At 50.6% G+C, this 60594-nt stretch overlaps 2 protein-coding genes across 3 annotated transcripts in view; one reads left to right on the plus strand and one right to left on the minus strand.

Moving 5' to 3' along the window:
* Window positions 1–4660, plus strand: part of Phf21b (PHD finger protein 21B) — a 67724-nt gene extending 63064 nt beyond the window's left edge. For both annotated transcript variants that reach the window (XM_026782770.1, XM_005354414.2), the window contains exon 13: window positions 2718–4660. In XM_026782770.1, the coding sequence (XP_026638571.1) occupies window positions 2718–2936 (219 nt within the window). In that variant the 3' untranslated portion in view covers window positions 2937–4660. The remainder of the gene's footprint in view (window positions 1–2717) is intronic.
* Window positions 4661–15981: 11321 nt separating this feature from the next.
* Window positions 15982–57094, minus strand: Arhgap8 (Rho GTPase activating protein 8). The gene is made up of 12 exons (XM_026782507.1): window positions 56937–57094; window positions 43664–43810; window positions 35667–35754; window positions 34445–34576; window positions 31075–31161; window positions 27047–27145; window positions 26366–26476; window positions 22010–22083; window positions 21011–21088; window positions 20128–20256; window positions 18144–18247; window positions 15982–16389 (listed from the first exon to the last, which is right to left on the minus strand). The coding sequence occupies exons 2-12, from the start codon at window positions 43740–43742 to the stop codon at window positions 16093–16095; spliced, it is 1278 nt and encodes a 425-aa protein (XP_026638308.1). The 5' UTR covers window positions 43743–43810; window positions 56937–57094; the 3' UTR covers window positions 15982–16092.
* Window positions 57095–60594: the final 3500 nt, after the last annotated feature.

A 60594-nucleotide genomic window follows, 5' to 3' on the forward strand; every position in this document is an offset into this window, starting at 1 on the left:
ATGGTTGTGGTGCCAATGGTGATGATTATGGTGATGATGGAAATGGCAAATGATGCTGGCAGTTGTAGTGACGGTAGTCCTAATAGCAGTTCTGGGCCCTGGAAGAGGTTGGCTTTTCTGTTTTATTTGATTTATTTATTTTTATGGTGCAGGGGATTGAGCATAGTGTCTCACGCATGTTACACAAACATTTTATATCCCAGGCATGGAGGATGGGAGGGAAAGAGGGGGGCTAGAGGTGTGAATGCATGTACAGGTACGCATACTTTGTGCACACGTGTTGAGGCCAGAGAAGGCTGTCAGATGTTTCCTCTGTTACTCTCCACTTATTCCCTACATAGGGGCTTTATCACCAAACCTGACTCCGGCCATTTTGGCTTGGCTGTTGAGCTTTTGAGTTCCCAGGATCCTCCTGTCTCTGACTCCCAACCTTGGGGTTACAGCCACATATGGTCATGAGTGACTTGTATGTGACAGCTGGGGATTCCAGCTCAGCAACTCACATCACAGAACAAACACTCTTACCCACTGAGCCATCTCCCCCGCTCTCCCTGCATTGCCTGGTGTTTTCCTTAGCAATTTGAGACAAGGTCTTAGTAAGTTGCCCAGGCAGGCCTTGAACTCACTGTCTTTCACCTTCATCTGCCCAAGGATCTGGGATCTCAGGATGGAGAAGCTCTCTAAATGCAGTGTCTCGATAGTCAGGACTCTAGAGATCAGAGCTGATAGCATGAATCTGTGAAGACACGTAAAGGGGCTTGGCTAGAATGGCTTACAGACTGTGGTCTAGCTAGCCCAACAATGGCTGTCTACCCACAGGTCCAAGAGTCCAGGAACTGTTCAGTCCATGAGGCTGGATTGTCTCAGCTTGTCTTCAGTATATGCCAGAATCCCAAAGTAGTCTCTAAAGCCAGTGAAGGAATGGACTTGTCAGTAAGAGCAAACAGGCAAAGAGAGCAAGCTTCCTGCTTCCATGCCCTCTATATAGAGGCTACTAGCAAAAAGTGTGGCCCAGGTTAGAGGTGGATCTTCCTACCTCAAAGATCAGGATTTGAGAGAAATCCTATCTCAAAATCAAATTAAAATAAAACAAAACAAAAAGAGCAGGATTTGAAGTGGGGTCTTCCCACTTCAAATGATTAAATTAAGAAAAAAATCCTTCACAGGTATACTCTCAGCCATTTGGGTTATAGGTAATTCCAGATGTAGTCAAGTTGATGATCAAGAATCGCCATTACAAGTCCACCCCTCATCAGCTTGACACACAATTTATCTCCTTATGTCCTGCCTAATTTCCAAATGAAAATAATAACTAGAATTTAATTACACACAACATGATATTACTATCCCGTGCATAATGACAGATGCATTATATATTCAACCGGGTCATAATTATGCCTAACGTGACATAACTGTCCATCATACAACCACAAATCCATAGAACAGGTGTTACTGTCCCTTGAAGGATGCTCTTTTGGCATCTCAACTTACGTATGATAACTACTGATATTCTCTTAATTGATGTTACTTGATAAAGAAATTTTCATATTCTTATCACAAGCATGATATTACATGGTAAAGAAATCAAGGAAAGAAAACACAAATATCTGTACAAACAAGTACATTCTTAACGAACTATGACAGAAACACTCATGTCAACTACAATTCTCATTTCTGCAGCTGGTGACGCGGCCTTAGCTAGGGTAACCACCTTCTTCCACTACCCATTTTGTATGTCCTCCACCCTCAGCAAGCACTCTAGCAGGTTCTCAGCTCTTTTCCTGGAGGAGTGACCAATGCCTTCATTCCTCAAGGGTCTGTGCCCTTTGTCATCCTGCCTGGATTAGATTGGTGTAGCCTTCCATTGATTTAATCACAGGACATGAAAGCACCAAGAGATGCCCTAAAGGATCTCCTGCACTCCAGACATAATCCTTCTTACCTCCATTGTGGAGAAGCAATCCAATTTCCCATGCTAGTTTGGATCAATCACCCCTCCCTGTTGGCTTAAGGGCATCAGAAGCCCAAGTGGCTGGAGGTTGCTGGGGAGATCTGAGCTTCCAGTTCAGTGGAATGTTTGTTGTAGCTCCTGACAGAAGTGTTCCCTACTCTGGAACCAAAACTTCTAGGCCAGCAGAGGGTGTGGCCCAGAATAAAGGTGGATCTTCTCACCGCGAAGATCCGGATTAGAAGTGTGTCTTCCTACTTTAAACGATTTAATGAAGAAGAAAAATTCCTCACAAATGTTCCCATTTGTTTGAGTTTTAGATAAATCCATATGTGATCAAATTGACAACCAAGGATCACTATCCTAAACCCTATAAAATCCCTGATTATCCATGTGGTGTGAGGGGTGCCCCACGGAGGTCAATATGCCACTGGCACCATTTGACCTAGAACCATGGTCATGTGGCTATAGGCCTCATTTCCACCGCAGTGTTGTCTCTGTGTGGCACACAAAGAAGCTGGCAAGTCTGTGGGCTTCACTGGCTGCCGCTGGCCCGGGTGGACCATCAGCTTCAGGGGCAGACATTCCTGGAGCCAACACGACACTCCAATCCTTTACTTAACCCCATTTTGTGTGAGGCCCTTGGCCTGTTTCAGGTTCTGCTGGGGGTTGGGAGGCTGTGGGAAAAGGTGGGCCCATCAGTGTGGCTGGCCCAGGATGCTGCAGAATTCAATTCTGAGGCCATCTCCAACACTTCTGATCTTGACAGAAATGCCTGGAACTGAAGACAAGTCTCCTGGCCCGCCAAAGGGGCACACAGTCATCGCTGGACCGCATCCGGGCCCTGCTAAGACTGATCCAGGGTGAGCAGGTGCTTCAGGTCGCTATGGCAACCACCAGCCCCACCCCGCTTCTGGTGGGGCCCTGGACCAAGCCTTCCACTACCACTATGCGCACTGCCCTCCAGCACCCCCAGAGCCACAACTGACCCCAGGGACCTGAATTACACAACTCACGGAAAGTTACTGGGACCTTGCTCTCAAGACCTGGGGGGATCTGTCGGCCTTAATTCATAGACTCTATGAATTTTAGACAAAAATAAACTAGACAGAGTGACGGAGAGAAAAAGGAGTAAGCTGGGCACCCCAGAGCCAGAGCCAGAGCCAGCATGAGGTAGATCCCTGTACCAGTTGCTGGGTCCACCTGAGGGTGTCTCAGACCAAGGCACAGGCAGCCCTCACCCCGAGCTGTCATGGCCAGCTCTCTCATTGCATTGTTCCCCTCAGGGGAGGAAGACTTTAGCCTGTGGGGAGGCAAGGGACAACAGATAGCTGGTTAGTGGGGTGGCAGGGTGAGCCTCTGGTAAGAGAAAGGATAGCTAACCTAGGTAGTTCTTCAGTGGCCCTGAGGCTCCCTGTGACCCGCTGGCCCCTAATCCATCAGTATTACTATGTTGAAACTCAGTCATTTAACTAGACAAATGACAGGCCAGCTTCTCCTGGGGTCACTGCTGCTTGGGCTGCCAAGCCTGGCCTCTGCCTCATTCTTCCCTGGCTCACGCCCTTGCTGCAGCCCACTTCTTCCTATTGCCAATCTCTGGAATATTCCTTCTGGAGTTCTGGGTTAGACAGAGCAGTCGCCCACCACGGGAGGCCCGTGGCAGGTTTCCCCTCATAATGGAAGCCTTTAGCGCACTCTCCATGGTAGGAGCTGCCAAGCATCCTGCCCACTTCTTGCCAGTTAAAGACACTATGCCAAAAAGAGCTTCACACTTCTTGTATAGCGTTTTCTGTTGTACGATCCGTAATGTGAACTTGCACCCCGCCTGCCTTCCTCTGACCTGGTAGTCTCCGCTCCAGTACAGGAATGAAGTAACCTCCTCCCCTGAGAGGGGCCGGATGGAGCACCCAGAAGGGATCTAGAGATCCAGGGGGAGGCAGAGAGGGTGGTGCATTTGGGGGCCTGACCTTTGGAGACTCCAGAGCCCTCCTCCTCTATGCTGTCTCCTCATTTGCAGGGAGTGCAGGTCCCTAAGCACCCTGGGGGTTCCTGCACCTCTGTGAGCCATGCAGCCCACTTTGCAAGCCCCACCCTGTCCTGAGGGACACAACACAACCCATACGCAATCAGGAGCCCCAGGGCTCCCCCGAGCATATCACATGGTGCCGAATTGCGGCGGGCACTCATGCCCGCGCCAGGGCCACGGCTGCACACCTGTGCCCGCAGACACACGCGCAGAGTGGGAAGGCTGGCTGCGACCCCACCGCCAGCTACTGTCCCTCCTGTCATTTTTCACGACTCCGGGAGAAACTGTGCTGTAGGATACAAATCTATTTTAATACACGTTACACTGGGTTGAACAAGATTTTTATATTCTTTTATCGATGAACGGCGTGCGCCCCGTGCAAGGTGCACGCCTATATATTGGTTACGAGGTGCCGATGACGCATTACCGCGCGGCTGGTGACCGTAACTGTCTTCAGGTTCTTCTTTCGTTGGTTTGATTTGCTTCTTGGATGCATTGAGTTCGATTTTGTAAGAAACGTGGGAGGATGTGGAAGTTGGACCCGGGATGGGGAGCTGCTGACGTGTCTTGAGACTTAGTTTTTTTGGGGAGGGTACCAAGGAGGATAGTGGCTAGAGAAAGTGTTTGTCTTAAATATACCAGTGTAGTTTTTCCTTCTATATGATGCATTAAACCCAATTTCAAAGCCTGGTGGTCCTGTGTCCTTGCTTTCAGTGTGAGACTCTGGGGAACCCGAGAACAACTGAATGGATTTCAAAAACAGCTAAGAGTTACGTTTGTCCCCCTACCCCAAAGGAAATCTGAGAGGCGGCAGATTATGAAGATCACCGAAACTAGCTTGGCTGGTCGGGGCCTCACTCAGTCAGGGTTCTCACCTTGTCCTCTCCACCACTCATTTTGCCTCCTGGACATGTGAGCCCACTGCTACCCCAGTGTTCTCTTTGAGAGCAGGCTCCTGGAAAGGCAGACCACCAGCATGAGCTCCAGACCCTTCCAAGGGGCTTGAATCAGCCTGGAGATCAGGGCTCACCTGTGCACCTGCCGCTGATCTCTTGGATGCTGCGTGTGGAGCTGGGAATAAAAACATACATGCATGCCTGCACCCCCGCATACACACACACATATGCACGCTCATGTACTGTAAGGCATTCACTGTAGCCATGGCCTAGTGCGCTCGCTCAACGGGGAGCACACAGTTTGAGGGGGGTCCAGAACTCTGCCTGCCCTGTCTACACACTCCCCACCCTTCTGCCTCCTGAGCAATCTTCACACCCTTCTTCCCGGTCCCCAGATCCCTCCTATTCTCTAGCCCACCCTCTTCCCCATCCCAATGCTCCTCTAGGACAATCTCCACAGTCAGTAGTGACTTTGGAACAGATCCAGTGGGTGCCCTGCTCACGCAGCCCACGGGACTTACTAATGACAGTCCACGTTGAAGCAGCCCACATGGCTTTCGAGTGACTGTCCAGTGTCTACTCCAGGCTGCTCCCGCCTACCTGGCCCCCCTATGCTGGAGACTCCCCCATCTACATCAGCCTCTGCTTTCTGCAGAGCTTCTTGGACAGATGTCCCCTCAGTACCTGTGTCTACATAGGAAGCCACCCCGGACTGACGTCACTAGAGGACGTCTCAGCTTCAGCATAGGCTCCTTCCCCAGCAGTGCACCAAGAGTCACCCCTGATCCCGTGACTTCCACACCCATCTCTGGTAAGTCCGTCAGCTGTGTCATAGAGACGAGTAAAATGGAACCTAGCTCCCTTCTGCTCCAAGATCTCTGTCGCTTGGCCCTCAGCCCCCTGTCTTGTCACCTAGATTGAGACCTCTGCTGCCACCATCTACCTGCTGCTTCCTACTCTGTAGTAACAGGTGTGGGTGGGGCCACCGCTAACAAGTCTGTGCCCTGTGTGCTCAGCTAAAGTTCAAGTCCTTTAAAGTTAACCAGCCTTCCTTGCGGCATCTGCGGCCACAGGGCTCTCAGCCCCTGCTGGTCTCTTTCTGCTGCTCCCCACCATCTCCACCTCCTGCTCTGCCTCAGTTCACAAAGCGAGCTCCCACTGCAGGCCCCTTGCACACACAGGGCCTCTGTTCTGCATACTCTTGCTCACTGCCTCCCCAGGTTGCTTCGAGATTTGACCTTGGCCATCGTCCTCTCCCGGCAGCTTTCCCTGCTACCTAGCAGTGCCTTCAGCATGGCCTGCCCACCTCCACCTCTTCCTGTTGGTTCTTTAGACTTCACAGCCCATTTTACACTTTCTCTGTCAGGAAGATGAGACTTTATTGGTGTGTTAGGCAAAAGGCTTGAACAAAACATGGATCATAGACTTTGAGTCCATCTCATGGTGGATGGTGGGAGGCCTGGCTGGGCAAAGCAGTTCCCACCATAGTTGTCCAGGAAGAAGAGGTATAGGGAGAAAAGATGCGTGGAGAGAGAAACTAATACTATCTCTCTGGTCCCTCCCTGTTTTAAAATTGTTTTTAAATTTTAAAATTGTTTGGTTGATATTTGTTCATGCATTCATTGATTTACTTTTTTATTTTAAATTTAGTTATTTTATTGTGTGTATATGTATGTGATTGAGTGTATATATGTGCACCACATACATGTCGGAGCCCTTGGAGATCAAAAGAGGTATCAGATCCCCTGGAAAAGAAGTCAGAGGCAGTTGTGGGCCACCTTGTGTGTGCTGGGAACTGAACTTGCCCCTATGATTTCCGCCCCTCCTTTTTCTTCATGAGACAGGGTCTTCTGTAGCCCAGACTGGCCTCTAACTCACTATGTAGTTAAGGAGTCTGTTTTTCTGATCCTTCTGCCTCTGCCTCCCAAGTTCTGGCATTACAGGTTTCGCCACTACTCCTGGTTTGTTTGGTGCTGTGACAAAACCTGTGGTTTTGTGAATGCTGGTCAAGCACTCTACCAACTGAACTATAGCCCCAACCGTCATGTGTGAATTAAAAATATTTATTGCTGGGCACTTTAATTCCAGTATGCAGGAGGCACAAGTGGATGGAACTGTCAGTTTGAGGCCAGCCTGGTCTACCTAGTGTGTTCCAGGCCGACCAGAGCTGTATAATGACACTCTTGTCTCAAGAATTAAAAATAAATAACTATATATAACCCAAATCCTGCCTGCCTATTCTCTCCTCCACCCTGCCTTGGCTATCTGTAACTGACAGTAACCAGGGACCATCTCTGACCAACATTACCTCCTGCCTATTGTAACAATTGTCCAACAGTTTTCCACCTCAGCACAAAAACAAATGGTATCCGCAAGCTGCTTCTACCTCCCTCCTCTTTTTCCTTCCTTCCCTCCTTTCTTCCTTCCTTGTTTGCTTGCCTTCTGTCTGTCTGTCTGTCTGTCTTTCTATCTGTTTTGGTTTGGAGGACAAGACTCTCACTATGTAGCTCTGGCTGGCCTGGGACTCACTATGAGGTCCACCCACGTCTGCCTCCCAAGTGCTGGGATGCAAGGTGTGTGCCACCACCTCCTGCGGACCTCCCTCCTCATCTTTGTAGCTCTCACTTCTCTTGCCTCCTATAGCAATTGGATGTCTAGTCCAACACGGAAAGAAAGAGGTGAGACTCGGCACCTTTTGCTTTGTTTCTCATTTAAGAGATAATATTTCAATAACTTCACCATAAGTGTTGTGGTAGTCAGGGTTCTCTAGAGGAATGGAATGCTCAGAACAGATGCATATTTAAAGGGGGTTTATTACATTAGCCTACACGGTACACGCTGGGTAGTCACACAATGGCTGTCTCACACGAGACAGGTTGGGAACCACCAGCAGCCTCAGTTCAGGGCCAAAGGCCTGGAGGATTCCCAGGGAGACACTGGTGTTCAATCTGGGCTGGAGGGCTGATGAAGCTGACTTCAGATATCAGTAGAGGACATCAGCCCTCACCAGCAAGAGGCCAAGACAGGCAAGAAACAAATGCCTTTCCCTTGGACATCCTTGCATCTGAGCCCCAGCCACTGGAAGGTGCCACCCATCCAGGAAGGGTCTTTCCCCCTTAGTTAATGTAAGAAATCCCTCACAGGCATGCCCAGCAGATTCTAGATCACATCAAGTTGATAATATTATGATAGATGGAAAGTCTCTGCTAGTCTTAGTTTCCTTTGAGTTTTATTTGTGTGTGTGTGTGTGTGTGTGCGTGCGTGCGTGCACGTGCGTGTGTTCAGGATACATGTAGAGGCCAGAAGAAAGTGCCAGATTCAATGGCTGGAGTTAAACGTAAGTTATGAGCTGCCCAAGTGGGTTCTGGGGACCAAACTCCCGTCTTCTGCAAGGGCCTCAAGCCCTTTCGCCAGGCCAAAGGTTTTTTGTTTGTTTGTTTTAAAATTGTGGTTGTTTTTAAAATTTTTTCCAAATGCATATACCATGACTTTAAAACCATTTGAGTATCTCCTGATTCAGTAAATGTGATTATTTACATCAATTTTCAAGCACTAAACCAAGTTTAAACTCTTGGAATAAACCCTCCTCGCTCATGGCTCAGCATCCCTTCCATGCTGCTCCATTTGACTTGCTGATAGGCAGTGTTTTGTACCGATACTTCCGTGGGACGTTAAATTTCTGCTAGTCTTTTTGATGCCTCAGACACCTTTATACTAAATAAGTCAGAAACATGTCCGCTTGTTTCCCGGAAGTCTTTCTGTTTGGAAGCACTAGCGAAGCCTAGCGAAGCCGTCTGGAGCTAGAGCAGGAAGGTGGTACATTTCCACTTAACAGTTCAGTATGTTTCATACACGGGGCTGTTGGGAAATTCTCTCCTGTCAGTTTCAATCCGTTGAGTTATTCAAGGAATTATCACTTAGGCTGATGTTGGCATAAAATTGTTCTCGACATTTTGATGATCATTTTTCTCTCTGCACGCTCTAAAGTGATAAGCACATTTTCTTTCTTAATTTGTGCTTCCTCTCAGCTTGATTTGTTGTCTATCAAGGGGTTTATGAATGCATGTATTTATGCGAAGAACTGACTTTTGGGTTTGTTTATATTCTCTATCGTCTGTTATTGATTTATTGGTTTTGTTTGCTTTGGGTATAGAGGATAGAACCCAAGGCAAGGCAAGGGCTCTGGTGCCGAGCTGCACCCCAGCCCCAATTTCTTTTTTCTTTTTCCTTTTAGGGTTGAGACAGTTCTCATTATATAGCCCATGCTGACCCAGAACTCACAATCCTCCTGCCTCAGCCTGCTGCGGACTAAAATTACAAGTGTGTGCCACCATTATCGAGCTTTTGCTGGTCACTTCTTTCTATCGGTCAACTTGACACCAGCTGGAGTCGTCTGAAAAAGGGAACCTGGGTTGAGAAAACGCCTCCATCAGATTGTTTGCAGGAAGTCTGTGGGGCATTTGCTTGACTAATGACTGGTGTGGGAGGGCTCAGCTCCCCTTGGGCAGGGCCAGCCCTCCGCAGCTGGTCCTGAGTTCTACCAGAAAGCAAACTAAAGGAGCCACGACAAACAAGTCAGTAAGCAGTGCGGTTCTCTGGTCTCTGCTTCGGTTCCTGCCGCCATGTCCGTGTCTTTTGACTTCCCTCGGTGATCAACTGTGACTGGGATGTGTAAGCCGAATAAACCCTTCCTTCCCCAAGGTGTTTTCTAGTCATGGGGTTTATCAGAGCAATAGAAAACAAACCAAGGGCCAGGTGTGGTGGCTCGCACCTTTAATCCTAATATTGGAAGCCAGGGGCAGGCAGATCTCTGAGTCCAAGGCCAGTCTGGTCTGCATAGTGAGTTCCAGGACAGCCAAGGTTACTTGTAGTAAGACTCTATGTCAAAAGAAAAATGAAAGAAAGAAGGAAGAGAGAGAGAAGAGAGAGAGATAGGAGAGAGAATTTCTGTTACCTTTTATTTCCTTCCCTTGTCTCTTACAGTGCAGCACCAGCCACTGTTTTTAGATCATTTCTTTTGTTTTTTTTTCCCTACAAGCTTTATCTCTCCCTCGAGATCCTACTTTAATGCTTCATGAATGTTGATATGTTGTGACATTAGCATGTCTTTAGATTATATTCAGTGCGAATTCAAATTATTTTCTTGGGAGCTGAGGGGATGGTTCAGTCAGCAAAGTATAAACCTCAGAACTTGAACCCCAGAACACAAGCAAAAAACAAACAAACAAACAAAACAAAAAACAAAAAAAAAGCCTTGTGGCACTTGCTTGTAATCCCATTAACGAGAAGGCAAACAGGCAGAACTCTGGGGCTTGCTGGCCAACCAGTGCAGCCTAATGGTACGGCTGGAGATATGGCTCAGCAGCTGAGAGCTCTTGCTTACTCCTCTTGCAAAGGATCCACATTCGGTTCCCAGCACCCATGCCTGGTGTTTCACAGAGCAACTACCTGAAACTTCTCTAGGTCGTCCAACACCCTTTCGGGCCTCCTCAGACACACACACTCAGGCCCACACCCTGACACAGATCACGTGTGTACACATAATTCACAGCAAAAGATTTAAAACAACAACAGACAAACAAAAACCATGGGACTGGAGAGGTGGCTCACAGTTAAAAGCACTGGCTGCTCTTGCAAATGGACCCAGGGTCAGTTCCCAGTTCCTATGTGGTGTCTCACAACCATCTCTAACTCCAGGGGATCTGATGCCCTCTACTGGCTGTCATGGTCGCTGCATGCACATTATATGCAGACATGCCTGTTGTAAAACTCTCATACATGTAAAATAAAAATAAAATCATCCAGGCGTGGTAGCACATGCCTCTAGTCCTAGTACTCAGGATCTCTGAGTTTGAGGCCATCTTGATCTACATAACAAGTTCCAGACCAGCCGAAAAAAAAAATAGATGAACCTGAGAAATAACACCCAAGGTTGTCCTCCAACCTCCACATACACAGGGCACACTGAACCCCTCATGCGTGCGTGTATTATTATTTTTATTTTTGGTTTTTCAAGACAGGGTTTCTCTGTGGCTTTGGAGCCTGTCCTGGAACTAGCTCTTGTAAACCAGGCTGGTCTCGAACTCACAGAGATCCGCCTGCCTCTGCCTCCCGAGTGCTGGGATTAAAGGCGTGCGCCACCACCGCCGGGCACATGTATTAGAAATTAATTTCTTGCCTACATTCTGACTTCTTCTTTAACACACTGACTTGTGTATTTCTTCTTTTAAAAAAACATTTTTATATACTTGAATTTTCCCCCTCCAGATATTGAATTTTTTTTCAAGATTAATTTTATTCCATTGTATTCTTCATCTGATTTTAATTCCTTTAATTTACCCAGGCTTGTCTTAGGACCGTGATTCTGGTCTACACTGGTAGCCACACCCTCTCAATTGTTGAGTTTGATGTTCAGTAAACACTGCATAGATCCAGGTGTTCGGCTTGCTTATGTCCTCATGCTTCGTGACCCCCCCTCCCACCCCATCCCTTTCTCCCTCCATCCCGAACACTGAGGGGTGTAACCCATAGCCACTGAGGGGTGGGACACACGCTAGGCACCCGTCATTCAGTTTTTTCTGTTTAGTGTGTGTGTGCACATATGTGTGTGTATGTGTGTGTGTATATGTGTGCACATGTGTGTGGGCACACGCATGTGGAGAAGTAGTTGTTTCCTTAGTCACCAGGCTTGTATACAGGTAAGCACCTTTACCCACTGAGCCATCCCACGGCATCCAACATTCAGTCTTTTTTAAAATTTATTTTTATTTTATGTGCATTAGTGTTTTGCTCGCATGTATGTCTGTGTGAGCGTGTCAGAACCCCTGCAACGGGAGTTACGGACTCCCGTTGTGAGATACCATGTGGGAGCTGGGAATTGAACCGGGATCCTCTGGAAGAGCAGCCAGTACTCTTAACCACTGAGCTATCTCTCCAGCCCCCCACCAGTTTTCAATAACTGCTTCAGCTTGTATATCATTCAACGTGCGTGAAATCATTCGGTGATGAGCAATTGTGGGCTTGCAGAGACTTCCTGCCAGTTTTTGGGTCACAGAGGTGTGACAAGCACAGATGGTCATCAAGAGAAACTCGGATACAAATCGACACATCCGTCAGTTCTGGTCATGTTGGCTGTAGGACACTCTGCAGTCCCCGCACCTCGACTTACTGCTCTTCCTGCTGATGAAGGACAGGCTGGCTGCACTGCCCTGCAGCAATGCTCTGCTCCCCCTCCCGGGTTATTCCTAGACACACAGTCTGATTTCCCCAGCTCACTGAGTCGCTCTCCCAGCGTCTGCATCAGTCTGTGCCTCAGCCGTTGATGAGTGACTTCTCTTTTCTGACTTCCATTTTCCCTCCCTGACATTTCCTGCCATGGCGAACCCTGGTGCATGTGGGTCTGGCTGGTGCCTGTGGTTCACTGTGAATGTCAGCCACAAGTTCTGGGTAGCCTGCTGAACCTCTGGAGTCATTGGCAATCTCTATCGTTTCTGCAAAAGTGAATGTTTGACTAATTTATCCGGGGTGTCCTGGAGATGCTGACACCCTGGCGTCCTTGTCCAGGCATTGTTGGCATTGTTTTAAGCCGGGACATTTTGTGTGCTTCCCACATGCGATCGCAATAATCACTTTCTTTTGCTGTGGGAATGATCGGGAAATTGTGCCGAGACACAGGAAGGTGATGGGTCCACGCAGCGCTGGGCTGGGATTCTACAATTACCATTTGTGAAGAGAAACTGTTATCAAAGGACCGGCAGGAGACCATCTTGGGGCACCTCTCCAAGTCAGGAAATTTGAAACATATATTTCACAGACACGCATTTCCCTGTAAACCCCGCTGCATAATGCATGAGGCTTGATTTAATGTCATTGTTAATTCGGGGCTCACAATGGCAGGCTCTTAAGGGAGCCATCATTTTTCTTTCTTTCTTTCTCCCTGGCAGCAGAACTCTGAGACCCTTCGGGGTTATTCAGCATTCTGTGAGCACAGACATCATGATGATGGGGGGGAGGGCGGGGTGCATGTGCGCATTCATGGTGGCCTTTCCAGAGGCTGTGGCGGGGACTTGGTGGGTCAGCTGCCTCAGGTGCCATACTGAGCCTTGCTGGGAGCCCACTTTGACTGTTTGGGGTCAGAAAGGAAGGGTTGTTAGAAAGAAGAAAGGAAAGAGAGAGGGGGAGGAAGAAAGGGTGGGAGAGATGGGAGGGAAAAGGGAAGAGAGAAAAAGAGAGAAAGAAAGATATGCAGAGAGAAAGGAAGAATGAATGATAGAGAAGAGAGAAAGAAAAAAGGGAAGAAAGGAAAGCAAAGGGGGGGGAAAAGAAATGAAGAAACCAAAGTGAAAGAAACGAAGGGAGAAAGAAAGGCTCTTAAGATAACAGAAAGAAAAAAGGAGAAGGGGAAGAAGAAACCACGAGTTTCATGAAGCCAAGGGGAATCCATGTGCCTCTGGGACTGGGAATGACAGAAGCAGAAAAAGCAGAAAACACAGACAGAACCTGGTGGGCGGGTCACCGGGTAGCCAACACATGTGACTGGAGCTTGGCTGCGGGCAACAGGAAGGGCTGTGGAGAAGAGAATCCAGGAGGTACGCACGAATGCCACCCAGGGCTCCTCTCAACACCAGGGTCAGGCCAGGCTTCGGAGGCAGTGCAGGCCAGACCTGAGCCCTCGGCAGCAGGCAGGGCATTTGGTGAAGGGTATGTCAGCTGAGGGCCACTTCAGGTGTGACACATGTGTGACAGTGCTGACCAGCGGAGATGGACACCAGGAAGACAAAGCTATTTGTCTCAGCCATCTCTCAGGGTCCAGCCTTTCTGCGGTGTGACAAGGCATCATCTACCTATCGCTCACCTTCAAGAACTGTGAGTTACCCCCTCCCCGTTTCAATCCCCAGCAACTCTCAGGGATTTAGCAGCTTATCCATTGGGTTGTGCTATGTCCATAGCTAGGGCGGATCGTGTCTGAGCCTCGGGTTAGACATGCTGAGCAGTTTTGATACAACCAGGGAATAATGTCGACATGATTGTTCAGTGGCAGATACAAATAAGCAGACATCCACATTCGGGAGAGCGTTCAGTTTTCTTGGTGCTCTCTGCCCAGACAGGAATCAGGCAGAGGAGATCAAGCATGCTGAGGCTAACAGACCAGGGCTGGGAACTGCAATTCTAGCTCAAGCCACCACAGAGCTAGACTTTCCAGAGACGGACGGGTGCATGTGGTATAAGGCCCCACTGTCCAGGAGGGAAGAGAAAGCCCAGAGCCTTCCTCAGCCTCACTTCTCCGTGAAAACCACAGAGCAGAAGCCCTTACAGGTTTGGACACAGCTATACTGGTTAATTTCTGACACAAACTACAGTCATCTGGAAAGAGAAATCTTAGTTGAGAAAATTCCTCCGTCAGATTGCTTGTAGGCAAGTCTGTGGGGCATTTCATGACTGGTGATTGATATACGATCGCCCAGCTCCCTAGGGACAGTGGCATCCATGGGCTGGTGCTCCCAGCCCAGAAAGCAGGCTGAGTAATCCACGAGGAGCAAGCCAGTAAGCAGTCCTCCATGGCCTCTGCCTCAGTTGCTGCCTCTTACATTCCTGCCTTGGGTTCCTGCCCTGCCCTCCCTTCATGGATGCCTGTAACCTGTGAGCTGAAGTTTTGGGCACTGTGTTTCAACAGCAGACTCAATCTCTCTGTGTCTTCTGCATCTCTGGGGCAGAAGAGGAAATGCTTCAATGACTGCTTATAAGAGAGGGAGCTGCCCTGCAGGATCAGTCAAGTGGGTCCCCAGGAATCAGGTGTTTGCAGATCCACTCACCAGGTGGCAACACCGTCTGCATCAGAATGATGTGTTAGCAGGGTCCCGGTTCTCAGGCAGGTCTCTATTCTCTTTGAGTCCCGTAGTGTTAGCCACTGAGTAAAGTCTGTGCCTTCAGGAATGCAGAATGTTCTCCACAGGGTCCTGTGTTTAAAACTCGGCCTTTAAACCATTTGTTTAAAACAAATTGTTGTGACAATGTTCTGGAAGTTTCTGTAAACTTTAGGAGAGGAGGAAGTGGGTCACTCAGGAATGGACTGTGAGGCTCATAGCCTGACCTAACCTCCTGCCTCAATTCTACTTCCCATGAGAAGAAGGTCCCACAATACAGCCCTTCCTTTAACACCATGTTGGACAGGCACTGGGGTCACCACACAGTTTGGGACAGCCCCCATGCAGGCCTGGAGGGACTGACAGGAGGTTCTGAGGTGGGCTTTTGTCCCCAGCATCCATCCCCTTCTGTCTGCAGCAGGAGTGTGAAGGCAGCTGACATACAGTTCTCCCTGTGGTAATGGTTAACTGTGGATGATCTGGATCCCAGCAGGGAGTCTGTGACCCAAGCCTAGCCCTTCACTGCATCCTCTGGCCACAGGGATTGGTCCAGGGTGAGCACGTGACCTAAGCTTGTGCAATACGGATAACATATCTATCTTTTTGCTGGTGACTTTGCTACACTGCATTTGATAATGCACAGGGTCCCTTCTACAACCCCGAGGGGACAGTCTGTCTGAGGCCCCAGATCTGGAACCTTCTGGCAGACTGGCTGCCCAACAGCAGCTCTTGTGTGGAGTGCCTACCATGCTCCTCTCCCCACTGTGGCCAACCAGCTTGGCAGTGGACATGCTTTTCCACGGAGCCCTAAGCATTGCTGCCCATGATCTTGAAGACAATCTTTCTACGGTGCCTCTGCCCAAGGCACCATGTGCCCCTGCCCAAGGCACCATGTGCCCCGTGCCACCTGCTGGAGGATAGGAGTAACTGGTCAGACAGCTAAGTCTCCCCAGCTGATAACCAACCCAGCAGGGCCATGTGTGAGTCCCCCATGAACCCTTGAACTGTCAGGTAACCCATGGATTGTGGCCAACCTACAGCTGTGCAAGTCACTAGGTCCGATGGCCTGTCACATAGAGACTGCTCTGGGCCCCTTGCCCACACATTTACATCCCCTTTAGGTCACATTGCACTGTGGTTCAAAATAGCCACCCACCCTCACACAATGTATTTCATTTCAGCCATAGGCAGGAACCATGATGGACCCAGCAATCAGAACCACAAAATTCTCACTAAAAAGTTCTGGGTTCATTTAATTCCCGTGTCTTCTTACAGACAATAAGTTTATAGGACAAACGGGGACACAGATGCAACACAGGTTGCAAGGCGGCATCTCCAACTTGAGGTGTCCCCCGCCAGTCAGGGGACGCGGAGGCGCGGCAAGTACGGTGAGGCCCGGGGCGTGCCTGTCTGCGTGAATCCTCTGGTGACAGGACCAGCCTGTTCTACTTCCACAGTGTTCTGCGTGTGCTCCCCGGGGGCCTCCTGGGTGCTGAAGACTTTGTCATAGTACTCAATCAGCAGCTCCGTGAAGAGGTTCAGAGGCACCAGGGCGCTGAGGGAAGCCACCCCCTGAGACGGCCAGATCAAGTTCAGCCCGAACACACATGCCAGGTTTGAGCTGGTCATCTTGTTTGAAATGCTCTCCTGAGATACCTGAAAGAGGCCGCAGAGGAAACCAAGAAATGAGTCCCCAGGCATCAGCAGCCTAGATTCTGTCCTCACCCCAAAGAAGACTGGTGTGGTAGGAAGAGTTCTAGATGATTATGTCCTCACCCCGAGGGGCTAGTGTGGCGGAAAGAGCTCTGGAGGCAGAGGGAATGGACTGGGGAGACAGCTCAATTCGTCTCCCCAAGTGCTTGCCACACCAGCCAGTTTGGTCCCCCGAATAATCTAGTACAAGCCTGTAATCCCAGCACCGGGGAGGCAGTGACAGGTGGATCCCTGGGGCTCACTGGCCAGCTAGCCCAGCCTACTTGGTAAAGTCCAGGCCAGGGAGAGACCGTCTCAAGAAACAACAATGGAGCCAGTGAGCTGGCTCAATGGGTAACAATAGCTTCTGCGGAGCCTGGCAATCTGAGTTCAATCCCTGGGGCCGACAGAGTTGTCTGAGAGAACCTGCTGCTCCCTGCAGACTGTCTTCCAACCACCATGTGGCATGCATGCTGTAGCCTATGTACACATGTGTGTGCATGCACACACAAACACACAAATAAATAATAAACAAAAAGAGTTCTGGAATGGAGGGCCACAGGTAATATCAAAATCCTATGTGGCCACTTCCCCGCTTGAGGCCTCAGTTTCTCAGTTTTTCCATCTGAAAGGTTCTGGCTTTGGTGCTTTGATGACCCTCTGCACCCCCCCACCACCACATTCTGACTTCCAGGATCTCATGAATGCCCCCATCAACTCCCCTTCCACTTTGCAGACTCAGGGAGGGGAGACCCAGCACTATAGATCTCAGCCAGGTACACTCTGACTTCTGTGATATGGTTTGATGAACTGAACTCAGACTTGTGGGTACAGTGGTGAAAACCAAGTACCTGGGGGAGAGACTCCCATCCTTCTGACATGGCCACCTGGATAAGTAGGATTCAGTGCTCCCCATTTTGTAGATGAGGAAACTGAGCCCAAAGGGCACAGAAGACCTGCCTCTGAGCCCTTATGTAGGAGCGACAGAACAAAGACCAGTCCACACCAGTGCCTGAGGAGGAAGCCTAAGAAATCTGCTCTCCACTGAGAGGGTCTGAGCACATCCTTGCTTGAGAGAAAAGTCACCAGGCAACAGTGACAGAATTGCTTGTAGTGGATGTGGGGTAGGGTAGAGGGCAGGTAGGGAGGTGGCTCGGCAGCTGAAGTACTTGCCACGGGACCTGAGTTCAACTCCCAGCACCCACAAAAAAAAAAGTGTGGTAGCCTATGCTTCCAATTCACGCCCTGGGGTATGGGAGTATAAGACAGGACTATCTATCCCTGGATTGCACTGGCCAGCTAATAACTGGCTGAATACATGTGCTCTAGGTAAGAGTCTGTCTCAAAACACAGTGACCGAGGAAGACCTCTAACATTGACATCTGTCCTCTGCACGTACATTCACACATATTCCTGCATGCACACAGGCATGAACATGTACATGAATATATACCATACACGCAAAGCCAAGAATGTGACATCATATGACAGACTGTCCCCTCTGTCCCTCCTGGCTCCCATCCCTGGGCATCGCACCAGACAGTCAAGTTTCGCAGAGGAGCTTGGCCAGACCTTGAGTGACATCCTTTGGTGGTTAGAGTGGAGTGGGCGTGACTTTGAATCTGGGAAAAACAGTGTGGGTCTGTGCTGATGAGAGGCTCCGGGGCCAGTCCTGTGGCTGGGCTTCCTCATCCTGGGAGGCAGCTAACTCCACCTACCTCATGCAGGAAGCCCATGAGGTAGCGGAGGACGGTGTAGTTGTGCTCCGGCAGGCTCTGCAGGATCAGGCGACAGTGGGTCACACGCAGGCTGCTCTCCACACCTGCAATGGCATGAGGCTGCTGGCCTGGATGGTACAGTCCCAAGGCCAGCCTGGCTGTGTAACTCTCTAACACCCTACTACTTCGGCCGGCCTCCTTCCTTCCTCCTCTATGTAATTGCCTCAGAAACGACTGATCGCTGGCAAGCAGGGCAGTGTGTCACTCTGCAAACAGGAAAAGGCTAGACCAGGGCCAGCAATTTTAACACAGAGACTGCGGCCTACATCTGGCCCAGCGTGTTTCTTTGTCAATAAAGGCTTTATTTGTTCTCTCTACCTCCCAAGTGTTGGCATGAGAGGCGTGTACCACCATGCCAGGGATCAGCAATGTTTTACTTGAACACAATGTAGCCGTGCGTTGACACATTGCCTGGGGCTGTTTGAGGCTTACAGCGAAGGGGCCAGCAGATGCATGGAGGCTGTGTGGCTGGGAAGGCTGAAACATTTACTCTCTGGCCTCCTCTAGAATAAATCTCCTTCCCATGAGTCTTAGTACACAGATCACCACACTGTGCTGTTCTTCTGGAAAGCCCCACATTCGGGGGTGGAGACAGGGGGCTGGATCTAACTGTTTTCATACATAGACCCTCAGTTCCCACCATTGCCCTCGATTTGAGTTTTGTTTTGAGACAAAGCCAGGCTGGCTTCAAACTTGTCGTATAGCTGAGGATACCCTTGAACTCCCGGTCCTCCTGCCTCCATTTCCCAAGTGCTAGGATTACAGGCGTATGCCACTATTCCTGGTTTATCTAGTGCTAGGGATGGAAGCCAGGCGCTCTACCAACCAATCTACACCATCAGACCCTCCACCCACAGACGTGTGCACAACCCTGTTCCTGAGCCCCCAGCCTCTGACACACCACTGTCCCCTTGCTAAGCCTGTGCAGTGACTAGGAGACCCTGGAGCTGTATGAACGCTCCTTCCGGGACCCAGGATTCCCGCCTATGAAAAGCCTGAAGGCTTTCTAATAAAAAAGGGAACCGAGCTGTGGTTGCTTCGTCGTCTCGGTGGATGGTGGACAAGGAGTGTCCTTGCCATTCCCATCTCCAGGGAAACGAGTGGCCGCCAGATCCAAACTGTGGATGACACTGTCTCAAGCCCCTCTTCAGAGAATGACGGCCTCAGAGAGGACATGGGAGGAACACAAGCCACCTTGGCTGTTATGGTGGTCCCCCTTACCCTTCCCGGGGAAGCAGGCAGAGCGGCAGAATGTCACAACAATGACTGTGACAGCAGTCAGCTGAGCATATTATTACTTGTTCAGAGCCAAGGGTGACCTTGAGGTCCTGATCTTCCTGCCTCTGCCTTCCAGGGGAGGAGTTACATCTACATAGCACCGCGCCTACTTTATTTGGCACTGGGGTGGGATCTGGGGCTTCCTGCCTGCCCATAGAGAGCTCTGCTCCCTGAGCTGCATCCCTACCCCTTGCTGTGCTGTCAGTCCTCAGAAGAGCCCCAGTGAATGCAGAGGGAAGTGAGAGCAGAGGGGCTGCATGGCTGCCCCAGGTCACACAACTGGTGACAGTCAGCTCTGGACAGGGGCAATGACTCTCCTGACTCCTGGGTAACCAGTGTTCTCCTTGTCTCTGGAGACTATGGTCATCAGGAAGCTTCCACAGAGCTCCCAGGAAGGGCCTGCATACTTCACTTGAACAAGAATTGTTGCCACCTGAGTAGGGCCACCAGGCAAGCTAGGGTCACTCTCCCGAACCCTAAGGACAATTTGGCCCACTCGATGTCAGCAGCAGCCTACAGCCTCACTGAATAGAGGGGTGGCCCCAAGTTCCCCTCTGCTGATCCGCAGAGAGGGCAGAAATGAGGCCAAGGTTGGGCAAACGCTGCCTCAGCCGAGACAGAGGCCGGAGTTGGCTCAGGTACATACTGGTGATCCCAAGAATCTGCTCGTAAGCTTGGAAGGTCAGCAGCGGCTGGGGCAGCTCACGCAGGAAGGTCTTCAGGATCACGGCTGGGACATGCATGTCTCCATAGTCATCAAAGTTCACGGGCTTCCCTGAACACAGGAGGGCACAGCTGAGCAGCTCACTCAGCCGACGGCTTGCGAGCTGGAGGGGGAGGTCACAGCCGTGTGTCCCAGGGAGGCCTCCATCCCCACCTGGATACGGGTTGCTGTTCCCCACCAGCTACCCCTTCCTGCTCCTCCCTCCCTCTTCTAGGGTGCCCATGGGGCCAGCCATTCATTGGTTCCCTCCAGGTAAGGTTTGGCTCTGCCCGGAGATTGAAGCTCCAAGGTCAGGGGGGGCTCCACACAGGACCAGGCTGGTGTCTAATGCCCAGCTCGGGACTGTGCGGGCCTAATGTTTGATGATTGAATGTATAATTACAGGAACATGGCAGGCTCAAAGCGGGGCTGGGGGGGCAAGTGTTCCTGGGAGCAAGAGAGTTACTTGCTTAGTGATATTTTGGGGGTACCCCTAGCTCAGATGCCAGTTCTCTGCTTGCAGGGTCGGGGCTGCCTCTGGAAAGCCATAACTTGATTTCCCTACCTTGAAGTGTTAGTTCAAACCATGTAACCACGTGGTGTCAGTGGAGAAGGTACACAGGCAATAGGAGCTGGGGCAGTGCCTTGCCTAGCAGACTGGTATCTGGACACAGGATCCCCTTGCTCTACAATGGGATGGTGGTTGGAGTTTCCAGGCAGCAGCCTTGCCCAGACCTGTCTCTAGGGTTAGGTGGGGTATGGAATTACCGAGAACAGGGGAGTGGCAGTCGAGAATCAGGCAGGAGGGAGGGGTCTGGGGCATCACCTTGATCGTACAGTCGCTGCACCTGGCGGACAGTCTGGGCGCTGGCTGATCTCCGGAACAGACCCTCCGTGCGCAGCCCTGCAGGAAGAAGAAACTGGACACCTCAGTTCCCAGAACTCTGGCCTGCCTGAGATTCTGCGAATCCCCTGTCTGCGGCATCAACCTCCCATGGCCACAGGTCAGGTTTTCCAGTCACCCGATGTCCCACCTAAATCTCTCTCCCTAAGAGAAAGGAGTGCAGAAACACACAGGCCTGAGCTCCAGTCGCCCCTGCCGCCTAGCAGCTTGTGACCCTGATTCTTCACCACCAGTTTCAACATCACCAGGCTTCGGCTGGCTTCCCAACCAGGAGAGAAAGTCAGGCCTAAGCCTGCTCTACATGGGGAACAGCACCCTAGAACACACGAGAACACTAGGCAGCAGCCTGGAGGCTAAAGTCCTTCTGGCCTCTCCTGCATCTCCTTCCTAGCTTTTCCACAGACCCACAGTGATGCACACATACCCAAGGTGGCCTCGCTGTACATGCAATACTTCTTTCTGCCTTCAAGCCATGATCTCAGAAAGCTGTGAGGCCCAAGCCTTCCAAGTCAAAGGGTATACCCACCCATGGGCCATGGAGCCTGCAGACCCAGGCTCAGCCCAGTCAGTGAACCTGCTGCTCACAAGAATGCACACACCCAAAACTCTGTGAGTCAGGTATTGGTATTAACCCCGCTGGACAGACCAGGGGATGGTGGCCCAGATAAGGTAAGCAGCTGGCTCCAGGTCACACAGCAAGCACACAAAAGACACACACACGTGTGCATGCACACACACGTATGCACACACATATACACACAGGTATTTAAAATCAGATCATTTAAGGCCACACCTGGGGCCACTGTGCATCTAATGCTTGCTCAGGTCTCAGCTCCAGCAGCTTGTAGGGTATTCAGGATCTGAAACAAAGTCCTTCTAGAAAGGCACTGTTGAGTGACCAGGCCAGAGCTAGCTCCTTACCTTTCTCCCGCAGGTATGTCACTGTCCACCGCAGCACAGGGGGGATGAGTTCACCTTGATTTTTGTCTTTGAGGCTGAGGAGGAAAAGAGTACTGGCTTATTCCAGACCTTGATGGCAGGCACGGCCAGCACAAGGCCCTTGGATTCCCCTTTCTGAGAAAATAGAACATCAAGGAATGTCCAGGGAGAGACACAAGCTCAGGCCCCACAGACACGAGAGTCCAAACATTTGGAAGGACAACACAATGCTGTAACTCAACCCAGAATATACTGTGGAGAACCCTGGGGACTGGAGGCTTCCCGGGGGCTACTTCAAGGTGGAGGTTTTGAGGGATGAGTAGAAGTTTGCCAGAGGACAAAAGAGTGAAAGAAAAAAAAAAGCATTACAGACAAGAAGACACACAGAGAGATACAAGAAAGTCTGACTGTGACTGTGAGCATGGACGTAGGAGACCATCAGGGAAGGCTTCCTGGTGGAGGGGATAGCGAAGGGACCATATTCGGCATGCTGTGTGGCAAGGCCCACAGTTACGAGGAGAGCAAAGGTTCATCTCTGGACTTGTCCTCTTTCCCAGACTCATGGCTACCCAGAGGGAACTCACATCTCTCTCCTCGGGGATGACAAGCCAGCCTTTATGTTTCTGCAGTGTCGGGGATGGAGCCCACAGCTTTGCACATGCTAGACAAGCCACTCTGAGCCCTGGCTCAGCCTGAGTGAGACCTCTGACTTCCCGACTCTGCCTTCCTCTGTTGGCTTAAGCAGCTCGTTCCAAGTGTGGCTTTCTGTTGTGAACTTAAATCAGCAAATTAACATTGGCGAATAGGCTTTGGTTATGAATTTTAATGTCTTCCATTCATTCGCAGTCCAAACAAATTAGATATCTGGTGCTTTATTTAATACGTTTATTGCCATTTTATTATAGTCATTGGCAATGAGACAACATAAAATATTAATTTAAAGGAGCAATCACACAGATTATCTCTTAAAGTGGCATGCATGGAATGTATTCAAAGGCATCTGACGCTGCTCGCTGTTCCCTAAAGAGATAACGAAGCGGGCTTTTCTGCCTGGTGTTGGAGTGGATCGCGGTGGTAACGCAGACTAGGCAAGTGCTCCACCACCAAGCTGCACCCCAGTTCTGTCTGTCTGATGAACTGATTGTCAAGAGCAGTAACTGGCCCTGGGACAGGAGTAGCTAGCAGTGTGACAGTCCCAGCAGTGTCCTATGCACTGACTCTATGTGGGAACACCCTGCACGTGCTCAGGTCGCAAGACCAAAGGTGTCCCTGGTGACCTGGTTGTGTAGCTGTTTGCTTAGGAATGAAATACCCCCTCCTGGAAAGGGGAGGAAGTGGGAAGAAGGAGGAAGGTTCCCAAAGCTCGTGACATTCACCAGAAACTTACAAGTTTCTGTGGCTTGTATAAGGTTATGTAAACAGTGAACACGGCTGGGAAGGGGACATTCTTGGAGATTTCTACAAAATCCCCAGGTGCTCCAGGGATGTGGCCTGGGCCATCACCCATGCTGGCTGTGGGGCTTCTCAAGGATGCAGTCGCCTGAGTCACCTATGCTCCCATGAGTGATCCCATCAACGCTTTGGTCTGCAGAATAGACTTGGACAGAACCTCCCCTTTAGTCTGTCAATCTCTCCCATCTGAACAAAAATGGTCTCCTCCAGAGGTGGAGGGACGGCTCAGCAACTATGGGCACCGCTCACTCTTCTAGAGCACCCAGGTTTGGTTCACATCACCCACCTGCCATCCACAACAATCTGTAACCCTGGTTCCAGGGGAACTGATGCACTCTGCTGGTCTCCATGGAGACCAGGCACATACATGGTGCATACACACAGGCAAAACACACATACATGGTGTGCAAACACATGCTTACGGGCAAAACACCCCCCCCCACAGGCAACAAAACACAAACCAAGTCTTCCTTCCCCCAGGAAGTCAGTCACACAGTAGAGCTGAGAGGTCAATGACAGCCACCAGCAGTTTCCTGTGCACATCGCTCAGACACACATTGCACAAACCTGTCCATTATGCTTGTTTTTTTCCAGCGGTTGCGTGTGCACGTGTGTGCTTATGAGTGAGTGTGAGGTGCAGCCAAGGACAACCTGGGGTGTCATTCTTCACTATACACTCCAATTAGACTGGGCCAGCTGGTCAGTGAACGCCAGGTATGTCTCTGCCTCCACAGTGTTGGGATCACAAGCGCACAGCCCACCATGGTATATGGTGAAGTACAGTGTGCTCTGGCAACGGGGCAAGCGCTCCAGGCCCCATTTTTTGTTTTTGTTTTTGTTTTTGTAGATGAGGAGACAGAGGTGGCCCTGCTGGAGCCTCTACACTACACTAAGGAACTCTACACTAAGAAACTCTGAGTGGCAGAGCCACTGGGGACAGCAGCAGCAGAACCATGGAGGAAGGTTCCAGAAACCTTGTGAAAACTGTTACTAGATAGCCTGGGTCTCCCAGGGACACGCTCTCACTAGCGACACCTAGAGGGACTCATGTTTGCTGCAAGTACCTGCCCTGCCCTGCCATTGGGGTGGCCGCCAGGGGCGTCTATAATGTGTGGACCACCAAGGAGCCAGAGCAGCATGCATTCACAATCCATGAACAGGAAAGCACTCTTCAGTGGCGAGTCTGTGCTCCAGTTTGAGGGCCAACTATTTCACCATTTTCTTTCTGAGAGCATGTGTCTGGGTGGGGAGGCACTGTGCAGTCCAGTAGGAGCAGTCACAGATGCTATTCATACAGGATGTAGCCATGTACTCATTCAAAGTGGAGTGGGTTCAGCAGATTGTGCCATGATGGCAGAAAGCCCCATGGGACAAAGCTGATCAGGGACACACACATAGGGAGTCACAATCCCCTTGATAATACCCCAAGATGCTCCCCTTCTCCCCTGCAGGCTCACCCTCCTCTGTCCACTAGGGTCACCACTGGCACCTCTGCCTTGCTCAGGGAACACTGCTTCATCCTTGCTGACAGGTATAGAACCACGTTGACAGCCGCCCCACCACCGCCTACAGCTTCCCAGTGGCTGTGAGGACTAATTAGCTTAAAACGACCCTCTGAATTGCCTTACAGTTCAAGTCTAGAATAGGTGTGGGGCTGGTACCTGGAGTCTCCAGGGACATACTCTGCTTTTCCATAGCCTCTTGCTTATAGAACCCAAGGGCTGCCCTAGGCTCACCAAGGTGACCCAGAGAGCCCCCATCTCAAGTCTTTAATCACATCTGCAAAGTCCTTCTCAGAAGCCATGTACAGTCACTGGTTCTAGGGGATGGATGTGACATGCATGGGGCATACCTTGCCTTCCACACATGCCCTCTGCATCATAGGCCAGGAGAGCATGCAGATGGGTCTTACCCCAGAGCCCATAGGAGGACATGAGGAACTCTATCCTGATGATTCAGGAAGGGTAGGGGCAAATTTAAACCCCACCAGACTTCTTTTCAAGTCTTCCCAGGTTCCCAAGTTTGCATGGACCTTAAAGACAGCCAGTTTTAAGTAAAAAAACAAATCTCATGCAAGTCTCTGACACAAAGCGATTGATGAAGTGAAACACCCAGCAGGTCTCAGGCACCTGCAGTGCAGCAGGCCCAGTTCTTCCTGAGAGCACAGTGTGGGTGATCTGATCACCTGGAGGGGCTAAAGAGATGGCTCAGCGGTTAAGAGCACTGGCTGCTTTTCCAAAGGACCTGGGTTCAATTCCCAGCACCCACACGGCAGCTCACAACTGTCTGTAACTCCAGTTCCAGGGGATCTGACACCTTCACAGACATACATACAGGCAAAACCCCAATATACAATAAATAAATACATTTTTTTTTAAAAAAATTGCCTTAGGTTTTCACTGGCTAGGTCTACTAACAGGACAGGAGACCCAAAGAGGGACAAACTTCCAGCCCAGAGGGTGAGGCATATAGGAACCTGGATTGGAGCTAGGCTAAGATGCCTGTGTGGTTGGGCACCAGGGAAAGCTTCTGGAGGAGGAGCCCCAGGTGAGTGGGAATGAAGCTGGCCTGGTAAACAGGTAAGGTAAGATGGCAGACTCATTAAGAGTCAAAGTTCAGGAGCACATCTCACTTGGGAAGTGAGAGGAGGGGTCCTAGCCAGAGGCCTGAAGGGCAGGAAACCAGAACTGAAGGGTGACCAGAAAGCTCTCGTCTTCTGCCTACCCACACAGAGCAGTGGGCAGTCAGCCTCAGTGGGCACTTGGCTCAATCCATCCTGGAGAATTAAACTTAGCCACTGCGGGCAGAGGCTGGGGCAACCTCCCAGGACACAGAGGGGTGCTAGTGTTCAAGGAAGCAGAGCAGCCTCCACCCTCCACCACTTACTATTGTAGGCTGACTCCAAACTGCTGGGTGGGCAGAGGTGGCCGAGGGGGCGGAGTCTTGGTGGGAGGGGGCAACTGGCCTTTGTGCAGGTTTTGCAGCTTCTCATCATACCTGTGGACACAACAGGAGAGTGTCACCTCACAAGGGGACAGCCGTTTGGCCATGGAAGCCATCTCCAAGTGCCACGTGTAGATCAGGCTTTGATCGATATTAAAGGGAAACCCACATATCCTATGTCTCCTGTCTAAGTTCAGACATCCTGGGCAGGGTGCTGCACCCTCGGAGAGAAGTGAAGGGCTCAGAGCCAGACCAAGCTCAGGAGCCCCACTGGAGCTGGCATGCCTGGCACAGGCCTGAAGCCGGGTCTGCTCTATCACTGAAACCCTGCGTGCCACAGACACTCAGTGAGACTTTCAGCACTAGCTGTCTTCCGGAGTCCCTACGCTTGCCACCCCTGGTTCATTTCATTCTACACACGGCTCACTGGCTCACCAGGGAATCCCTTTCATATCCGGCTCAGAAGCAGAACTGCAAACCTGTGCCTCGACGTGTTTTTAATCAGTTTTGCAACGGCAGTGAGAAGAGCCTCCCACCCACATGCACCCCTCATGGCTTGGTCTCCTGCGCATGTGCATGGATAGCAGACTCCAGAGCCGCGCCTGGGGACGGCAAAGCACTCACCGTACTACTTCTGGGGGGATGAGCAGTTGGTCGCACTGAAGGTGCTCTTGGAGCTCACGCAGGGTGCTGCAGTAGGTGACCTTTTTCCCAAACTTGTGACTAAGGAAAGAAAAACAATAAAATAACGAGGTGAAGGAGAAAGGGCTGCAGGGGTTGGGGTGCAGCACAGACCCGGGAGGGGCCAAAGGTATTGGAGCCTCGCCTGTATAAAATAATTATGGGTCTCCAGTTTGAACTGGCTGAGAATTTACACAGAGCAGACCCTTCCTGTGTGGAGTGGATGGACACGTCTTAGTTTCTTTCCCTGTCATGTGATAAATACTCAGAAGCAGCTAAAGGGGAGGTTTCTGTTAGCTCAAAGTTCAAGGTCCAGCCCATCGCCGCAGTGAAGTCAACGCAGCAGGAGTTGGAGCAGCCGCTCACAGCATGTCCGGGCCAGAAGAGAATGTACACATGCACACGTGGTACTGCCAGTTCCTCCTCTCCCAGGATCCTCTGCCCAGGGAATGGTCCCATCCACAGGGGGCAGGTCATCCACATCAGTTAATAAGATAATCCCTCACAGGCGTGCCCAGAGGATGGATACCTTGCTCAGCCTAGATATAGTAGGGAGGGCCAAAGCAATGTGCCTTACCCTCTCTCTGAGGAGTGGATGGGGGCGGGTAGGGAGGGTAGGTAGAGGAGATGGGAGGAGAGGAGGGAGTGGGAACTGGGATTGGTATGTGAAATGAGAAAAGGTAGTTTTTAAAAATAAATAAATAAAAGTTTTTTTTTGTTTTTTTTTTTTTAAGGTTCTCCAACTTTTCACTGCCCAAACAAAACAAGACCTCAGGGATTGTGATAGATGGTGCACCCTTGTGAGCAGAGTACAATTCTGGGTCCTGTGCCAACTCTAGCTTAAACCAGTTCCCACACCCCAAGGGAGGCCAAGGCCTGTGCACTGGCTCCCTCTCGTGGTCAAGAGTGGATTGGACCTGGAGGCCAGATTTCAGTCACAAACAAGGTAGTTAGTTTCCCAGACTGCAAGGGTGCTATCAGGGACCCCGTACTGCAGAAGACAGCAGGCTCTGGACCCTGGGGAAGGGATTGGGGCAGGCCTTGTGGGATGTCCTGACCTGTGCATCCAGATAGCAGACAACTCAGGGACAGCCTGGCCTCTGCTCCGAGGACATTACAGGTTCCTCTGGGGAATGAAATGTTATAAATGCTGGCTGTGTGGACAAGAGGAACCACTGAGCTTGGCTATCTTGTGGAATTATCCAGTCAGTGATGTCTGCTTCAGCACTGTGGGGTCTTCCCACGCCACTCCTGCCCACTTGGGGGCCGCACACCACCTTTCTCTGTGTCATTGCCCAAAGGAGTCACCCACTGGGCAAGCAGACACGACCCATCTGGTCTTCCACACTGGGGGAAGGGCCTTGGGCAGCTCGGCACAGGCATGGGACAGGTTCCCATGAGAGACTTCAGCTTCCAGGAGAGACTGAGTCAGGATGACTCTCAGGATCCAGCTCGAGCCTGTGTGGGTCCACCTCTCTTCCTGTGTTACGGCTTCCCTCTGTTGTTGGATCCCAATCCTGAGTCCTTTACTGGCTGTGTGACCTGGGGAAGCTGTGTCACCTCTTCAGGCACTAACCTCCCCTGTTTCGAAGTAGAGAAGTCATGGCTGACAACGTAAGATGGTTTTGGTGTGTTACATAAGGTGAATAGATGATTCAACCCCAAAAGGACAGCTTAAACCATTCTAGAAAAAAATCAGGCAGGGTGGTGCATACCACATTCCGTAGAATACCAGGGCTGTGGAGAGGAAGGCTGAGCTGCAGGGCAGCTGGAAGTGAGAGATGAGGCTTGAGGTCAGAAGTACTGCAGCTCTACCCAGAAGCCATTGGTGATGATGATGATGAGTGTATGTGTATGTGTGCACGTGTGTGTACGTGTGTGCATTTATGTGTGCACAAATGAGCATGCACATGGGAGTGAGAATGCGTGACATAAGCATGTGTGTGCACACACACACATAAGTGCAGGCAGACGTTCAATAGCATGTAGTAGTGGGCCCTGGAGCCCTCACATATAGGTGGGTGGTCCACAGGCAGCTTTCAGGGACCCAGCGCAAATGAAGCAGTTTAAAATGGCTCCAGTGTACCCCCAACAGGTCCAGTCAGTATGGAAGTCCAGCAGGGGACGAGGCTACAGCCCCTTGATTCTTGCAGTTCCTAGAGGTGCCTGTGTCCCTTGTTGGGGGACGCCTGCGTCTATCTTCAAAGCCAGCAGTGCAGCATCTTTGAACTTCTTTCCCGACATTGCTGGGAAAGGCTGTCCGTTAAGGAGCCCAGAGAACACCCGGAGCTCAGGGGAATATCCCGAGTTGTCTTCTGTTTGCATCCCCTTGCCTTAATCTCATCTACATAGCTCCTGTACTATGGAACATGACATAGTTGACATGCTGGGACCCAAGTGCAGAGACCTCTAGGGTCATACATGGACCAGTGGAAAAGGGTCTGCAGGCTGCAAAGACTGATGCCAACCGTGTCCTGAAGGCTGCGTGTGGTGACGGAGACTCGAGGACACAGCAAGGTGAGACACACAGCTTGGGCCCCATGGAGGCAGATAGGAGACGGGAAGGCAGGAGAAATAGAGATTTCCATGTAGTCGGTGGGTTGGGCTGCTGTGCTGAAGTCAGAGGAGAAACGGGAACATAGAGAGTGGATGCAATGCCTGACTGTCTCTGTCTCTGTCCTGCTCTCTCTCCTATACATGAGGCACAACGTGAACCTCCTGTGTGGCCGTGGGCTTGAGAGAGTGAAGTGCGTTATTAGTTACAGGCCTCTGCGTCACTGTAGGGAGAAGAGGTGGAAGGAGGTGACGAGGACATGATGGAGGAGGAGGAGGCAGCAAAGGATTTTGAGGGCTGTGTCCAGCAAAGGGTGACAACCCCTCATGTGTGTGCCCTCCCTGCACTAAAATGCTCCTTCTAAAAACCTTCCTGAATCCTCCTGACTGACCAGGAAGGACACTGCCACCTCCATTCTGGATGTGCTACCTCACCTGCCCCATGCAAATACTGAGCCCTCATGAATGAAGCTCACCCACTCACCAAGCGACTGAGTGCAGTTGTGCCTGATGCTTGCGGCTAAATGGAGAAGGTGCCCATGGAGCCCTGTCAGAGCCAAGTCTTATGATCCCCTGGAACTCTTACTAATACTGCCCAGAGAAATCATTGTCCAGTGAGAAAGAGTCCAGACATCCTGGAAAGAGCTAAGAGAAGCTTCCAAATTTCTGGGTTGTTTGCCCAGGTACAGGAAGTAAAAAGCTAGCCATGGGCTTGGGGCACCTATCCTGAGCTTCCAGGAAAGTCTGTGCCTTCACCTGCTCCAGAGGGGAAGCCTAGAACATAGCCATGAGCCAAAACACAGAGTTTGTACCAGCAGACAGTTGAGGCAGAACCTCACTGGGTGGTCTGTCTGTATCTAGAGGGAGTGGCTGAGGCCAGTCATACCCACAGCGAATGGAGACAGAGTCACAGAGGGCAGTTGTGGAGTGTCCGCACCTACAAGTTCAACCCTAAGAAAACATCTGGGCATGGAACCCTAAGAAAACATCTGGGCACAGAACACAGCCAAGATTCCTCACCTGCTGCAGGGGACAGGCTATCCCAGATCATGTCCCAAAGACACAAGATGGAAGCCCTGTGCCTGTGTCCCAGGCTCTACATCTACACAGTTACCCTGCTTGGGTACACTGGAGCCCTTCCTGGGCTTTGTGAACTTGACAGTGATCTTGGGGACCAAGATATAGATGCAAAATATGGGCATTCGGGTTATGGGATATTTAATGTCATCATTAAGTGTGACATCAATGTCATGGGCCAGTGTTCCTGTCCACAACCTCAGAGAGTCCCAGTGCATGACCTGGGTGGTCATTGACCCCAGGAGAACCCATGTATGCCTCAGAGACAGACCTACATGGAGCCCTCCTTAGAGGTGTGCCTCAGAGATGGTGGCCTGAGAGTCTATTGGGCGCAAGCTCACCTGATGAGGGGCTTGAAGATGTTCCACAAGGCTTTGATGAAGTTGGTGGGGTGCACGACATAGAGCGCCTTCAGGTTCTTCTTGTACCTGAGGAGGAAAAGGTGAGGTGATGTCAGTGCCCCCAACTCCAGCACGTTCCACACTGAGTACCTGCACAGCAGGCCCAAACCTCAAAAACTCCATTCCTCAACAGGCTCAGCTAAAGGATGTTGATTAAAACCCAGAAAGAACTGTCGGGGGGGGGGTGCATGCCTCTAATTCCAGCACTTAAGAGACAGAGGCAGGTGGAGCTCTGTGAGTTTGAGGCCAGCTTGGTCTGTGTAGAGAGTTCCAGGCCATCCAGGGCTACACAGTGAGGCTGTCTCAAAAACAAAACAAAATCAGAAACCGGAAGAAGAAGGGACTGGAGAGATGGTTGGTTCAGTTGGTCAAGTGCCTGGGAACCCCAGAACCCATGTAAGAAAAGTTGGGCAGGTGGTGGCAGGTGCTTGTAATCTCAGTGCTGGGGAGGCAGAGGCAGGAGAATCCTAGCAGACAGCCCAGCTACAAGGAAAGTTCTAAGACAATGAGAGACCCCATCTCAACAACCGGAGTGGATGGTGCCTAAGAAAGAATGACAGCTGAGGTTAACCTCTGGCTTGCACAATGCACACATGTGCGCGCGCGCGCACACACACACACACATACACACACACACACACACACACACACACACTAGAAGGTATTTAAATTCAGAACACTGATCCCTCGGCCCGGGCCCACCCACTGCATAGTTAACCCGGCTTGTGTATGAGGTGATGTGTGTGGAGTAGAGCCTGTGGCCATGAATGCTCTCGCAGATGCTGGGTGGAGGGCATGGAGCATAGTCTTAACCAAGGATGACCTGGCTGCAGCGTTCAGAATTAAACCTGCCCACAGGGCTCGCCAACAGTGACATCTTGCGGGTAGTGTGCATAAGGTCAAGGCGGGCGGGGGAGGATTTACTCCAGAGATCATTATGAGGAGTTGTTAAACTGCAACACCTCAGGAAGCCGGGACTGGCTGAGAGGTTGGGGGTGAGTGTGACTTAGGTCATTTGGAACAGGGATCAAAGTTCAGACAAAGAAAGTATCTAAGCAGAGGGCTGAGGTGGCCTGGTATGGGATACCAGAACAGAGTGGGTAAGGACATCTGGAGGTGAGGGAGCCAGGCTTGAAGAGAGGCTGGACCAGGGAGAGGTAAGATGGGAGCTGGAGGGAGCATGCAGAGGAGTGGGTGCAGGGCTCCTGTGAACCCACACTGTCAACTCATGAGGCTGACCAGCAATGTGACAACCCAAAGGAGCAAAGGCAACAGGGCCTCTAAATACACAGTCCTCAGAAAGGAGGCGGCATCCTGGGAGGAATGCCAGGTTCCAGGGCTGAGGTCAAAGGGGGAAGGAAGCCTGGAAAGACTGAAGGGTGAGTTGGGACCCTTAGCCAGGCTGAGGCGCAACAGTGAAGGCAAATCGGTGTCGCGTGAGCAATAAATCCTAAAAGGAAGTCCCCACTCCAAACTGCGGTCATGAGACAGGCTTCAAGAAATCTGTTGTAGTAGAATTCCAGAATGTGCTTCACCCCCTCTATGTGCCCTGGAGCTCAGAGGTCACAGAAACAGGTCACTTGACTCATCTTTCCCTGCTTCCGGGAGGGTCAGAAGGTCACAAAAACAGGCACTCCAACTGATCTACCTCACAGTTTTGAGAAACAGCTTATCAGGGGGAAAAAAAACCAAAACTCACAATTTCTGGGACTTGAAAAGTCAGCCCTCACCCCTGACTCTCTACAAAAACTGATTTTCGAGAAACCCTGTCTCAAAACAAAAAACAAAACAAAACAAAAAACAAGTGATTCTCAGATTCTTGACAGTGCAGTCTCCTGTACCCTTGGAGACTAAGCCATAGACCTGAGGACACCAGCCTCTCAGACCAGCAAATCTGCTCTTGTCGTTTCGAGGTCTAAGTGAGTCTGTTCTGTCATTTTCCTTCCACTGACTTTTTTCTTACACGTACCCCGCTAAATGACACAAGTCGCGTGTCCTGTTGATGTAAGGGAGAGGAGAGGAGGGGGCACATCCTACCTGTCAGTGCAGACCGATGCTGCATCCCGACCCAGCCCCTCTGCGCTGAGACGGAGTGAAGGCAGCACAAAGTTTTGGTGCTACAGCCGCATGGCCTCAGGGGATCAGCCAAGAGCCTCTCTTGGATCCTGTCTCAAAACCTCTGGCTGCAAGGCAGGGGAGCCTGGAGCTACTCCACACCCACTAAGGAGGCAGCTGCTCTTACTAGAAGCCTTGAACAGGACAAGTGGCCCTGGAATCAGGCTGTGTAAGGAAAGGACAGGTAGCAGGTGTGGCCTGGCCTGAGGGTGATACCCAGAGAGAAAACAGGTGGGATTCCTCTAGGGTATAACAGGTGATGTGAAGTCTCTGCCAGCACAAATCAGAGCTGGAGTCACAGTTGCGGACAGAGGGCTCGCTACCCTCCACAAATCACTTTGTTTATAGTTTTGGTGCCCCTTGTTTTGTCTCTATGGAGCCAACATAGACAATCCTATCCCTGCCCCCACTACCTTTTCTTAGAGAGTGGGAAAATCTTGACTGGTTTGTTTTGTTTGGGTCTTATTCTTGAAACGTGGTCAAATGTAGCCCAACCGGGCCTCAAACTCACATAGCCCAGAACGACCTTGAACTCTGGTCCTAGAGGGCTGGGATTACAAGCATGCCCCACATCCAGCTGAGAGTGGGATAGAAAACACTGAGTTCAGGTCCCCAGTCTGAAGACCACAGCCATGTCTTCCATCCACCCCTGTCTGGCGCTACTGACCCAGGTTAAAAGAGCAGGAAACAGGCAGTCGGCAAGGACTTCGTCCCTGCTGGTGCACAGTTATACTGTCTCTTGCCCTTCAGCGTGAGTGTGAATGTCTGTTCACACTGGACTTTGGGTGGCCTCCAGCCTCTACCTGCAGACGTGACCATTCCAAAACCACGGGCCTGCTAGGCATGGTGGCTGGCAAATTCCTTTAATTCCAGCACTAGGGACACAGAGGCTTAGTCTACATAGAGCATTCCAGGCGGCAGGGCTATCCAGTGAGAAGCTGTTTCAAAAAAAAAACATAAATCACCACCATTGGCTCAGATGCCAACCTCCCAGCTACATTATACACTTCTGCCTCTGGTAACAGGCCAGAAATATTGCGATTCTGTAGCCTTCTCCCAGATGGGCTCTCTCCATGACTAAATGAGACACTAGCATCTGTCCGGCCCACTGCAGAGCCCATGACCCTTCCACCATTCAGTCTCGAGTGCAGCCCGCTCTGTGTCCCCTTCCCCCTCAAAGGTGCCTTGTACGCACTTGCGGTCAAACTCCTTGTAGGCATTCTGGAGCCAGCCCAGGGATGGTTTGTTCTGGCTGCTGAGGCCGTAGTGAAAGTAGACAATGGTATAGTCATTCTCCACATGTTGGTCCAGCGTGTACTTCAGATACCTGAGGGGCACAAGATACAGGGTTCCTTTAGGACAGTCACTCGCTCTACACTGAGTTACTGATGTCCGTGAAACAGAAGCCACGGTCAGTCAGCAGGTGCCAGGAGCAGGCCATGCTCAGGTCATATCCAGAACCACGTGGAAACTCTCTGTTTTTGTTCTTTAGGTGACACCTGAGGCGTGATCTCACTGACCCAAGATCATACAGCAAGGAGACAGGACATCGCCCCAAAGAAATCCACAGGAAAGCCTCAGAAACTGTGACCACCCCATGTTTGGAAGAAAGGTACTTGTGGGTGAATCTGGGGTGTTAAAAGATGGGTGGATGTTGGACCTGCTAGGGTAGCTTTCAGGAAAACTCTTAGAGAGGCAAATTCAGGCCTAGGTCTCTACATGGGTCCGTAGTGAAGGTCCTTGGAGAGACAACGCATGTGAAGATGGAGACAGAGCAGATGTGATACAGCCCTGGCAGGAGGTTCAGGGATTTGCCTAGTGTTTGGAGCTAAAGGAGACTAACTGCCTGCTCTCCCCTGGGAGCACTAAGGGAGCACGCCTGGCACACACACCTCAATTCTGGATAGAATGTCGTTCTGCTGTTGATGCCTCTAAATTCATGATCATTTGTTAAGGTAGCCACGGCAAACTGTTCAAGGAGGGGCTGAGATTCGAACTCAGGGTCATGTGACTTCCGACCTTGCCCTTGCCCCAGCACTATGGTTCTATCCACCTCAGATGTCTTGCTGATCTGCTGTTACCAGAAACATGCGTTCCTGCTCTCTAGACAGCCTGCGTCCATCACGGATGAAAGGCGAACCTCCATGCATCCAGCACAGGGGACCATCCTGTCTGGGACTCAGAGGTCAGTGCCCATAGCTCAGTTGGCTAAGAGTTGGAATCAAGCCAACGTCCACCATTCTACCGCTGCTGGTGAAGCCATGGTAGTTGTGGTGGGGGGAACCTCCCCAGATGGCTCTGGAGTGGATTCAGAAGATCCTGAGCTTAGCGTGATTCCAAACCCACACAGGGAATTGAGACAAAGATGCCCACCCTGGGAGGCAGCCGCATGGGGCAGAGTGTAGGGGAGTACTTACTCCAGCAGGCGCTGGTGGTTGAGCTGGTGCGAGGGTGGCAAGCGGCAGCAGCTGAACGTGAAGATGCGCCTCCCCTGGCGGTCATCCCCTGGAGGGACAGAGAGAGGTGTGACTAGGAGTTAGGATGCATGAGGCTGGGGCTTGGCAGCTGACATCCAAGGGAAGTATGCGATGTGCCCATTTTCTGAGAAAACCTTCCGACTGTCCATCACTCCATTTCTCAGATGGAGCACTGGGGTTGCCAGGTTACCTCATCAGTACCAGGTCCCATCAGCTGGCAGCTCGTGGGTTTAACTTTAGCTTCATTTGATTCCAAGTACAGGGTCTAGCTGCCTTCTCGCTGTGCCCCTCAGTGTTTTCCTGGAACTCTGAGTCTTGGAGAAGGCCAGAGAGTACAAGGGACAGTTGCCTCTGGACAGGACAGGACCACACATCAGTACAGGGGCCCATGCTTGCTATTTCTTGCATTGTGGAGGTCAAGTCACCTTGTGTTGTGACCAGTTCTCAATACACAAGACAGCCACGAGGCCTCAAGGACAAAGGCATCCTGAGGACTGGCAATGGCCACCGGATCTAGAGCTCCGGCCTCCTTGTACCCAGGACAGGGAACAGTCTTCGGCTTCAGAGAGAGTACACACAGCTCTGTTGGCTAGGAAGGAAGAAAGCTGGTCCCAGCATACGTATGGTGCTGGTGGCAGCCATGGTAGCCTTGGTGACAGGAGCCTTTTCAGATGACTCTCAAGTGGACTTGAAGGCCAGTCCCTGAACCCAGGCACAGGCCAGGCACACGGTAGCACTTGGTGATCACACAGCCTCTCTCCAGAGGACAGGTAGCTGCTGGGGTCCCAAATGCTGCATCTGTTACTCCTCAGGCCACAGCTGGACCTTTCTTCTCTCTCTATGGAACCCAAAATGCACAGTGAAAGGCAGGATCGGGACTAGCAACATGTTATCATGGGGAACAGCAGCCTGGAGCCACAGCCCCTGCCCACTGGATCCTCGGGGCTTTATCCACAGCTCTGCCTTAGAGACATAGGAAGAAAATGATGGGCTGAGCCAGCTCTGACCTGCAAACTGTGTCACAGGTAAACACAGGGCACAGGTGAGCAAAACTGGGACGTGTGCTAAGGACAACATGCAACAGTTGGTTCTTTCCTTCCACGAGTGTGGGACCCACAAACTCAGCCTTGATGCTAGGCACCTCGCCCCACTGAGCCATCTCAACAGTACCCACCCTCCCCTTGAAACGAGGCCAGAATATGTAGCCCAGGCTGGCCTGAAATGGGAGATCCTCCTGAGTCAGGATAAAAAGGAAAAGTAAAGGAGACAGAGGAAGGGACAGATGACCTCAGCCTGGAATCCTGCTTGTCCTTCTTGATGACTCTTGGCTCAACACAGACAAAAGGGCTGATCGTGCAAAGATGTGTTTTCTAAAGGCTTCTTAAAACGCAGACCAGAAACCAATGGGCTGTGCTTGCTTAGGAAAGAAATGCTGTGGCCTTGAGTTTCGCTGAGTCAGCACTCCTCTCTCATCCCTAAACTTAAGCCATGCAACCCATAAATCCACCTCACAACAACATTCACAAAAGAAATGAAAAGAAATAAGGTAACAAGGTTATTAAAACCAACTAAATTAGTTTATGTTATGTGTACGGGTGTTTGTCTGCACATATGTCTGTGTGTCATGCGCATGCATTGCTGTGCAGGTCAGAAGAGGGCATCAGATCCCCTGGAACTGGAGTTACAAATGGTTGTGAGCTGCCATGTGTGTGCTGAGAATCAAACTCCCGACCTCTGCAGGAGTAGACAGTGCTCTTAACCACTGAGTGAGTCATCTTTCCAGGCCCTAAAAATTTTTAAATTTAAAACTTCAATAGTTAAGCTTCCCATATCTTTGTGTGTGTTGTGGAGTGTGTACACAGTCCTGTGTGTGTTTCAGAGTGTGTACACAGTCCTGTGTGTGTTGTAGAGTGTGTACACAGTCCTGTGTGTGTTGCAGAGTGTGTAAACATTCCTTTGTGTGTTGTAGAGTGTGTAAATATTCCTGTGTGTGTTGTAGAACATATACATATGCCTGTGTATATGTTGTAGAGTGTACATATTCCTCTGTGTGTGTATTGTAGTGTGTATACATAATCCTATTGTGTATGTTTGTGTGCGTGTATTGTAGAGTGTGTACATAATGGTGTGTGTGTGTGTGTGTGTGTGTGTGTTGTAGAGCGGGTACATATTCCTGTGTGTGCAGGCAGAGGCTGTGTTGATGTCAGGCACCTTCCTCAGTCTCCACCTTGTTTCTTGAGACGGGCTGTGTCACTAAGCCTGGAGCTCATTGATTCCACAGGAGCAGCTAGTCAGGGAGCCCCGGGGATGCTTGTCTGCACCTGCCCAGTGCTGGGATTATAGGAGCGTGTCTTTCTGCCCGGCTTTTTACAGGGGCTCTGGGGGAATGACCTAGGGTGCTCCAGCTTGTGTGGTAAGACCTTTCCCATCTCCATGCTCCTTTAACTTTGCCTAATCTTTCAACCTCGTCCTGCATGACATTATTTGAACAATGTAGCTTCTAAAGGCACAGAATCATAAACACAACCGCTGAAACTAGAGAGATGATTCAGCAGGTAGGAGCGCTTACTGCTCTTGTAGAGGACCCTGACTTGGTTCCCAGCACACAAATCAGGTAGCTCAAAACTGCCCGTATTTCCGGTTCCAGGATCCTGTGCCCTCTGGCTTCTGTGGGCACCCGCATGCACGTGGTACACATACAGACAACTATTGTAAAGACGCATCAGGGACTCAGGTGTGTGCTGCCCCTTTCCTGAGAGTCTTTCCCTAGATGCTCAATAGACTCGCTACCTTGAGGGCTGGAGAGATGGCAGCTTCTGAAGGGGACCCAGGCTCGATTCCCAGCACCCACATAATGAATGGCTCACAATCATCTATAACTCCCGTTCCGGAGGATCCAACACCCTCTTCTGGCCTCCACAGCACTAGGCAAGCATGTGGTGCACAGACATACATGCAGACAAAACACCCACACACATAGCATAAGACAAACAAAACCTTGCTAACTTGATTAATTCTGAATTGTTCTTTTTGGGGGGTGAGGGGGTTCAACATAAGGTTTCTCTGTTAACAGCCCTGGCTGTCCTAGAACTCACTATGTAGACCAGTCTGGCCTTGAACTCACAGAGATCCACTTGCTTCTGCCTCCTGAGTGCTGGGATTAAAGGCATATGCCACCACAGCCTGGCTTGAATTGTTCTGAAATTTTTATTTTTTTTTATTCTTTTTTATTTACATCCTGAAATTCTTTTCTGCAGTGCAGTCAAGGACCCAGCTTAGCTGAGTGTAGTGGTGAACCCTTTAATCCCAGCAGTTGGGAGGCAAAGGCAAGAGGATCTCTGAGTCTAAAGCCAGCCTGATTTTCAGAGTGAGTTCCAAGATGGCCAGAGCTACATAGAGAGTCACTATCTTGAAAAAAAAACAAAACAAACAAAAGAGACCAGCTTTACTCTAGTAGAGGTTCCAAAGAGAAGAAATCTGGCAGTGCTGGGCTGCTTCTCTCCAGAACCGCTGACCAGCAGACTTCAGTCTCCAAACACTAGAACTGCAGACATGGCCACCACATCTGACTTTCATTCCATAGAAGGCATCCTCCTGTCCCAGCCCTGGATGTCACCCCTCCTGATTCCCCCAACATCCAAACTCACCTGTCCTTTTAATCAAGCTATTGCCCCTTGACCCCCACAGTGTGCCCACAACTGTGAACACACCACCCATGCACACAGAGAGAAGACAGACTGTTGTAGATTTATTATTTTAAGGTGTGTTACATTTGCTTATGCTCTGGAACATTTGTTTAACAATGTAAAGATGCGGAGCTTTTGTCTGTGCTGCATTTGTTTAACTCTGTGAAGTTGTCATTCTTTGCCTGTCTAAAACACCTGATGGTCTAATTAGTAAAGAGCTGACCGGCCAATAGCAAGGCAGGAGAAAGGATAGGCGGGGCTTCCAGGTAGAGTGCATAAATAGAAAGAGACTGAGGAGGGAGGAGCAAGAGAGAACACAGAGAGGAGGCCATCAGAGGTCAGATACCCAGCTACTCAGCCAACCACGGAGTAAGAGTGAAAGTTAAGTTATACAGAAGTAAGAAAAGGAAAAAGCCCAGAGGCAAAAGGTAGTCAGAGATAATTTACAGTTAAGAAAAGCTGACTATAAACAAGCCAAGCAAAGGCCAGGTGTTTACAATTAAGATTAAGCCTCTGTGAGTGATTTATTTGGGAGCTGGGTGGTGGACCCCTCCAAAAAACAAAGAGCCAGGAAAAAAAAAAGAGTACAGAAAACAACATTTTGGCACCCAATGTGGGCCTAGAGTGAAAGAAAACCCAGCAACGATAGGCAGTGTTTGTGGAATCCTGGTGTGTGAAAGGCTGCCGGCTGCCATGGGCATCCGGTACTCTTGGGTATTGGCCACACACGCTGTACACTCAGTAGTGACACATGGTGAGACGCAACCATCTTGGATTGGGTAGACACGGCATTTCCATCACACTGGGCAGTGCTGCCCTTGAGCGGACATCGGGGTAGACTTCAGGGAAAGTAGCTATGGAGGGAGCTTTGGGTTGAACACTATTCCTTTCTTCCCAAAGCAACTCGTGACTTCCTAGAGTCTCAAATGTGACCTTGTTTACAAATAGGGTCATCACAGATTTAATTAGGTTAAAGTTCAAGATAGGATCATCCCGGATTTAGAACAAAGAGGAGACACTGATCTAGGAAAGGACACAGCCACGGACCACAGGAGGTGGGGAGTGCAGTGAGAGTCAAAGGTCAAGAGGTCAAAGGAATGCCGGAACCCCAGATGCTGGGGAGACTGGGGTGAATTTTCCCAGAGCCTCCAGGAGTAACCAGGCCACCTACACCTTGGATTCTCATTTCTGAACCCCAGAATCGTAAGAGTGAATGTCTGCTATCTGAAACTCCGTTCCAGCAGCTCTAGTGTTGTTACCTGTTGCTTGGATCCATAACCTTATTTAGTTTCTCTATATTCCGGAGAGTCTTAGGAAACAGAGCTTGGTGGAGGGAAATGGATTCATTTATAGTTTGCACAGACCGTGGAGAGAAACAATACAATTTATTGCATCCATGACCGTCTTCCAATGTATAGGAATCCATGGGATAGAGGCCAGAGCTATGCAAACAGAGCTATGACGAGGCTTAGCTGTCCTCTCCTGGGGGAAGCCACTGCCCCTCGAGCTGCCTTCATATCTGCTCTCAGAATGAAGGGCACACGTGTCTCTATTAGAACTGAGAAAGTCTCTTCTATCCCACAGCCTTTCTCATCTATAGCAGGAACCATGGCACAGGACAAAGGTAGCCCTTGCTGCTCACCAGACCTCAGCATCAGTCTGCAAGTCTCACACACAAGCCTGGGTCCCACAGAACAGCCGCCATCGGTGGCTCCTGCCATCTCCTTTGCTTGCCTTGTATGGGAGACCTGCTGCCCTTTCTCCTCCCTGCATCCCCATGCCCCCACCTGTGATGTCCAGGCTCCTCAGCGCCACCTTTTTCCCTTGTTTGTGGCCTCTTCTTCCTCCCACCTTTGCCTGGCCCCATCCCAGAGGCCTCTGGGGGCCCAGCAGGCTGGATGTCCACAGTCCTAATTCATCCCTGACAAGTCTGAAGAGACCCCTCCAGCACCCTTGAGGGATCCCGCCTTTTCTACAGGTCCAATCATGGTTGACTGCTTGCCTGAAGAACAGAACCCAAAAGACAACAAGGCTCTCTTTGTCTTGACTCGCTTGTGCTGTAAAGAAGTGTTTACAGCCATGCTCAGGGCTCCCTCCCCTGCTCCCCCAAACATGATGCAGAGACGGAAGGATGCATGCCCGGAAAGGGAATGAACCATGCGCTGACTGCATGGGCCTGGGTAGGCTCCTAATTCTCACCTCTGCAGCTGGGAAGCTGTTTGGTATGTACAACACCACACCATCCTTCCTCTGGGAAGCTCCAGAGTCTGGGATGTTTAAGATTCTAGAACAATCTACTTGTAAATACAGCATCCGTTCATCTTCCCGTCCTTAAGAACTTTGGCCAGGCCGCTGCTTGTTCAGAGCTCTGTATTCTAACCCACCACACAGTCCCCTTCCTTGTCCAGCAGGGGCTCTGGGCACAACACTAGAAAACAGCGATGTTTCCAAACTGGGTCCTCTTGCCTGGGCCACTGGCTTCCAAAGGCAACTGCAGCCTGTGCTGAGGGTCACTGCTCCCTTGGTTCTGAGTCACAGTACAGATGCTCGAAAAGACACAGCGATTAAATGGTGAAAGAGAAAGTTAAATTGGCCCAGCAAGGTCAGAAACCCAAGAGGCATTCCCCAAGCCTAAGTCAGACCAGATCCGCCAGGCCACAGCATCAGTCTGCAGATCTCTTCACACACACAAAGCCTGGGTCCTACAGAAGAGCAGCCGCCTGTGGCTCCCACCCTCCTCTGCTTCCCCGCACCATCTCCTGCAGCCCTCATGCCATCATCCGTGAGGTCCAGGATCCTCAGCGCCATCTTCTTGTTTGTGGCCTCTTCCTCCTCCCCCCTTTGCCCCATCCAAAGATCAGTTAGCCACTGCTCACTGAGGGCTACAGCATCTCAGGGCAGGAGAAGTCAGGAGATTCCATTCCTGCAGGCAGGGGATGGGGTGTCTCTGCCCGGCCCCAGCAGCCACAGAGGGCTGTCCCCCGCTGCTCCAAATGGGTTTCTACACTCCTCAGAAGGCAGGAGACACCCCTGAACAGACACGCTGTCTTCCTCTCCTTCTCCCTCCCCTACCTCCCTCTACCTCTTAAGCCATACACCACTTTATGAGGCTGTTAGCGTCACATCTGCATTCACAACACCAGTCACTACAAGAAACGTCCCTTCCAACAACACAGACTGGAGCATCACACAGGCTTCAAAATGAGATCAGCAGCAGGAAATGAACACTATCTGTGAGTGCACATTCCACAGGCCTGAGACTCATCCCCTGCCGGCGACTCCCCCTGTCTACAGCACAGTGTCACTAGCTGCCTCCCTGTCTCCAGGCCAGAGGAGCCCCATCAGTTGCCCAAAAGAAGGTTTCCCAGAGCTGTCACATAGAGCAGGCACACCGTGTTCACCATCTTGTCTGGTGAAACAAAGCAGAGGGTCTGAGGGCTCTACTCAAGGGGTGTGGGAGTTGGTCCATTTGGGGTTTTGTGTTTAGCATTGCTAAGGGTTCCCTCAAAATTGGAGGGAGATGGGAAAACTTGCAAGAGTCCGTCTGTCCTGCAGGAAAGCCCAGAAGGCTGTGCTGTGCTGGGTGGAATGATCGGGACACCTGTCGCCTCAGGTCTGGCATATTCTTCTCTTCCCCTCCACGGCTCCAAGAGCCTGCCTCCCGCCTCCTTTCTCTGGTATTTAGGTTCAGAACCTTCCCTCTCCTGTCTGTTCCCCTCCACATGATCTCTACTGAGCCCCACCCCATAGGCCACAGCCTCAGACTCCAAAACATCACTCATTCCATTTGACCACTTAGTGTGCTGAAGTCCCCATGGCTTCTACGGCACCTTGACTGGCCAAACGCACCCACTCAGGTGTCATACCTTTCTTTATTTACCTTTAACAAGTCTCCAGATTTGGCCGTGGGGCCCTGGGAAGGCTGTAGTATTCCTTGGTGAGGCCATATCTGGCTACACCTGGAGGATATAACTGACTCCTAAGGAGTCCTGGAGGGAAGGTGGCCCCTGCCCAGAACTGCCCTTCAGCCCACTGGAAACTCAGGAGTCAATACTGAATGCTGAATGAGGCCCTGGGAAGGAAAGAGGTGACTTCTTTTGTGGCAAGAATGACCCCAGTGGGAGACTGCCCAATGTGTCCTACACTAAGTGGTCACTGGAAACAGTCATGGTGGACTGAGAGGCCCACTATCCTGCAAGACCTAGAAGACTGTACTGCCCGATCCGGGGACCAGTCAGATGGGTCACATACCTGCCACCTGCAGGATGCCGTGTCTGGCCACGTCATAGAATGGGTGATTCATGCTCAGCGTCGGGTCCTGGCCAGCCATGGACACCGCTGAGGGCCCTCCAGTGGCTCCCAGTGTGGTTGTTGCTTCCTTGTCTCTCTGTAGCTCTGCTGGGGATACAGGTTAAAGGGAGTCAGGAGGCAAGCTAGATTAGGGGGACCTATGGCTAAGCATTGACGAATCACTCTTAGATGCTATTGAAACACCATTCATAGTCAGCCTTTAGTGTAACGATCCTTTTCCAGGGGTATGTTTGTTATAAACTGAGATGCTGAGAGTCAGATGGAAGCTGACTCCCTCGTCAATAGTTTTTAGATCCTTCCCTGGTAACCTTGCTGTTTTGAGTGAATGATTATTGTCCAAGTAGCCAGCCACGCGTGGCTGCTCTGAACGTTGCACACGGCCTCGAGGAAGTCTCATGGCAACTACAGCTGCTCGCCCTGGAAGCACAGTGCTGTCTCCTAACGCTCTGTTCAGCCACTCCCTCTTCAACACCCAGCCCTGGACTTCTGCCACAGTTTGGTCTCCTGAAGCTGTCTAGCCACACCCACTCCAACACCCAGCCATCAGCCTCTGTGCACTCTGCATGCCCCTGTAGCCAATTCTACCCAGATCTGAGGAAGACCCAGCAAAAGGCTGGGAATGGCAGAGTCCCTCATTTGAATGAAGGCCTGCCACAGTTGTTAAAGATGCCCCAGCCAGGCTCCCACAGCCATTGTTCCCATCTATCTATAGTAGAGTAGGCTATGTGAATGCAGCCCTTTGTGAGTCAGAGGAAGGCAGTTTCCTGTGTTGCCCCCTGGGCCCATTAAAGGCTTCTCTCTGGGGTACATTTCTTGCTCATTCTTGACTACTTTTTCCTCTTCATTTTTATTAGTTTTTTCATACAGTGTGCTTTGATCACGACCCCCCTCCCCCCCAACTACTCCAAGATCCAATTCTGCTTCTCTCCCCACCCAACTTGTGTCTTCTGTTTCTTTCTCTAAAGCCATGAAAGTCAAATTTGGGCTGCCCATCTATTCTTAGATTTGTGGCCTTCCACTGGAGCATGGTTCACTTCCAGGGGCTCCATTCTTTTTTCTTTTTGTTTTGTTTTTAAAGATTTAACTATTATGTACACAGTGTTCTGCCTGCATGTAAGCCTGAAGGCCGGAAGAGGGCGCCAGATCTCATTAGAGATGGTTGTGAATCTACATGTGCTTGCTGGGAATTGAACTCAGGACCTCTGGAAGAGCAGCCAGAACTCTTAACCACTGAGCCATCTCTCCAGCCCCAGGAGTTACATTCTTAAAAACAAAAACAAACGGAGCTGGAGAGATGGCTCAGAGGTTAAGAGCATTGCCTGCTCTTCCAAAGGTCCTGAGTTCAATTCCCAGCAACCACATGGTGGCTCACAACCAGCTGTAATGAGGTCTGGTGCCCTCTTCTGACCTGCAGGCATACACACAGACAGAATGTTGTATACATAATAAATAAACAAATATTTTAAAAAAACAAACAAATAAACAAACAAACCCTGACCCTCCCTCTCCTAGTAACTACCAATTCCCAACAGCTCCTTTACTCGAGACAGGACTTCATGCCTACCTCCCTTCTCCATACTGGGGTCTTTTCTGACTTGGGTTATATGTAGAGTGGACTGAGCAGGTAACAGGAAGAAGGGGAGGTGGTGGCAACAGCAGCCATAGATACAGGAGTACCAATAAGAGGGTGTCTGAAGCTGTGTGTGGTGACTCCTGCCTTTATCTCAGTACTTAGGCAAAGAGGCAGACAGATGCCTATGAATTCAAGGCCAGCCTGATCTATGTAGCAAGTTCCAGGCTGGCCAAGACTATATGTAAGATGCTTTCTCAAAAATAAAACAACAAACAGACAAGAATACAGATGAGGATTTCCAGAGACTGCTAAGGCGGAAGCCGTGAAGAACAAATGTGGCGGAGACACGAGCTGCACAGGTCTGAAGAAGCTGAGGGCTCTGGCTGCTAGGAGAAGCTCCACGGAGCTGTCACAAAGCTCAGAGCTTCAGACCCCCCTGCCTGAGAGCTGTCACACCAGTTACTGTGGAGTGCTGGGATCCTGGCACCCAGTCTTAAGAGCTGTCACACTAGTAAGTGCCACCTGCTGCTGCTGGATGCTGTCTGCTGTCACCACTGGCTGGTGTTAGATGCCAAGTTTTACAACAGCTGCCAAGTGCTGGGGCCCCATGAGGGCTGACCGCCATGGAGAAGGAAACTGAGCATCCCTCAGACAAGTGCAAACAGAACTTGTCAGGAGCATATGCGGGCCAAGGGAGATGTTCTAGTTATACCCCAAGAAGACTAGGAGGGGAGAACTAGCCACATCCACTAGAGGCTAGCATTGGGCAGGTGGACCCTTGACATCCCCACAGACCTATAAACTGAGGCCAGTGTGTGTGGGTCTTAAGACACGTGTCTGAGAAACAGGGAGACTCGGAGTGTTCTCTGTCTTCAGTTTAAGCACACTGCCTGAAGAGACCCACCCTCTTAGAATTTCTGTTTTTAAGTAGCTCTTCCAAATGATGAAGAAAGAGCTAAAAAGAAAATAGTAGGGTCCATAGATGGTTCAGGTAGCCATTAAGTCTGACACCCCAGTTCCATCCCCAGAACCCACGGTGGAAGGACAGAACTTACAAGTTGTCCTCTGATCTCCACGTGCAGGTCGTGGCATACCTGTGTGTGTTCCCACACACCCAATAATTTAAACCATTCTACAGGGTCTGGAAGGATTCCTCGGTGCTTAAGAGCACTGGCTGCTGTTGTAGAGGACCTGGGTTCAGTTCCAGCAGACACCTGTATGTAATTCCAGTTTCAGGGGCATCAGTGCCTTCTTCCATCCTACAAGGGCACTAGATGCATATGGTACACATATGCAGGCAAAATACTCATGTTTATGAAATTGAAATAAGTCATTTTTTCTTTATTTTACATTTCTTTGTTTTTGTTTTGTTTTTGTTTTGACACAGAGATTCTCTATGTTGTCCTGGAACTCACTCTATAGACTAGCTGGCCTCGAACTCACAGATATCTGCTTGCCTCTGCCTCCCAAGTGCTGGGGTTAAAGGTGGTCATCGCCACTACCCAGCTGTTTTAACAAGTCCCAGGCCACCCTTATATCACAAAATTTCTATCCTGTTCTTAAACTCTGTTCTTAAAGCTCTGGTTGACACTTAGAATAATTAGTAAGAACCAAGCTTTAGGGATGGCACAAGTTAGTATTCCTAGCTACACCAAAGAACTTCATGGCTGAAGATATGGCTCAATGTATATTCATGAGGACCTGAGCTCACATCCTCCAGAAGCCAAGTTTATTAGCAAAACACACCTGCGAGCCCAGCAACCAGGGAGATGGTACAGGAGGGGCCCTGGGGCTCATTGACCAGCCAGTCTAGTGGAATCAACAAGATCTAAGTCTCAGAAAATAAGGTGAAGAGTGACCAAGGAGGACACTGGACATTGACATCTGGCCTCCGCAGATACAGACACACAAGGGGCCGGGGTAAGGGAGGGAGAGAATCAAACTTCAGTGCTGTGACTAAAACAGAGTAGAGTATTCATCTTCAAATACAGATGGGAAACTAAAACCGTAACTAGGAGACATCACTACAGACACCACAGCAGCTCTGCATGCAGATAAGCAGGGAGGTTAGACCTCTCTAGGCTAAGGTATGAAACATGTTAGAACTTACGATACTGACCAGTAAGGGTGAGGCCAGTGTGGGTTGCACAGCAAGACTCTGTCTCAAAATAAAAACACCCCCCTCCAAACTTCAGGCTAAAGAATATTTAAGAGCGGGAAGCAAAGACTGAGGGGAAGCACCCTTCTCAACCACAATGCCCTGGGGAGAAGCTCTGTGTTGCTTCAGTGCAGACACCAGCCCAGGGTCACGCACAGGTCAGTGCCCAGGGCAGGAAGACTCTTGGTTCTGTGCTTCTGCAAGTTCTCCACCAGGTGAGGAGATGTAAGTGAGCTCTCCCTGCTGAAGCCCCCCTCCCCCCCGCATGGGTGTTGTTAAACTGGTCATCTTTAGCAGGAGAGTAGGCCATCAGGAGGAAGTGCTATAGCTTCTCTTGTGTCAACAGTGACATTTCTAGATTCCTTGTCCAGTTGCCACACACCCTTCTCCCTCCCCATGCTGTTCCTCTACCCTCCCTAAAGTTCTCAGCCATCTGTGCCCCAGGTCAGGACTCTGCCATCATGCTGCTGTGTGGCTTTGGCCTGGAGCTTTGCTCCATCTGGGTGGGTGGGCAGATAGGCAGGGTGGTTGCTAATTTATTGCCAAGTCCTTGGGGCTGCCAGGGCAAGGCTGGCAGGAGATCCTGAAAGAACGGCATCCAGAATGGGGGAGGAAGAGAGGACAAAGGTCCCAAGAGAGAGAGAGAGAGAGAGCCAGTGTATGATGCCCAGAGGAGACAAGCAGGGAGAGGTCTTGTGTTTCCCATGAATCCCTTCTACAGACCTGCAACAAACATAGAGACACACGAATCCTGTAATTCAGGCCACCTACCTCCCTACCCTTCCCTGTGTCATTCCTTCCTACTCTAATGTGGACAGCTGAGACACCTCAGCCCTCCTATACTTCACACAAGAGACTTGACCTGTGGCCTCCCCACTGTCTCCCCAAGCCGGTACTGTGTCACCTAACTCTAGATGCTGTGGCCCTGAGCTGGGGAGTCACTGGCCCAAGCCTCAGATGCATACTCGGGATCAGGTTTGCTCCCTGGCAGGGTGCAGGACATCAGTGCCAGGGTCCCTCAGCTCACCTTTTCTCCAGCACTCCTCAAGTGCAAAATTATCCACGCTGGAGAGCGGCTCACTGGGGACCTCGCTGGTGTGGGATGATACCCAGGCTGGGACCCTGAGTCAATACCTAGCAAGGGAAACCTACTACAAAAGCCAGCAAAAAGAACTTGGCCCTCAGAGCCCACAGCCCAGGACACATGTTGCCTGAGGCAGCTGGCCAGGAACCAGTAATGGCTGAGAGGCCAGCCCTCACGCTATCTACTGGGTCAAGTAGCTGCACAGAGCCCACAGCCAAGGTCTCTGTAGCAATGATGGCTCCCTTTTCATCTGTCCTCTGCTTTAGCCAACCAGTACGTGGATCCTTTTGCCTTTACAAGAGCAAGCACTTTATCACCTGGCATAGCCTGAATGCTTTGTTCTAAAGTTTGCATTGTCAGCCCTGCTGCACCATTGGCAGGAAGGAGTTTGTGTCCCCTTCCTGCTGCAGCCATCACATGGGAATTAAACCAAGGCTCTTCCAGTATTCTGCACTGCTCTCAGCCTCACCTGACTCTTGGTGATGTGCACAGTGGGAGAGAAGACAGAGGAAGGAGTCTGAACAGACCCAAGAAGAAAGCTGGACCATACTGCCTCTGAAAGGTCTAGAAGGTTGTGAAGATACCCGTATCCTGTCCCCATCAGGTACCACATGGTTATCCCATAACCTGTCCCCATCAGGTATCACATGGCTATCCTGTATCCTGTCCCCATCAGGTACCACATGGCTATCCTGTATCCTGTCCCCATCAGGTACCACATGGCTATCCTGTATCCTGTCTTCATCAGGTACTACGTGGTTACCTGGCCTTCTCCAAGCCTAGGAGTCACTGGTGATGCTAACCAATAGAGGTCCCTCAGGAGTGACTGTTCCAAGGTGAGGCTGTACACACAGGGCCATGATAGGGTCCCTTGCATGTGTCAATTGGTTGGGCCACCAGTGCCCAGGTGTCTGTTCAAACACTAGTCTCTGCTGTGAAGATATTTGTGGGTGATGTTGGCATCTAAGTCACATGACCCCCTTTAACATAGGCAGGTGCTATCTAACCCTCCAGCCCCAGCTCAGGCTGGTTCCTCAGGCCTAGGCTCCATTCTGAAGCTAGGCTGGAACTATTTTGAGTCACCTCATTAACATAAACTCATGTGTAGCTGAAAGAGCTCAGCACATAAAGCAAATGATGCTCATTTTTACACACACACACACATCCAGTCCTAGCATATGCCAGGCAATTGCTCTTCCACTGAGTCACACGGCTTCCAATCTCCATACTCCATATATCTGGCATGTGGTGCGTGTGTGTGTATGTGTGAGTGCGTGCGCGCGTGCACGCACGACTGCACATACGTGCAAACACAGAGGTCAGAGGAAGACAGCAGGTACCCTACCAGTCTCTGCTTTATTCCCTAGAGACACAATCTCTCATTGAACCCAAAGCTAGGTTGGCAGTCAGCAAACCCCAGTGGTCCTCCTGTCTCTGGCCACCTGTGCAGGGCTGGGCTTACAGGTGCATGCTCACACCCAGCTTCTTACAAGGGTGCTGGTGATCTGGACGCAGAACTGCATGCTTGCCCTGCAAGTGCTCTTATTCACTGAGCCATCTCTGCTCACTCGCGCCAATGTACACCTTAAAGCTCCTGTCCCAGCCTGGCTGCAGGCATGGTCTGGCCGCTATCTACCATCCTCACTCTGGAGGGGAATTCTCCATTTCCCGCAGGAGTATCAACCCTCTTGGCAACAGCCCCCAAATCACAGCAATCGCGCTAGGGATGATCAGGAACTCATAACTCTCTGGCTTTCTGAGTCTCCCTAGGTGGAGTAAAGTTTCCCAGGGACTCAAGATGCCCCACGTGCCCCATGCAGGGCCAGCATAGTCAAAGCCCCCTCCCCCCCATAAATGCCAGAGTGACAGATCACAGGGCAAACAGATCTTCGGCACTGCTCAGCGTTTCTGAGCCCCAGCCCTGTCCTGCCTGCCTGGCTCTGCCTGTGTCCACTGCCTCCACTTGCTCCCTTTGTAGCCCAGCGGACTCCAGAAGTCTCCCCCATGTGGGGGCTTGTTCTTGGGGGAGCATTCGGCATCTGTGCGGCTGGGAGAGCTTCGGTCCTCATTGGTGCCCAAGACCAGAACAGGCGATCCAGCAGCAGGCGTGCTATGCAAAACAGGCTCCAAACCACCCAAGGGGTCTATTTATATTCACGGCAAAATGGTTTGTTGCTGTCAAAATGTGTTTGCATATTACACAAACAGACCCTCGTAGCAATTATCTTAATGCTGTCGCTACAAATGAACACCTACTTACCTCAGGCAAATTAATGCCGGATTTACCTTAAACAGCACAGCACATGGGGGGTGGGGCACACAGATAAAGAACTCGGCGGATGTGCTCACCTCCAGGCTTTCTCAGAATTCAGGAGAGGGGCCCCACACCACCCTTCCTAACCCTCTAAGGCTCAGAAAAAAGAGGCATGCGCTGGTCAGATCTGCCTCAGACACCACAGCAGGATCCATCTTTCTGTCTCAGCCACACTAGTGGCCACAAGCCCTCCACCACTGCCCGCTCCTTACCACCAAGGCCACAAGGTCCCTGGTGCTGGCAAGGGGCACACACACAGACCTTACTCACTTGTCCAGAGGGAGAGATAGGTGATCTAGGTGAGATACCAGGGGGTAGGAAGGGCAACAGTGGTGAAGTCCTTGTGGCTAACTGGCAGGAGGCTGGAGTTCAAAGCCCCTCCCATCTAGTCCACCCTCACAGCCTGGAGCCCCTCCTATCACCATGTGGTCACAGCCGGTACCTCTATCATAGTTACCACCACCCATGCTCAGTGCTGGCCTGGGGCCCTGGCCTTCTTCTCTCTTGAAAGGATGCTGAAGTCTCAGTCCCAAGCATCCCTGTCTTAGTTTGTTTTTCTGTTCTTGTGATTTAAAACAAAAACAAAAACAAAAAACAACTTTGACCAAAAGCAACTTTGAGGAGGAAAGGGCTTATTTCATCCTACCCTTCTGGGTCCCAGTTGAGCATTGAGGGAAATAAGGCAGGACCCAAGGAGGAATGCTCTTTACTGGTTTGCTCACTGGTCCAAGCTTGGTTAGTTTGCTAAAATATCCCAGGCCCACCCACCTATGGATGTGCTGCCCATAGTGGGATAGACTGCCCCACATCAATCATCAATCATACCACACAAACATGACCACACAGGCCAATCTGAGCTGGGTGATTCCTCAATTGAGGTACCCTCTTTCTAGGTAATTCTAGGTGTGTTAAGTAAGAATAAAAAGCAAACAGAACACTCCCCAAGCACTAGACATGACCATCTGATGCCTGCCCAGTGCCTGGCCAATGCCTCCTGTTTCAAGTCTCTTCTCAGCAGGAGCATCCTGAAGTCCCCATCTCCCACCCAAATGCTGCCCTCCAGGAAACAAGACCAGCCACTTCTACCCCATGCCTCTTGCTTTAGCCACATGGTCCTCAGGCACTCTTCACATACCACACTGCGGCCACCTCAGAGCCTCTGCACACACTGTTCTTGCTACCTAGAACACACAGCCCCACGCAAGACAAATGATCCATACAGCGTCAACTGCCGTCACTGGCTGAAGCCCAAGTCCTAGTCCAGTCTGGGTTCAACAGTCCTACCTCGACCTTCCGTCCTTCCTCACAGGAGTTAAGAACGATCCACAATACGAGATCCAGGGGCTCTGACGCCCTCTGGGTCACTGCACACGCAGACATATATAAAGGCAAAACACCCATACACATAAAATAAAAATAAATAAGTAAGTAGATCTTGGGGTACAGAACGGGAGGAGAGGAGGGAAAATGTGATAGGCATGTAAAATAAATGAAAGAAGTATTATTTAAATAAAATAAAATACAAATAATTAAATAAATCTCTAGCAGATGAAAAGGGGCTGGAGAGATAGTTCAGTAGTTAGGAACACTTACTGCTCTTCTAGAGGACTGAAGTCCAGTTTCCAGAGTAGTTCACAGTCATTTGTGACTCCAGTTCCAGGGGATCCAAACCCCCTCCGGCCTCCCTGGGAGCCTGCACTCATACGCACACACCCATACAGACACACGGGCACACACATGTATGCATAATGAAAAAAATTATGGCAAAATTAATAAATTGGTGGCTGGAGATATGGTTCGGTAGTTGGGAGTTCCCACTTTTCCGGAGGTTCTGAGCTCCGTTCCCAGCACCCACATCAGATGGCTCATAACTGCCTGGGACTCCAACACTAGGGATGGGATGCCTCTGAGGGTACTGACCAACAGATTCACGCGCGCGCGCACACGCGCGCGCACACCTGAGCAGCCTGAGAGGTGGGGGGGGCACAGACCACAAACCCAGGAAAACCCAGCCCAGGCATCCCGTCCCTGCTGCATTGACAGGTAGAGTTTAATTTTAAGGCAGGTGGAGAAAAGGCAATGATGGCTCCTAGAAGTCTCCAGAATCCAGACCTGTCAAACCAGTTCCTTCTGAGAGTTTCTGGCTCCTGCTCCCTCCAACTGAAAGGTCGTTTCTTGCTCCCAAGTTGGAGCTGGCTGGCCTTCAGCAGGGAAGGGACAGTGGCACACAAACAACACCTAGGCTTGCTCTGCAAGGCCGCAGACAGACTAAAGCTAACAAATGTGATCTCTCACGAAACTGTGGGGCCTCTTTGGGACACTCTGGGTAAATCAACTCAGTTTGACCCCTCCATAACTCTGGAGTTTGGAATTTCCCAGGGAAACAAGGCTAATAATTGACTGAAGGTCAAACAGCCTGTGGCCCGCGTGTGGGGACCCATCCCCAGCTGTTAACTGCTGCACAGCCTCCACTGAACACACACATTATCCTCCAAGCTTTAACCGCTTTAGGATGCCTGTGAGAGAAGATGGGGACCCAAAGCAGTGGCTCAGGAAGAGCCCTTCACCCAACCCTGGTTCAAGGAACCCAGAAACTTGGACAAATGGGCTATTAGAAGTTCCACACAGTACCCCAGATCCAAGTCTGTCCCCACCCGCGGGAGCCACCCAAGAAGATTCCAGATACCTGTGGGACATCTTCCACAGGCATCAAATTCAACCAAATAGTGGGGGAGATAGGTGAGAGACAGACAGCTTCTTACTTCTATCCCTGTGCTAACGTCTGTGACGCAGGATAGAAAGACATGGAAAATAATGGAGGCATGAAAAAGGAAAGGAGCCCTCGCTCATAAGTCTGCTTGAAGCTTCTCCCTAGGTGAGAAGCAGAATTCTAGCATATTCAACACCTCTTAAGGTCTTTCTCCATCCCTAGCTCTAAACCTGCAATTTTCTAGAACTTTCACCTAAAACCCCATTTACAGTAAAACACATCCTAAGACCCTTGTGTAATCTTAGAGGCTCTTGGTTTAACTTTATCAGAATATAACCTACCTCCAGAGCCACCCCATTATTTTACCTAGCAAAGACGGGGCAGGGAGAGGAGGTTCTTATTTTTATTTTTTGGTTTTTCGAGACAGCGTTTCTCTGTGGTTTTGGAGCCTGTCCTGGAACTAGCTCTTGTAGACCAGACTGGCCTCGAACTCACAGAGATCTGCCTGCCTCTACCTCCCGAGTGCTGGGATTAAAGGCGTGCGCCACCACCGCCTGTCTGAGAGGAGGTTCTTAGCAACCTTTTGAGATATAACTTGAAAGCCATGAAAATGGTCTGTATGGCTGATGCTAAGACTCTTACTGGCTCTCCCTTGAGAAGCCCATACCCACACTTGGATATATCTTAACCTTTCCTTGAGTGCTATTCTTTCTTTAAACCCCAGTGCTTAAAATTTATGTCAAGATATCTTTTAGTGGATAGTCATGATGGCATGGCACACACCTTTAATCCCAGCATTCAGACAAAGACAGCAGGATCTCTGTGAGTTTGAGGTTAGCCTGGTCTACATAAGTTCCAGGACAGTCAGGGGTACACAGAGAGACCTTGTCTCAAAACAACAACAAATGCCTTTTAGAGGCTGGAGAGATGGCTCAGGCTCAGCAGTTAAGAGCTTGTACTGCTCTTGCAAAGGACTCAAGTTCAATTCCTGGCACCCACATCAGGTAGCTCACAACTGCTAGCTCCAGGGGATCTGACACCCTCTATGGTCTCTGCAGGAACCTGCCCCTCGTATGCAGATACCCACTCGCTCCTCACACATAATTTAACATAAAATTTTTTTTTGAAAAGTCAGAAGAAGGTTTTGGATCCATTAGATACTGGAGTTCCAGGTGGTTGCAAGCCACTACATGGGTGCTGGACCATCTCTCCAGCCCTTGCAAGTTCTTTTAATAAACCACAACTCTTCATTGTGAGGTCTCCTCTTGTGTGTTTCTCTTTTCCTGAGCACCTTGCTTTCTGCTTTTAACTAAACTTCAACTGCTTCACACTGCCTATTCGTGAACTTCCATTTTCCGTGGAAGCCAACAGGAGCTTCCTCAGATCATTGAGGGCCAAAGTGTGGAGATACAAATCTGCCTCTCACTGCAGACATCTGGAAGGGTGGGCACGTGCCAGAGGGCTTCCAAAATCTCCAAATGACACCAGCCTGCTCCCACAGAGACAGATTCCAAGCCTGGCTTTCCAATTACCAGCCCTAGAGCTTATGATTCTCCTGCCTCGGTTTCCTCATCTGTAGAAGTGGACATTGCCACTACCATCTCAGGAGGCTGCTTTGAGTGAGGAATGAGGCCATCGGCAGGCAAGGAGGACTTGACCTCTGCTGGGAGCTTTGCAGATGTCGAGGCTGCTCCCCACAGCGACGTGGCCAGCTCAAAATCCGCTAATTAGGCTAAGTGTACTAGCTCATTTTTGTAACGTCAGCATTTGGAAGGTTGAGGCAGGAGGATTACCTCAAGTTTAAAGCCAGCCTGGGCTAAACAGTGAGACCTGTCTCCAAACAAAATAAAATAATCAAGCTCTTCCAAATCCTCTTGAAGTTTTACCTGAATCATGTGACCAGTGCCTCAGTTTCCCCATTAATGAAATGAGGGCAATTTAGGATTGGGATGGGTTTCTAGTGTGGTCAGGCACCTCCAGGTGACAGCTCTTAGCTATCCTATATTTTGGTTTATTATTAGACACAGGGTCTCACCCACCCAGGCTGGCTTCAAACTTAATATGTAGCCAAGGGTGGCTTTTTATCCTCACTTAGATAAGTGCTGAGATTACAACCTCAGGCCACCACACATCTGGTTCATGTGTCACAGGGAAGCAAACCCAGGGTTAGTGTATGTTAGGCAGGAGTTCTATTAACTTAGCTACATCCCTAACCCTGCTGTCCTCTTTAACTGAAGACACCTCTCTGTCCATTATTGACAGGGTACCCCAAACCTGCACTCATAAACACCAGGACTCACAGGGTGATTAGCCAGGGGAGCCCCCCAACTTTACACAGCTCTCCGAAGTTGGACTTTACAGTGAGCTGATCAAAGCACACAACCTGGGCACGCTGGTCTCAACCTCTCTCCTGGACCTCCCAACAACCTAAGAGCCACACCCCACCTACCTATCTCTCACTCATCTTCCAGTTCAATTGCAGCTACTCCAGGAAAGTATCCATACCCCCTGGCTTTGATCACGGAGAGCTGATTCTGGACTCCTGAGAGCTGGGAGCCCGCTGGAGGCTGGCCCGACCTCTGGGAGTAGCTTAGCTCAGACTTCCAGTCCCCTGCCCCCTCCCCCATCCCCGCGCTGACTGTGGGGAGGGTTTGTCAGGGCATTCCACAGGGAACTCCCAAGCACATCCTGAAACAACAGAGGCCAATGAATGTTGCTTACTTTCCAAACTGTTGAGTCGAACTGAGTTTTTACCTGGACTCAAGTTCGCCCTGACTCTCGCTGACTGCGCCCAACTAAGCAGAATCTGCTAGTCTCAGAGCAGACCTGTCTGCAGCCTGGCACTGGCCAGGCCCTTTCCCCACCCCAGCAAACAGAACAGAACGAAGGAATGCCACCCCTCCCCCCTGGTGGCCTCCGCAGTTTCCCAGCAGAGCCCCAACGGAGAGCAACACTCTTGGGAGGCCTTTGCCAGAATTGGGAAAGCGAAAGAATTCCGCGCAGGCTGCCCTGCCTCAGCGGGGACTTCCAAAGCTCGCGGCCTGTAAAACTGGGAATTGCATCCAGTGACAAGATGACCAGATAGACCCCAGCCGCGGGGCCCCACGTGCATCCTCAGCACCCGCCCCGGCCTCAGTATTCCCATGTGTGAAACGGGAATGATGCTACCATGATGCACTCAGGTTTGGTGCGGGAGCCGACGGGTGCTGACCTCGGTGATCCAAAGGGGACCAAACCCGTGTCAGAAGGAAGCGGCGAGGGACAGAGTGGGAAGTGGAGGGACAGCCAAGGGAAGGTGGAGTGGGAAGAGGCTGGGGTCAGAGGCACAGGAGTCGAAACTCCCCCACCCAAGCAGTTCTCCCAGGGGTACTTACCCTACGACCACAGCGCTCTTCACTTGGTGTCTGCAACTCCAACCGCTCACCTGGCTAGGCTCCGGCAGGTTCCTCCCCGACAGGCCCCGCCCAACGTCAGAAAGCGCGCAACCGGGAGACCTCAGGGTGGGCGGGACCAGGGCAGGTGGCTCTTGCTGGTAGCTGGAGAGAGCTGACGGATACTGGCCCTCTGTCACCTCCACACTCGCTGCCAGCCCGTAGATTTACCCTCATTCGTGATGCGCTGGATGAGACGGGTAACCGGAGATCTGTGCTGAGTTAGGAAACTGAGCCCGCATCCCGGATGGTCTGACCCGCAGTCCCAGGCCTGATGCAGGCTGCGGTTACAGGGCTCTCTAGGCTCTCTGCTCAGTTGCCTCTGCCGCTGTCTCTGCCCAAGGCCAGAGAAGCCGGGGCTGGGGTCTCAGAACCACTCCCACACTCCTGTGACTTGCCTCTAGGCACAAGAAGTCCTCGACGTCCTAAAGAGAGCTGACCAGTGGAGGAGGGAGGCACGAAAGTGGCTTTACCAGAGCGTGTACTTCTGCCCCCGGGCTGCCGCTTCCTCCACTTCCTGATGTCCTGCTGGGCCAGTGAGTCTTTCCACACACACCTCGCCTCTGGCATCCACTTGCTATCTTGCTATCCACCAACCTACAACTCTGATGACCTCCACTCACCCCAATCCCAAGCTCAGGCCCCTGGCTCTCAGCTGGATACCCAACCTCTGGAGCAACGAGCTCACCTCCCAAACTCCTCCCCATCCCATTCTTCCAATGGTGGGGTCCAAACTGTTGAGTCCTCACATCTTCTGTGTGGTCCACTCTCAAGCCCGGATGGCTCCTTCAACGTATGTCACAGTACCACCATTTCCCAGTGAGTCAAGTTACTGGTCTCCCGGCTCCTGTCCTTGCACCCTGTCCATCCGTTCCCACACAGGGTCCTGGGGGGGTCCCTTTCTGAGGATCCCCACACAAAACTTCACTTGAAGTTTCTCTTCTCCAATAGATGAGGCAGCTCCACAGACCAGCTGTCCTGCATGGATGGGATGTGGTCTTGAGGAACCTTGGTAGGGCAGCTAAAACAGGGAGTTATTGACACCGCCCACCTCTAGAGGGTGTAGTGACCTCAGGGGACAATCAGTGGTTTAAGCCACTACCTCCTGTTTATAGAAGCAACTGGATCATAGGCCTTCATGGAGGGCAAACTCCTCCGGCGGATCTGTTGGAATTTGCTGGATGGTGGGAAAGAGAAAAATATGGTCTGCTGTATCTACCACTGCACCCTAGTAGGGGAAGCTTGGCTCACTGCGGGTGTAGAAAGAGTCAAAACATCTCCACCTTCCTTTGCTGAGCCCGTAACTGAACCTCTTTAACAGAAGACAGATTAACAAGTGGGTAGCATGCATAATTATCTTGTGGAAGGGTTTAATTTTTTTTTACTTTTTTTAAAAAAAGATTTATTTATTAATTATGTATACAGTGTTCTGACTGCATGTATCCCTGCCTGCCAGAAGAGGGCACCAGATCTCATTACAGATGGTTGTGAGCCATCACGTGGATGCTGGGAATTGAACTCAGAACCTCTTGAAGAACAGCCAGCTCTCTTAACCTCTGAGCCATCTCTCCAACCCGAGTTTAAATTTTTTAAATTTATTTTTATTTCATGTGTGTGGGTGTTTTGCCTTGACACATATCTATATGCCACATGCATTAAGCGCCCATGGAGGCCAGAAGAGGGCATCAGATCCCCTGGAAATGGAGTTACCAGGGTTGTGAGCTGCCATGTGGACGATGGGAACTGAATCCAGGTCTCTCTGCTCAAGCCGCCAATGTTCTTAACCAATGAGCCACCTCTCAGTCCTATTTCGTGTAAGTTTTGCAAGACATGGAAAACCTCATAAAGAAAGGAAGACTCAGAGAAATAGATGCATTGTGAATTTTCATACTTGGGTTTGAGGAAGGGTATTAGTCAGGGAGGAACAAGATTGGCAGGCAAAAGGTCATGACCTAATGGTAATAAACTGGGGGAAGTTAACCCCTCCACTGTGTCCCCATGTCTCTGGGTGTAATGAAGCACCTCTCATGGAATCTTGTGACCTGGTCAGGGAAGAAAGGAAAGGGGAGGGTGTAAGCCCTGTATCAGTTAGTCCCATGTCTTGTTGCTGTGACAACATGCCCATGACAGAACCAGCTTAAGGCTAGAAGGGTTCATATTGGCTCACAGTTTAGGGGGACAGCAGGATGGCAGTGGTGAGAGACATGCTGGTGCTTGTTCTCGTTCTTTTATATTTAGTGTGTGTGTGTGTGTGTGTGTGTGTGTGTGTGTGTGTGTGTGTGTGCGTGCGCGCGTGCATGTGTGTGTGTGTGTGCATGTGTGTATAGAGGTACCCTCAGGGACCAAAAGAAGGTGATGGATCCCTGGGAACTAGAGTTACAGCCAATGTAGGCCACCCAACCTTGGTCCTGGGAATGGGACTCAGGTCCTCTGCAAGAACAGGGAGCTCTCTTAAAGGCAGAGCCATCTCTCCTGTTCCTTGCTTCACTTTGGGACTCCAGCCCATGGGATTGTGACACCCACATTCAAGGTGGGTCCTCTCTCCTAAGTTTTTGGCATCACCCTCATAGTCATGTCCAGATGTGTCTCCTAGGTTGAACTTAACCCTTCTAACCAACTTTCCCAAGAGCCATGTTTGGGGCTGTCATGTTCTGAACCCACATCACTAGCCGTCTGGTCACCAGGGTGGGATCTAGGGTTAGGATGAGGTAGACTTGGCAAGGACCTGGGTTTGTGGTAACACTGCACATTATCTGGGTCAGACCTGCCCCGGGGCCTTCTTACTTTAGCCTTAGGCACTCATACCAACTCTTAGTGTTTGAGCTCGAGATTTTTATTCCACAGGAGTCAAAGCACCTTGCTGGGAAAGCGGACTTTTTGTTTCCTCCTGGCAATATGAGGGATTGAACCTGGTATCTCATACTTGCCAGGGAAGGTTTTCTGTCACTGCTCTGGCTTTTTATCCAAGTGGCTAAGTTGTCTCTTAGACAAAGCTAGCAGCAGGGGAAAAAAATTATCCCAGGAGGGGCCTCTAATCTGCTGAGTTGAAGAAACACTGTATTGGTGAGGGTTCTCTAGAGGAACAGAACTGATAGAATGTTTATATGCAAAGGGGATTTATTATTAGAACAGCTTACAGTCTGTGGCCCAGCCTGTCCAACAATGGCGGTTACCAAGAGAAGTTCCAAGAGTCCAGGAGTCGCTCAGTCCATCAGGCTGGTGTCTCAGATGGTCCTCAGTGCACACTGGAATCCCAAAGGAGCAGGCTCTAAAGCCAGTGAAGGAATGGACTTGACAGCAAGAGCAAGCAAGCAAAGAGAGAAGGTGAGGCCAAGATTGAAGGTGAATCTTCCCACCTCAAAAGATTCAGATTAAAAGTGGGTCTTCCCACTTCAATGGTTTAATTAAGAAAAGAAAAATCCCTTACAGGTGTGCCCAACCATTTGGGTTTTAGGGTTTTTCTTAATTCCAGATGTAGTCAAGTTGATAACCAAGAATAACAATCACACGCACACACCACATCACACACACATGCGTGCGCACACACACACCACACAACATACACACGCGCGCACATACACACACCACACCACATACACAT

This window comes from Microtus ochrogaster, chromosome 15 (genome assembly GCF_000317375.1).
Source record: "Microtus ochrogaster isolate Prairie Vole_2 chromosome 15, MicOch1.0, whole genome shotgun sequence".
In the NCBI taxonomy this organism is placed as follows: domain Eukaryota; kingdom Metazoa; phylum Chordata; class Mammalia; order Rodentia; family Cricetidae; genus Microtus; species Microtus ochrogaster.

What these genes read in the sequence shown, in the direction of transcription:
- Arhgap8 (XM_026782507.1), bottom strand. Translation starts at nt 43,742, where the DNA reads ATGGCTGGCCAGGACCCGACGCTGAGCATGAATCACCCATTCTATGAC. An exon ending in GACATACCTGCGGGAGAAAG is followed by an intron (nt 21,089 to 22,009) that starts GTAAGGAGCTAG and finishes TTCTTCCTGCAG; the next exon opens with GGCTGCGCACGGAGGGTCTG. An exon ending in GCAGATTCTTGGGATCACCA is followed by an intron (nt 18,248 to 20,127) that starts GTATGTACCTGA and finishes ATGCCATTGCAG; the next exon opens with GTGTGGAGAGCAGCCTGCGT.